General features: G+C 44.9%; 2 protein-coding genes and 1 pseudogene across 3 annotated transcripts; 2 read left to right on the top strand and 1 right to left on the bottom strand.

The window, feature by feature from the left end:
- Positions 1-23,924: 23,924 nt before the first annotated feature.
- On the top strand, positions 23,925-58,637 carry PKD2L1 (polycystin 2 like 1, transient receptor potential cation channel; the record flags this gene model as incomplete). The annotated part of the gene is given in 18 exon segments (XM_079723834.1): positions 23,925-24,072; positions 24,075-24,158; positions 24,571-24,684; positions 50,021-50,148; positions 50,645-50,794; positions 50,798-50,899; positions 51,888-52,108; positions 52,277-52,505; positions 53,189-53,356; positions 53,539-53,720; positions 54,017-54,137; positions 54,993-55,091; positions 55,301-55,422; positions 56,566-56,692; positions 57,466-57,584; positions 57,827-57,950; positions 58,592-58,600; positions 58,602-58,637. Coding segments are annotated over 18 exon segments (2,283 nt in total).
- On the bottom strand, positions 34,173-34,779 carry LOC307055008 (ras-related protein R-Ras2-like; annotated as a pseudogene). The gene has a single exon. The product of its transcript is annotated as a ras-related protein R-Ras2-like (transcript).
- Positions 58,638-61,580: 2,943 nt separating the features above from the next.
- BLOC1S2 (biogenesis of lysosomal organelles complex 1 subunit 2) lies at positions 61,581-68,114 on the top strand. The gene is made up of 4 exons (XM_079718384.1): positions 61,581-61,760; positions 65,420-65,539; positions 66,206-66,310; positions 67,633-68,114. The coding sequence occupies exons 1-4, from the start codon at positions 61,718-61,720 to the stop codon at positions 67,662-67,664; spliced, it is 300 nt and encodes a 99-aa protein (XP_079574510.1). The 5' UTR covers positions 61,581-61,717; the 3' UTR covers positions 67,665-68,114.
- Positions 68,115-69,260: the final 1,146 nt, after the last annotated feature.

Genomic DNA, 69,260 nt, shown 5'->3' with positions numbered 1-69,260 from the left:
TCTGGAAGAGGGAGAGGACCCGATCGGGGAACTGGGGAACGGGGGGTGGGTGCCAGCCCAGGACTGGCCCCGGGCACTTCGCGAATGGATGGGCACTGGGGAAGTTTCCCGGGGAGGAGTGGGGAAGCCACACGGGTGACCACCACACACAACTGCACCCCCGCCTTCCCGCTCACCGAGACGTGTAGGAGGGGAGACTCTCTTGCTTTCAAGCCCGGGGTCGCGGGCCGCGGGCCCAGCGACGCCCCGCCTCTCTCCGTGGCGAGCGCGCAGGGGGTGGGGGGCGGGGGGTCGGTCCGCGGCGGAACAATGGCTCTGCCCCTCCTACCAGCGGCGCGGCGCTAACCCCGGACTGCTGAACTCGCGGGTCTCCAGCCTCGCGCACGCATAGATGCACTGATGTGTAAACCTGCACGTGCGCACGATGTTCAGCCACTGGGCACGCCCAGCAGGGGACGTTCACCGCCAGGCACCAGTGAGCTGTCCCATCCCTGTGCCCACGCCTCCAGAACGTGTGCGGGATGTTTTGGAGATTCTTCAGATTGTCGGGTTGTAGTTTTGGAATTGCCTTCATGGGGAAAGGCAGGAAGCACCAGATATGTGCTTTCACTCAGAAGCAAGAGAAAGTACTTGTAAGTGGAACAAGAGTACCTAACGTGTAGTGAATTATTACTGCAAGACAATCCACAAGAATCATTTCATTTAATTCTTACTTGTGACCCTGTGAGGCGGGTAGTCCTTTATTCCCTTTTAAAGATGAGAAAACTGAGCTATGGAGAGATTAAATAACTTGTCTATGGTCACAGCAGCCAGTAAGTGATGGAGCTAGGAGTTGAGCCCAGAAATGTAATGATGGAGCCCAAGGTCGTAATCCCTGCTTAGAATCCTTGGTCCCTGAGATGTTCTGACTTCATTTGTCCCTCATGGCCCTGTCTTTTCTGGGCCTGTGGGAGCCTTACCATGAGAGTAAGCTGGGAACCAGGCAGGCTGTGCATTCTCCCAGCCTCTGCCACACCCCTGCCTCCCCAAATACTATCCCAGGATCCTTCCTCTGGGAAGAGGACAAAGTGAGGAGTTTTGTGCCAACCACTAGCTTCTCAGGAAGAGAGGCACCTGGGTGCCTGGGAGGAGGACTAAGGAGCTCCCTAGTGGGCCACTGGTCTTGGGGTCAGGCCAGCTCCCTGACCCATCACCATCCACCTCTATTCCAGTCCTGGCTCCCTGTCTAGTACAAAAGTTTTGAATGAGATTAGATGTCTTCAGATATGGACAGCTATCTCATCACGGCTCAGAAAAGCCCTCAGCAGGTGTGTGGGAGAGAAGTCTATGCACATGCTGCTCCTCTCCAGGCTCTCCCTGCAATGTCTAGTTTGCTTAATTCCTCTGTCATCTACAGGGTTATTCTTCAAGGGAGAAGATTCAGGGTTTCTTTGGGGGTGTACCCTCGATTATGGCCAAAGGTGGCTCTACCACTGAGACCAGCTTTCTTTCTCTTTAACTGCCTGTTTCCTCCAGACCCTGGACTTCGGCAGAGAACAAGCTGAAAAATCAGAGTTCCCTGGAAACTGCCCTCCTCCTCACGTAGACTCAGGTAGGTATTACTGCTGTTATCACTTAATGCTGGCATTATTATGTAAGCCAGGTGGTAGGTCATTCATTTTTCTGCCAGAGAAAGGAAGGGGAGGGCTGCCAAGACAAAAATGGAGAACAGGAATATTTTATTCCTCTCTGAAGACAAGATGCTACCCTTGTCCCAAAGAGGGAACCTTTGGGAGTCTAGGGAAGGTCTGGATAAGGAGAGAGTTTGGGGGAGCCCATCTCACTGTTGATAACTATGATAGAAAGGTGAATGGTTCCCTAGCTTGGGCTTCCTCCCTGAAGTTCATCTGGGACATATCACATGGCTATGAGTGTGTCACCCATTACTTTAAAACCCTCAGTAGCTTGCCGCAGCCCATGAAACATGGCTGTGTGGTAGGAGTAATATTATGGGGAAAAGCATGAGGTTTAACTTTTTTTTTTTTTCCATTTTTTGGCCGCACCGCATGGCATGTGGGATCTTAGTTCCCTGACCAGGGATTTAACCTGCACCCCCTGCACTGGAAACTCAGAGTCTTAACCACTGGACCACCAGGGAAGTCCCAGTATGCGCTTTGATATCAAGAAGTATTAGGTCAATGGCAAATTAGAAGTTATAAATAAGTATGTGATTAATATCTGTATCCAATTGCATTTATACATTGATTAAGATGATAGATATTTTAGCATATAATAGGAAAGTATAAAGTATGCTTGGGAGATGGAAACTGGACCTATAAATCTTGCTCTACGAAAAGGGGCACAGGGTACCATGGCAGTTTCTGAACTTTGTTTTGATTCTTCAACTCAAGAGATGAAGAAGAAACATACCCTGTTTAGCTCTCTTAGGTAAATAAGATGTCATTAGCAAGAAGTCACAGATAACAGTCTCTCTCTTCTTCAGCCCTTCTCAAGTGTTCCTGGATCTGGTCTTATAAGCCAAGAACATCTACAAAAAGGCTGCAGCTAATATTATACTTAATGGTGAAATATTTAAAAATTATTCCCGTAAAATAGGGGAACAGGCAAGCATATAATCTCTTACCACTTCTATTCAACATTGTACTAGAAATCCTAGCTAGCATAATGGGCAAGAAAAAGAAATAAAAGGCATAAAGATAGGGGAAAAAAAGTAAAACTGTTATTATTTGCAGAAGACATAAGTTGTGTATGAAAAATGTACAGAATACACACACACAAAAAGCCCAAATCGGTAAGTGACTTTAGAAAGGTCAAGGATAGAAAGTCAATATAAAAAATTATTCCATCCTATATACTATTTAAAAACAATTGGAGAATGGAAATTGAAATATACTGTTCACAATAGCATCAAAAATATCACATACAAAGGATAAATCTAACTGAATATTTGTGGGATAGCTACACTGAAAATGACAAAACGTTGCTGAGAGAAACGTAAAAATTCTTAAAGAGGGCTTCCCTGGTGGCGCAGTGGTTGAGAGTCTGCCTGCCGATACAGGGGACACAGGTTCGTGCCCCGGTCCGGGAAGATTCCCCATGCCGCAGAGCGGCTAGGCCTGTGAGCCATGGCCAATGAGTCTGCGCGTCCGGAGCCCGTGCTCCGCAACGGGAGAGGCCACAACAGTGAGAGGCCCGCGTACCGCAAAAAAAAAAAAAAAAAAAAAAAATTCTTAAAGAAATGGAGACAAAATAGAAATTGAGACATACTGTGTTCATAGATGGTTAGACTCAATGTTGATCTATAGATTAATTTAATCCCTGTAAAAATCCAACAGATTTCTTTGAGGAAATAGACAAGCTGATTCTAAAATTTAAGTGGAAATGCAAAAAGGGTCTAGAGTAGCCAAAAACAATCTTGGGGGAATTAAGTTGGAAGAATTAAACTATTTTAATTAGGACTTACTATAAGGCTAGAGTATTCAAGGGAGTGTGGAGTTAGAAAAAGTAGAGACAAATAGATCAATGAAATAAATTAGAAATTTTGAAATCCACCAACACATATATGGTTAACTGACTTTTTACAACGGTCCCAGGTCAATACAGTGTGGAGGGGAAAGTCTCTTTAACAAGTATTGCTGGGACAGCTGGATATCCATATAAAATAAACGAACCTCAACCTCTAGCTCACTTCACACACAAAAATTAATTTGAGAGGGGTCATAGAGCTAAAAGTAAAACCCACAACCATAAAGTTTCTATTGGGTTGGCCAGAGAGTTCCTGCGGCTTTTAAGTAAAACTAAAAGACACATTTTTCATTTTCACCAGGAACTTTATCGAACAACGTATTCACCATTTTGTTCCCCTACCTTCTGCCATTTTCCAGGCAACTTCATAATTCCATCTTCCTAAAACTTTTTGTCTTTTTGAGCAAAGAACTGTTCCAGGTGCCTTTTACAGTCTTGAAGGGAAGTGAAATTTTTTCCATTAAGAGAATTTTGTAAAGACTGAAATAAATGGAAATCCAAAGGTGCAATGTCTGGTGAATACGGCAGATGAATCAGAACTTCCCAGCCAAGCTGTAACAGTTTTTGCCTGGTCATCAAAGAAACATGCGATCTTGCATTATCCTGATGGAAGATTATATGTTTTCTCTTGACTAACTCTGGATGCTTTTCATCGAGGGCCACTTTCAGTTGGTCTAATTGGGAGCAGTACTTGTTGGAATTAATCATTCGGTTTTCTGGAAGGAGCTCATAATAGAGGACTCCCTTCCAATCCCACCATATACACAACATCACCTTCTTTGGATGAAGACTGGCCTTTTGTGTGGTTGGTGGTGGTTCATTTCGCTTGCCCCATGATATCTTCCTTTCCACATTATTGTACAGTATCCACTTTTCTTTGCCTGTCACAATTTGTTTTAAAAACGGAACGTTTTCATTATGTCTCAGTAGAGAATCGCATGCAGAAATACGGTCAAGAAGGTTTTTTTTTTTTTTTTTTTTGTGGTACGTGGGCCTCTCACTGCTGTGGCCTCTCCTGTTGCAGAGCATAGGCTCCGGACGCACAGGCTCAGTGGCCATGGCTCACGGGCCCAGCCACTCCGCGGCAAGTGGGATCCTCCTGGACCGGGGCCTGAACCTGTGTCCCCTGCATCAGCAGGCGGACTCTCAACCACTGTGCCACCAGGGAAGCCCAAGAAGGTTTTTTTCTGCTTAACTTACGTGGAACCTAAACATCAAAGCTGTTAACATAACCAAGCTGGTGCAAATGATTTTCAGCACTTGATTTGGATATTTTGAGTTTGTCAGCTATCTCCTGCGTGGTATAACGTTGACTGTTCTCAATTAATGTCTCAATTTGATTGCTATCAACTGGTCTACCTGACCGTGGAGCATCGTCCAGAGAGAAATCTCCAGCACGAAACTTCACAAACCACTTTGACATGTTCGATCAGTCACAGCACCTTCTCCATACACTGCACAAATCTTTTTTTGTGTGTTTCAGTGCGTTTTTACCTTTCTTGAAATAAGACAGCATAATATGCCAAAAATGTTGCTTTTTTCTTCCATCTTCAATATTGAAGTGACTACACAAAAATTCACCAATTTTGATAAGTTTTTTTAAAAAATGCACGCTGATATGACAGCTGTCACAATACAATATAACAAAATTGTTTCAAATGACGTTAAAGGCAACTAAGTGCTACTAGAGCCACCTTACAGAAAAAACCAAACGAACTCTTTGGCCAACCCAATATATAAAACAGAGGAAAATATCTTTGTGACCTTGAGATAGGCAGAGGTTGTTTGGACAGGATACAAAAAGCAGTAACCATAGAGGGGAAAATGGATAAATTAGACTCATGAAATTTAACATTTTCATGCAACTAAGGGTTCGCATGCCGCAACTAAGACCTGGCACAGCCTAAATAAATAAATAAATAAATAAATAATTTTTTAAAAAGAAAGTTAACATTATCTGATACCAAAAGGAACTATTAAGAAAACAAATAGAGGGCTCCCCTGGTGGCGCAATGGTTAACAATCCACGTGCCAATGCAGGGGACACGGGTTCGAGCCCTGGTCCGGGAAGATCCCACATGCTGCGGAGCAACTAAGCCCATGCACCACAACTACTGAGCCTGTGCTCTACGGCCCGCGAGCCACAACTACTGAAGCCCGCGCGCCTAGAGCCCATGCTCCACAACAAGAGAAGCCACCGCAATGAGAAGCCCCCGCACTGCAACAAAGACCCAACGCAGCCAAAAATAAATAAATAAAATAATTTTTTTTTTTTAAAAAGAAAGAAAACAAATAGGACAGGGAATGGGAACATATACTACAGTACATAAAAAGATAACTCAAAAATGGCAAAAGGGGCTTCCCTGGTGGCGCAGTTGTTGAGAGTCCGCCTGCCGATGCAGGGGACACGGGTTCGTGCCCCGGTCTGGGAGGATCCCACATGCCGCGGAGCGGCTGGGCACGTGAGCCATGGCCGCTGAGCCTGCGCGTCTGGAGCCTGTGCTCCGCAACGGGGGAGGCCACAACAGTGAGAGGCCCGCGTACCACAAAAAAAAAAAAAAAAGAAAAAAAAATGGCAAAAGATTTAAGCATAACGTTTCACAAAAGAAGGCATAAAAATGGCCAATAAGCACGTGAAAAATTACTGAAAAGCACTAGTCTTATATGTGACACCCAAAGCATAGGCAACAAAGGAAAAAACAGATAAGTGGGACTTCATCAAAATTAAACCTTTTGTGCTTTAGAGGATATTGTCAAGAAAGTGAAAAGACAACTCACAGAATGGGAGAAAATGTTTGCATATCATATGTTGGATAAGGAACTCCTATCTAGAAGATACAGATAACTCTTACAACTCGATAATAAAAAGACAACTAACCCAATTAAAAATTGAATAGATATTTCTTCAAAGAAGATTCACAAATGACCTATAAGCACATGAAAAGATGCTCAACATCGTTAGCCATCAGGGAAATGCAAGTCAAAACCAAAATGAGATACTTCATACCCATTAGGATGACTATATTCAATACGACAAATAAAAAGTATTGGTGTGTATTTGGAGAAATTGAAATCCTGCTGCTGGGAATGGAAAATGGTGCAGCCTCTTTTGAAAACAGTTTGGCAGCTCCTCAGAAGGTTAAACATGAAGCTGCCATCTGATCCAGCAATTTCACTCCCAGGTATATCCCCAAGAGAAATGAAAACACATGTCCGCACAAAAACTGGTACACAAATATTCATAGCAGCTTTATTCATAACAGCCCCAAAGTGGAAGCAACCTAAAATGTCCATGAACTGACTAATGGATAAATTAGATGTAGAATATTTTTACAGAGGAATGTTATTCAGCAGTAAAAAAGAATGCAGTACTGGTACATACCACGACATGAATGAACCTTGACAATATCATGCTAAGTGAAAGAAACCACTCAACAAAGAACCATATATGTATGACCCCACTTACATTAACTGTCCAGAATAGCAAAATCTATAGAAACAGAAAATAGGTTAGTGGTTGCCTAAGGCTTGGAGGGGGCAATGGGGAGATTGTGTGTGTTGGGGTGGGGGTGATGGCTAAGGAGTGCAGGGTTTCTTTTCGGGGTAACAAACATGTTCTGAAATTGATTGTGGTATTGGACATACAACTTTGTGAATATACTAAAAGCCACTGAGTTGTACAATTTAAATGGATAAATCGTATGGCATGTAAACTGTCTCTCAATAAAGCTATTTTTAAAAACTATAATGAGATACCACTAACACTAGAATGGCTAAGTGATAAGGACTGAGAACACTAAATGTTGGTGACCATTGGGAATCACTGAAACCCTCAAACATTGTTGGTGGAGGCATGAAACAGTACAACTACTTTGGAAACTGTTTGGCAGTTTCTGAAAATATTGAACATTCATCCATCCTAAGATCCAGTAATTCCACTCCAAGGACTGTCCTCAAGTGAAATGAAAACATATGTCCACCAAAAGACTTGTACAAGGAAATTCATTATAGCTTCATTCATTATAGCCTCAAATGGGAAACAACCCCAAAGTTTGGCAAGAGGAGAATGGATAAACAATTTGTGGAGAGAATGAACTACAAACCCATGCAACCACGTGGATGATTCTAAAAAACATGCTAACCAAAAGCTAGACACCGAAAGTATATACTGACTGACTTCCTTTATATGAAATCTAGTAACAGGAAAAACTAATGTGTAGTATGAGAAGTTAGAGTGTGGTTGCCCAGGATAGGGGGATTTGACTTGGAAAGGGGCCCAAGGGAAGATTTTGGTGATTGAAATGTTCTATATCTTGTTTGCGGAGCTGGTTACCTGATTATATACAATCGTCAATATTCATCAAACAGAATACTTATGATCTGCATAGTTTATTATATGGTAATTTTATCTCAACTGAAGTAGGAAGGGTTGGGAACAAGCATAGAGCCCAGGAAAGGGAGTCCAAAAATTTGCTTCATTCATTCTTTTATTCATTCATTTAAAATGCAATAAATATTCATTAAGCCTCTACTCTAGAACAGGCACTGTTCTGGGAGATAGGGACACTGGTGAAAAAGCTCCATGTTCTTGTCTTCATGGAGTTTATATTCTAGTGGGAGAGATAATTAAAAAAATAAACAGATATATAACATTGAATGCAGGAAAAAATAAAGAATAAAGGAATTTAGAGTAAATGGTTCTATGAAATGCAGGAACTTTGGAGATTCTGGGCATGGTCTGTGCTCAAGAGGAACCCAAAGCTCACATCATTTTTCTTTTTTTTTAAATTGCTGTCCGCTGGCCCTAATAGTCTCCTGGTTCAACATTTGTGCCTATTTCTGGGCTGAGTTCCCACTTAGCTATGACTTTTCTGGCTCCTCTTTGGGACACAAATATGTACTCAGACTTGCTGTCCTGGATGTTCCTGGGCTGGACCTAGAGCAGACAGAATCTCCATTGGTGAGGCTGATTTCTAGGCTGCAGGTCGTTGCAGGGAACAGCCTGCAGGCAGAGCTTGCCAGAGGGACTGAGTCTCTTCACCTGGCCTCTCATCCCTTCCTGACCTCTGCTAGGGGTGAGGAGGTTTCTGAGGATTTCTGTGCCCTAGCTCTTATTTCATATTGTTTCCCATCAGAATGCAGCAGCTGAAATATCCCCAGTACTTGTGCTGTTGCATATACCTGACCTCTGGCTCACAGGGACACCTGAGAAAAGGGAGGTCAATTCAGAGGACTTTTCTACCTCTTCCCACTGCTGGGAGGGCAAAGATGTTGATTGTCCTGTCAAAATTTCCTCCCACCCACAAAGAAAGGACATGACCCCAAGCAAGCAAGCAGGTCACTGTCAAGAGAGAGGAAAAAGAGAGAGAGAGAGCTGCCTCTGGGATATAGAGGCACTTATCAACATGGCATCAGCCCCTCCCCTCGTGTGAAGGCCTCTCTTTAATGACCTTGCTGCTCCAAGCATGGCTTTGGGTGTCCCACCCTAAGCAGCCCAGCGAAAGTGTGGTAGGCTTCCCTGGGAAGCCATGATCTGCCTGGAAGAGGAGTCCTCCAGGTGTGTGGGTAGGGAGGGTGACCCACTCCCGGAGCTTTCCCGGGCTTTCAGGAAGAAGCAGACTTGTGAGGCAAGGTTGCTTCTCCCTTTTTCACCTCCCGTGGTTGTTGGCTACAACATCAGCTGCCATGTCTGTCAAGACAGTCCCTCTGTTGACTCTGACATGGCCGGGGCAAGGGTTTTGAAATGTAGGGGCACACTCTGCATGCTGGTCATTCTGACAGTTTACTAGTGTCTGTCTGCTTCCTGGACTCAGGTTGAAGCCTCCAGAGTCCCTGTTCTGAAGACCCTGGCAGCCCAGGCATTATGATACTGGCTCTGCATTGCTTTGTGGCCAACCACATCATACCCTTGTAGGTTTCAGTTTCTCTCCCTGTGCGCAGTAGGCAAGGGGGTGACACAGCAGACGACTCTGCTGGGCAAATAAGCTGACACTTAGGAGTATGGAAAATAGCAAGATTCCAGAGCCCGTTCCTTTCTCTTCTAACTCTAGTCCCAGCTTCATCTCTGACTTGCTCTTTTAACGCTGTCCCTCAGTTTCTTGTCTGTGAAATGGGAACAAGCAGACTTAAATTATCATATACTTCCCTTGTAGGTGGGAGGTCAATAAATATCTAGCTCTGGTCTCCCAGGAGTTTGGGGAAAGGATAAGGGCCCCTGTGATAGGCTTTCTGCACATGTGTGACCTTTATCCCAAGAAATTTCGGGATTCTCATGAATACCTGCTTATGACATGGATAGGCCCCAGCACTGGACACAGGTTGGGACTCCCTTTACCCTTTCCTTGTTTAGGGAGAGGGAACTTGGGGACACATGCCTGGGATCATGGCACATTAGGCTGCAGAAGGAAAGAGGAAGACGGAGTTGCAGCTTAGTGGTGGGGACTGGTGTTTGGGTAACACCTCCCTTGAGGATCTGTGAGTCAGATGTCAAACGGGGCTGGAGGAGGAGTATGTTCACAGATCTTCATGCAACCTGGACAGCCCACTTGACAGTCCCTTCCTTTTGCCCTCCGGGATCCCTGTAAGGAGAGGCCGGCAACATCTATAAGGTCTGAGCCTGGGGAGGTCAGGCTTATAGAAGGACCAGCTGTGAGCCTCATAGGTGCTCAGGGACATCAGGCCTGTCTCCTGCCCCAACTCCCCCCTGGTCTGTCCTTCCTTACCTCCTCCTTCCTCACTCTTTTATGCAGATCTAAGCCAAATCTTGGATGTACATAAGTAAAGATAATACATTCCCTTCACCTAAGGTCCTACTCAGTGATGCCAGAAACTTGGCCCATCTCTTTCCCCATGACTAACGAGTACCCAAGCTTTCTCCCAGCCACTGTCGCTTCAGCCCCTCAGATCCTGAGGGGATCTCAGGACAAACAAGCACACTGAGACAGGGTATGACCCAACTAGCCCCACAATGCCATCCACACTGCCCATGGCATTGTGACATCAGGGCAAGAGGCCAGAGCTGTATAAACTGTCCTCACAACCGTGACCTCAGGCTTTCCCATGGGATCTGGCAATGTGGAGGAAGGATGGAAGCCAGTGCCCTCATGTGGCCCAGGGTTTGCCCCAACCTGTCCTCTGTGCAGAGAGAAGAGGCAGGAGCCTCCTGGGCTGTGGGCTCTTCCCTGTCTCATGGTCCAAGCTGAGTCACAGGCAGCAGACAGCCAGGAGAGCTAGCATCAGTGGACTCCCTTCCTCCTGCCCGGAGGAGTGGGGACCAGGCTGCTCTGCCTTCTGGGTACCCACTGGCTTCTGGGGGAGATCAAGTGAAACAAGGGATGGGGCCCCCACACCCCCATAAATATATTGGTTCCCTCATTCAGTGAATGTGGAGCGCCACGTGGTCCCAGGCACAGTGGTAAGTGCTGAGGTCATAGGGAGGTCCTGCCCTTGGGCAGTTCACCATAGTGGAGGAGATCCTTGTAACTGGCTGATGGAGTTTAGCACAGGTTGCTATGAACTCCACAGGAGAGGCACACGCCAGACCAGCATGGGAGAATCAGGGAAGACTTCCTAGAGGAGACGGCAGTGCTAAGCTTCAAGGGGCCAATGGGATGGATGATGTGGAGAAGGGCAGTTCTAGGACAAGTTTAGAGGCTCAGAAGAGGGAGAGAGACTCAAAACTGACACTCTGCTGACTAGGACCTGGAACATGCTCCTCCAGGGCCCCAGGCCAGAGAGATGGTGCGAGGTCTTGTGCTGTGTGACCCTGGTTGAGGAAAGGCCGGTGAACTTGTCCAGCCAACTCCCTGTATGACCACACGTCTGTGTATCTATACCATCCTTGGAGCTGTGACCTACCTCTCTGCAGCCCTTCTCCCCCAGATTCTGCCCGTCAGGCACAGAACAGCAGTGTGTGTGTGTGGGGGGGGGGCGTGCACGTGCACGCACATATGTGCGTGGGCGCTCATGCCTGCGTGTATGCACATAGTTGCATGTGCAGCTATGAGTGCCAGTGGAGGGGCCTCTACCAAGTAATTACTACCTGTCTCTGGGAACTGGGGCTATGTCTGCAGATCAGAGTGAGTGCTACTGGGAACAGTTCATGTCTCTGGGCAGAGTGTGACCCAGGGACTGACAATCTGGGCAGGCGAGACCTGGGGACCAAGGTCTTAGGACCAGGGTCCAGGATCAGAGATTTCACTGACAACCCGGGTAAGTGAGGCCTGGGGACAGAGATCACGGGACCAGAGCCAGGCCTGACGATTTCTGTGGTGACCTGACCTTCTGCAGGGAATCTTCCCCCAGCCCGGGAAGGCATCCCACACCTGAGCATTTCATCTATGGTGGGCAGCAGAGAGGACAGGCACATACAGGCCCAGGGCCTCCAATAACAAACACGTGAGCTGAAAGGAAAGTCTTTCTTGCCCTGACTCTGTTCTGAGCTGAATGGGGAGGCTGGGTTTGCCCCAGCCTTGCTTTTGTGGTCAGAGAGAGGTATACCCCCATTTGCTTCGTACAGTGGCTAAGTGCCCTAAAGGGAGTCTCACTGTCTTCCAGAATTCCGAACCAGTGTCCCCTCTCTCCTACAGGTGGAAGGTTTGGGGCCTTAGCCATTCCATGCCCTTCGCCCCCTCTTTGGCTTCTCTGCTCCCTCTCCCTCCCTCCTTGCTGCTCCCTGCAGGTCCCTGTCCATACTCGCCCCCCACAAGGCACCCTTTCCCCAGCTGATCCAGCCTGTAGCCTCATGCACCCAGGGAGCACAGACAGCCTGCTCTCCCCTGCCCTTCCCTTTGCCTGACAGTAACCTCTTCCACAGCTGATGTCACCCTGCTTTGCACTGACACAGCAGCTGAGCTGGGCACAGCAGGGCTGCAAGGTCCAGAGGGCAGCTGGCTGTATCCGGAGCCAAGCTTCCCTCTGTGCCCCCCTACCCCCAGCCTTTCCCAGCCAAGAGTCTGCTGCTCTCCCTCTGGGCCAATTCCATCCTCGGAGCCAGTGTATCCACCTGGGGATTGAGTGTTGACTGAGGCTTCGCAGTGCCCAGTGGAAGGTCAATTCTCTGTTCTGAAGGGGACAGGGGTGGAGAATGGAGCCAGAGTTCTGGTCCTGCCCCTGGGGAGCTCGCAGCTTTCCAAGAGAAACAGGACAAAGCACAAGAGCTAACCAGGCGGGATCATATCTGTTGATGGCAGAGTGAAAACATACCATACATATTAAGTGGGGTATGGGTTCAGGAAAGGGAGATTAGAAGAAGAGGATGGGCCTGAGACAAACACATTTAGCCTTTTTTTAAGTGTCTGCTCCTGTGCACTGGGCTAGGTGCTCTGACAAACTACTAATATTTATTGACATATTTAACCTTCTTTTACAAGGCTCAGAAAAGCTGTGCTAGTCTGGGGCTATCGGGGTGGAGGATGATGCGGTGGGAAGGTATCACCTACATCTGCTGGGTGTGTGGTAGATACTTCATAGATTTGTCTAGTAAGTAGTGCTTTGCCAAGCACAGAACAATCGTGCTAAGCAGAGAGTGGGAATGAGTTGTGCTGGTCCTGCTTCTCCCAACCCCTACCTGAAAAGGGAAAATCCCATGCTTGCCCCCAGCTTTGCCTTTGATGTCTAGGTGTAAATAATGTAATCAGGGTGGATTTCCAGGCTATTTCTCTGCTGCTCCCATGCCAGGGGTTGGCTGGATGCCCTTTTAAAGCCCAGAGTTATTTCCTTCTATTTCCCTAAGGGACTCTGGGTTTGCAATGTCATCTGGCCCAGACAGGCTGTTGCAGAATCCTTGGTTTCCCCATGTGCTCCTTTCAGGCAGCAGCCCAGAGAGCCAACTGTATTCATCCCATCCTTGCCAGGCCTGTCTTTCAGCTGAGAACCAGCCAGGGAGAGGGAGGTGCCAAACCCAGAGTTCCGCGCACAGCGGCCCCCTCAGCCCCAAGAGCACTCAGGGCACCCTCAGAGGCTATTGACTCAGTCAGTCTCTGTCATGCCAAGCACCCAGCAGTCTTCTTTCCTAACACCCTTCTTACCAAACTTCTGCTTTCCATGGGCAAATGCCACCTTCTTCTTCCTGACCCCCAAGAGCTACCTGGGCCTCTTGACCACGTGACAAAGCTATGGCTCCCCTGTTATATACTTGGCCTTGGCTGAGACCAGAACCATACTGCCAACTCTGGGGCCAGAGGAGGGTCACCCGAGACAGCAGGACCCCAGGAAAGGGATGAGGCCTGGTGCTGGCCAACTGCTTCCTGCCAGGGCAGGCTGGCACCTGGGCCTGTGAGTCAGGGCTGAAGCCAACACCCAGCTAATCCCATTACCTCCTTCACTTTTCAGGGCTTATAAGCAAGAAGGTGCCAAAGGCAGGGCCTGGAAAAAGTAGGTCTTTCTTGGGAGGGTGCAGGTGCCTGGATCCATCCAGGAGAGCAGAGTCAGATGCAGGGAATGGGAGGAGTCTGTTCTCGGGTCCCTGGGAGGTGGGGAGTAAAGTCAGCACAGAGGTGTGAGGTGGGGATTGAATTGCCCCCCTCAGAGGTGGGGAACACAGGTGGCCCTTGGTGGAGACTCCTGAGGGCTGAGGCTACTACTTCTCCAAAGGAAGGTGTGGAGGCCATGAGAACAGGGCTTACGGACCTCCACTACTGGTGGAGTAGTTGACCAAGAGCCTCCACCTGGGCCACTTCTAGGTGTGCAGCCTGGGAACTTCCAATTCCTAGGAGCAGCCCAGCCAATAATTGAGCTCAGCAGGGATTTTAAGGCAGCCCCTTTCCTGGGAGACACAGAATTCTCCTGGTGGTTTATTGTGGCTCCCTGAAGGTCCTGGCAAACCTTTCTTAGACTAACTATACTGCAGGAATCCACCCAACTTTCCTACCCTCTCTCCTTCATTCGGGGTCAGACTTACATTCTGGTCTGACAACTCTCCCAGCCTTCCTAGGCTCACTCCCTGTTTTCACTCACAGGTGTTTCCCCCACTAAAAACCTTTGCACCTTTATCCAGTCGTGGCTACTGCTTCTCAAAAGACCCAGATTAACTCAGAAAGCTACTGTCTCCAGAATGATAAATCCCTGTGGGTTAGGACCAATTAGCAGGGCCAGAACCTTTAGAATTACCCAGAAGGAAAGAATAAGTAACAGGAAGGAGCACGGAAGAGAAACAATCCCTAGGCTGGAGACCCTCTGAGCGCATAGCCTTCCAAACTGGTTTTGTCTGCACTTAAACTAACAGGAGACAGGGTGAGGGTCCTGCTGCCACCTGGTGGACATTTTAGGCAAAGCACCATTGCACCTTTCCACTCTCTTCTGTGATTCTGCTCAAGAGGGTGGGAGTGGAGAATTTATTCTGGGGTTTGGGGTCCTCTCTCCCTCATTAACAGCATAAATTAGAGGAACTGAATTCCAAACTTTGCACTCAAACGTTTATCCTTTAAAATCAGCACCATAGTTGTACATGTCTGTGTAAATGCTAAAAATCATTGGCTGTACACTTTAAATGGGTGAACTGTGTGGTCTGTGAATTATATCTCAATAAAGCTGTTTTTAAAATTCAGCACCATAAGAGGAGTTGGAATGAACTGAAACTTTTATTTTTTTTAATTTTATTTTATATTGGAGTGTAGTTGATCTACAATGTTGTATTAGTTGCAGGTGTATGAACTGAAGCTTTTCGAACATGAAGATGAGGATGGTGGGTTTTGGTTTCTTAGGACATCGCCAAACAGATATGCAAGAAGGTCACACAACAGGTACTCAGTAAATACTTAGTAAATTACGTGTGCGGTTAAATGGAGCCGCTTCCTTCGTTGCCTCACCACCCACCCTTTAACCTCTACACCCCGACTCCTCCAAATCAGGCATCTCCAGCCTCCTCACTTTTCAAGGTCTCCTGAGAGATTCTAGTCTAAACATCCAAAAGCTTTTATCGGAACCCATGACCTTTTAGCACCATTTGATACTGTCCATCAGCACCCCCTTCTTAAAACACTCCTCCTCTGGCTTTTGTGTCTTGAAAATCCCTGTCCCTCCTCCTGTCTCTAATGACTCTCTCTCCCTTTTGGCCCCTCTTCCTTCCTCCAGCTTCTTAAGCCCTTTTCTCTCTTTGTTCAATCCAATCCTTTGGCAATCTTGACTGTTCCTGTGGGCCCAATAAACACTTTGAGCCACACGATTCCCACATCACTCTCCCGTCTTTATTACCCTCTCAAACTCTAACCCAAATTGTTCAATGGCCTCTCAGATTTCATCATCTTAACACTTCAGACTCAAATATACCTAAAGCTGAATTCCTCACCTTCCTACTGAAACCCGCTCCTTTTGAACCTCCTCCTCAGCCCCCTTTTAATAGCATCACCACCCTTCCAGTTGTCCAGGTTGAGACCTTAGATGTACTTTTGATTTCTCTCCCTTGCACCCCACATCCAACCAGGTGCGTTATAATCCCAACAGGTTATGCCTATGAGATTTCTCATATATCTTTCCATTCCTTTCTATTCTTATTTCACCGAAGGAAATTCAGGCTTCCGTTATCTGTCCCTGAACTAGCACAGCAACCTTCCAACTGATTTTCTTGCTTCCAATTTCTCCCCAAACCAACCCGTCCTGTTGTCACACTATTTTTCATAAAATATAGCTTTAATTTCATTACTCTGTTCAGATGCTTCCTTTGTCTTTCTGTTGCCTAATGAATTAAATGTCTGGTATCTGAGGCCTTCCATATTTGCTCCCAACTCTCTTTCCAGCCTTCCTATTCTCCAGCCAAAGTGAGATTGTTCTTCCAAAAGAGGCTTACTTCCAAGTTCCCACCTGCCTCCCTTTGTACACTCTGCTGCCCCTGCATGATGACACACAGGAAGTCATTATCACTGTAGTCAGACCCAATTCGGAAGCCTAATGCCACCGTAAGTTCTCTCTCTGATCCTCAATTTCTTCCACCCATAAAATGGAGATAATGAAAAGCTATCCCATAGGATTGTGTGAGAATTAACTGAGATAATACACAATAAAGTGTCTGGCATGTGGGTGGTTAATAAATGGTAACTATACTTTATTACTGTCTCTTAAAATATTATCCATCCTTCAAAATCCATCTCAGTGCCATTTCGTTCAAAATTCCTTTCTTGACCTCCCCACTTCCAAACCCAATCTCCTCCCTTCCTCTGTTAGATGCTGGACTTCTCATTACATTACTTATCACTGTAGCTATTTTCATACCTGTCACATATTTCACTCATATTCTTCCCCAACTGTAATCTCCAAGGAAGTAGCAATTAGGCTTAGAGCAAGCAGGTGATAAGCAAATCTATAGCATGATGACTCCCATGTCAAGAAATGAACTGTACTGATATTTCGCTGACAGGGAGAGCTAGTGTGGTGAAGGCAACCAGCCAAGAGGTTCTCTGAGTCTCAGATGAAAATGAACCTCAGGTCTCTATGAACATAACTACTGACAACCTCAGCTCTCTATGAACATAACTACTGGCTTTTTAAAAATTATTATTTTTTCCAAATATGAAAGTACTCATAATCATTGTAGAAAAAAATCAGCAAAATAAAAAGCATCTATAATCACACCATCCAGAGCTACTGCTACTAAATTTTTTATTCTTCAATATTACTCCTTTTTTTTCTGATGCATCTCTCTAAGTATATACACAGGAAATTTGGATTCTATAGATGTATATGCCAGAATTTTCATATAACATATATTGAGCATTTTCTATGACATTAACTATTATTCAAAAATGTCATTAATTTCTGCACAAAAATCCATTATGTGAATGGGTCTTAATTTATTTAATCTTTTCTTTTTTTCTATTGTTGGATATTTGGGCTTCCTCTTTTTCATCTTTTTCTTTTTTTTTTAAAACTGTTATCAATCATGCTGATAGAAATACCAAGATAGAGTTCTAGATTTGGGATTACAGGGCCAGTGGAATAAAAGAAAAGAAAGCTCTTGGTTCTGAATTCCTGTTCAGGAAATTTTTAAAAAATTTTGAAATACAATTGACCTTTATTGAGTTATGATTGCCATACAAAAAGCTGTACTTATTTAATGTGTACAACTTGGTGAGTTTGGCAATAAGTATACACCTTTAAAACCATCACCTCAGGAAATTTTTAATCAATTTGTAGTTTCACCAGCTACTCTAGCTCTTTTATTCATTTGTCTGTTTTTCAGAGTTTGAAGAGATAACCAATTTCAGGAGTGAAAAAGTGGTTGGATCTGTGTCTTTGGAAAGAACCTGAGGCTTGAGTAATTCAAGCTTAGCTCAACTCACATTCCAGTGACAATGCAGGGATAAAGATCACTGTACATTTTAACATTTCTTGCAGTGTTGTAACTTTCTCCTTGTTTGGTCTTTTAACTCAGTCTGTTTCCTTGTGCATACTTTGCTGCAGGGACAAGAAGGGGGAAGAGAGATAGAAATCATCATTCTATTCCTCACTGGCCTCAGAAAGTTGGGTCTCCTGCCGTATAGCCACAGAGCACTTTTGCTTCTCCCTTGCAGCACTTTTTATGATTACAAATCATCAATTATTTGTGTATTTGTTTAATGTTTATCTTCTTCACCAGAATGTAAGTTTCATGAGACAGGGGCCCTGATGGTCTCATTTACTGCTTCATCCCCAAAGTGTAGCATAATCCCTACCTATATTCGGCACTCAGTAAACATCTACAGAATGAATTACCATTGGAATGAGGACTCAGGATGGAAGAATATGTATCTTCCATAATGGGGCTCTCAGAGGTGGGGACAAGGAGGTGTCTTGGGTGCTTGCCCTGAAACCCTGAGGTGATGCTGGAAGAGTGAGCCCTGGGGAATCTGCCCTGGTGCTCCAGTCTCCCCTCCTCACAGGCTTGGGACTTTCAGTCAACAGTGCCTCATTGTGAAATTTGGTGAGTGGCTCCGAGGGGAAGAAGAATTGCGTTCTCTCATGTCCTCTTCCCTGGGTCTCTCTATCCTCCATCCCTTTTCCATCTCATGCCTTTCTTTCTCCTGGTGTATCTCCTCACCTTTCTTTCTAGGCTGGTATCTCCAACTCACGTGGAGCTCTTTCCTTCCCCACTCCACCGTCTCCAGCAGGTGGCCTAACACTCCACACCAGCTACAGAACCCTGCCTGCCACAGCGGGAGCTCTGCCTAGAGGAGATAATGCTGATGGATTATGTCAGGACACGTGAGCTCTCCGGATGACCGGACTACACTCAGCAAGAGGACATGATCATGGCCTCAGACCTATTTCCCAGGGCTTAGTCAACTGACAACTAACTTTCCTATTTTTGTTCATGATATCATCTGTCTCCTACCACCTGGGTTTGATTGCTTCCCTCCATCTGTCCAATTTCTGTAGATGGTATGGAAAGATGGACATTGATGTCCAGGAGGGTCCTCTAGAAATGGGAGGAAAGGGCTTCCCTGCTGGCACAGTGGTTGAGAGTCCGCCTGCCGATGCAGGGGACAGGGGTTTGTGCTCCAGTCTGGGAGGATCCCACATGCCGCGGAGCAGCTGGGCCTGTGAGCCATGGCCACTGAGCCTGCGTGTCCGGAGCCTGTGCTCCGCGGGAGAGGACACAACAGTGAGAGGCCCGCGTACCGCAAAAATAAAAAAAGAAATGGGAGGAAGGCTGAGGGTCTCATTCAAAAAGGTTCTTTTTGGAGAGATGGAAGATGCAAAATGTATTCCAGAAGGACTTTGAAATCAGGGAGGTGGAAGGAAGGGAGAAAAAGGTTAAAGTGGGTCCTTTTGATGAGGAGATGGCTCACCTCCAGCCTCTCTGTGAGGTCCCTGGTGAAATAGAACAAAGGCTATTTTCTTGCTGTCCTGGGCTGGGACAGCTGCAACAGGACTTCATATACCTGGACCTTCCAACAGATCTGGCTTGTTCATTCTGGTGTATGGAGAAGCTGGGACGTGTGGTGGCCCCTGGTGCAGTGCTGTGGTGTTTGTTACATGAAAACAGGCAGGGGAGGAGTCCCTTCTGCTTAGCCTACTCAGGTTGGTTTGCTTGGTCCACGATGTTTGTTGTTGAAGTCTTGTGCTACTCGAATTTCAGTATTTTTTTTAAAAATAAATTTATTTATTTATTTGTTTGTTTTTGGCTGTGTTGGGTCTTTGTTGCTGTTTACGGGCTTTCTCTAGTTGTGGCGACCAGGGGCTACTCTTTGTTGTGGTGCGTGGGTTTCTCGTTGCGGTGGTTTCTCTTGTTGCAGAGCATGGGCTCTAGGCATGCGGGCTTCAGTAGCTGTGGCTCGTGGGCTCTAGAGCGCAGGCTCAGTAGTTGTGGCACATGGGCTTAGTTGCTCCACGGCATGTGGGACCTTCCAGGGCCAGGGCTCAAACCCATGTCTCCTGCATTGGCAGGTGGATTCTTAACCACTGCGCCACCAGGGAAGCCCCGAATTTTGGTATTTTTACTATGCAATGACTCTGGCGGTGAAGGTTAAGCTCTTATACCCAGGGTTCTTTCTTATGGATAAGTGACTTCTAGTGTCTTCCACTGAGAATCATTGCCATAGTGAGCCATTGTTACTTATAAAGTGTTTCCTACTGTTTATGTCTATTGGGGTGAAAAAGGTTGAGTCACTATGTAATACAGAAGGTGGTTTGCAGCTTGCTTCTCCCTGTAGAACCTGGACTGTGAATCTCCCCAGAGTTCCTTTCTCTAAAGTATGGAAAGTGTCTTATCCCAGAGGAAGTTCTATGGAAAACTTATAAGGAGATGGACCACACGTTTCCATCTTATAGACTTTGATGTCTCTGGACTCTTTGTCAAGGCGTAGAAGATCCAGGTAGCACTGGAGAAGCTGGCTGGGATGGGGATGTTGTGAAAAGGGAGTGCACCGGTGGTGGGAATAGGATAACTGTCTTCCTGGTGTCTGCATGAAGAGAGCATGTGACCAAAAAATGTATCCCACTGAAGCAATGGGACCAATTCACCAAGTGGTTAAGAGGCTTCATGACGAAGAGGTACTTTTGGTTTAGATGACTCACAAGGCTTGTCATGTGGTTATAAAACTCTTCTAAGTGGTGCTTTCATTCAAAGGCTACTTGTATAATACTCTCCACCTGAAATGCTACCATTCCATTCTGTTGGTGTCATCTGAAATGAAATGGGTGTAGGCACAGAGAGTTCTGGGACCCTTGTCCTTCAGGGGCAATGACAACAGAGTCTTGGCTGAAGGTGTCTACCTTAACCATGGACTGCTGTGTGTGAGTGGGATGCACCAGGATGGATGCAATGGTATGATCATTAAATTTGTTGTGTGCTTTATAGTGTACAGAGTTTATAAAGACTTCTATATTCTATTTTAGTTTTAAAATAGTCCTTAAGGTCAACAGGGCTGGCCTTATTATCAACAATTTGCACATAGGTAAAGAAAGACTCAAAAGGGACTTGTCCAGAACCATCTGGTTAGTGTGTTGCTGAACAAAGAGTTAAACCCAGGAGTTCTGGTTTCAAGTTCAAGCCTCTTGAGTTTTGCTACAGGACTCCCCTGAAATGAGCTGCCCTTTTTAACAGAGTGAAGTCAAGTGCCAATAGAAGCTAGAGGGCATGGAGGACTGCTGGCCATTAAATCATTAGGAGATCCCACTTTATTACCACATTTACAACTTCTTGAGTAAGACTAAACCTCCTAGGAACACAGAACATCTTTTGAGAATATTTCTCAAGCTCTGTTGCATAACCTGTGCCCCCTGGGGGCATTATAGGTTGATCCTTACTTGGCGAGTGCTCAAGACAGAGCAGGGAAGAGCAATGTTGGCCAGGTAGGTGATCGTGACAGGCCATACACTGCTGGCCTTAAGCTCCCAGTGATACCGAGCAGTGCCCTGTGGGGCTCCTGGATACAGAGCCTTTCTGTGTCCCCCATTTCTTTGATTATAGGATATAGTCTTCATTCAGCCTCCTTGACCTTCCCCGAGTTCCAATGGGCAGATTCAAGCAGTTACTAATTAGGGAAGGGAGGGGATGAGAAACCAGGGAGAAACAAACAGTCAAGAGAAACAGTAGTGCAGCCTTGGGGCAAGGTCCTGGTTCCCCATCAAGGATACACACAGCAAGATCTTTGAGCTGTTTTGCAGATACTGAAACCCCCTCCAGGTGGGAGAAGTTAATGATTAATGATGGTATGCTGCCCACAGGCAGGTAGACCCCAGACCAGTTGGAACCTGAAGGTTGATGATGCTGACTCCTACTTACCTCACCACCAACCCTTCAGAAGAATGTCCACAAGCGGATCACGGCCTCTTTGAACCGTTACTGTAAAACTTCTCACTATCCTCTCCAAGAGGGACACATAGTTTTCAAGGGCAGGAGCACACTGTGTCCCCCTTTGCCTGGCAAAGAAATAAAGCTGTCCTTTTCTACTTCACCCAAAACTCTGTCTCTAAGATTTGATTTGGCACCAGTGTACAGAGAAGCTGAGCTTTCAGCATCATCAGGGGTCAGGGACCTGTCACGTGATGAACCTCCTTGGGTCCATCCAAACCCCTGCTATTCACAAGCCTCCCTTAGGATACAAAATTACCCCAAAGGAATCAGAAACCATCTCCAGTTCCTTCCCCCACTTATCTGAACTCTACTGCTAGCTTCCTGTTCATCACCTCTGTCCCAGAGTTCAGTTTTGCAAGCCAGGGGTCCTTTTGCAATTGTTTGAAAAGCATGTGGATGAGAGGTAGCAGCTCCCTTTCCTTCACTATCAGATGATTTCAGACAAAATGAGCAGTACAGGCCCAGTTCCTGATCCTTTGTCTTCCCAAAGAAAACAAACACCTTGGAATGTATGTCCCACTAACCAAAAAAATGGAAAGATGGGAACTCCTCCATCTAGGAAAGCTCACAGAGTGGCCTTAGCTCCAGCCCAGACAGAGAGTTAATTCCCTTCATAATATCTGGGCCTGGGGCAGGAGCTCCATGCAGCAGACCCAGGGGTAGGACAGGCGCTGTCTCAGATGCTGAGGTACATTTATTTATCAAGGAGCTGAGCCCAGCCCTGGGTTGTCTGGGATCAGGATCTCTTTATGGGGACACTGAAGACTGGTGACTTCCACCAGGCTGATGTTTTACTGAGCCCAAAGGTGGATTTCAGGCCACCGCATCAGTAGAGTAGCCCACATGGGGAGCCAGGAGCTGGAGAGAGGGCAGCCCCCATTCCAGCCATCAGGGAGGAGGTAACCACCTGCACTTGTGGGACCAGCCCCATACTGAGCCTGTAGACAAACGAGCCAGGGCATGTGATCAGAGGCTGGATCCAGGCACAGGCAAGGATGTGCTCAAGGGTCCTTGCCAGGGTTTTGATTCAGAAACCAAGACTGGATAAAAAGCAGATCAGCCTGGATACCTCATCTATGAGCACTTTGTGCTCCTGCTTTCAGTTCTAGGTCCAGTACTAAGCAGAGCCACAAGATAAGATTGTCAGCTGAGCTGGGTCCAGATATACCTTCCCCTTAAGGAGTCTCAGGTCACACAGTCCTTGCCCTTTGCTCTCTGATCCATCTTCCCAGTCAGTGCTTAGCCTTTTCCCTAGGCTGAGCCCTACACCTTCAAAGAAGACCTTTCTAGCAGTATAGCTCACCCATAAGCTACAAGAGGGCAGACCTCGGAAAAAAGGATACAGATAATCTGGAACTCTGCAGGCTTTTCCCCTCCCCATCAGTGGCCAGAAAGCCTGTCCCTTAAGTATCTGAACCAGGGGGTCCTCCTGCCACTATCCTTCTCCCCCAGCTGTGGGGGTGGAATGAGGTAGGAGAGGGGGCAGCTCCAGGTGAGACAGTAAAAGAGCCTCAGACACCGTTGGCTGAGCCTGGGAGGGAGGCAACGCTTTTCAGTCTCCTGTGCCTGCCCTTGGTCCCCACCCTGATCCATGGCGGCCCTTTCAGGAGCTTTTAGTGGACATGAACTCAGATCTGCTGTGGAGTCGGCCAGCCTCCCTCTCCTCCCAGCCCCACCCATTGCTCTTTCATCACCTCTTTTGTCTGACTCAGGACCATCCCTCCCAGGCCCCATCTGCAAGCAGCCCTCTTCTCCCCACAGCATTCACCTCTCTCACCCCTCCTTCCTTCCAGCCCCAGTCTCCACACCCTCCTATTCCCCATCAAGCCCCTGGCTCCCAGTTCCCTCCCACTCCCTTTCTTCTTGTCCCCAGCACTTGCAGCAAGAGGGGAGGGGGAGCCCCTGATAGGATTGATGGTCATTCCCCACCCTTCTCCTCTGCTCCCTCCCCTGAACAGGCACCCGCTTTCCTCCTACAAAAGGCAGGAGACAGAGGCTGTGTGAGACCAGCTGCTCTCACACTCCTTTTCCTTTGCCTTCTGCCGGCTAGGCTGGGCTGTGTCTTTGTTCTCTCTTTCTCCAGGTGAGAGTGGGTACCTGAGGTGCCAGGTCTCCTGCCTCATTCCCCATGAATGCTGTGCAATGTCCCGAGGGGCAGGAGCTACAAAAGCTGGGGAGCGGAGCCGGGGACAACCCCGCCTACAGGGGCGCCCCCTCCCCGCGTGGGACACCGAGGATCTGTACCATCTCCAGTGCGGTGCCTCCTCCATCCCAACCAAGAAGCCTGAAGATGGACCCCAGGAGAAGGCACACAAGACCCTGGTGTCTGGTTGCTGCCTTCAGATCTGTTGTGGCATCAGAGGTACCTGGTTGGGGAGGGTTCTCATGAGATACTGGAGTCAGGAGAAGGGGTCCACAGAGGCTGTTAGAAGGGAATACAGTCTGAAGAAGAGGTGGAATCTCAGTGTGTCTTTGGGGTTTGTGAATGGTCTGCGTTAGAGCTGAATGCCCCAGAGTACAGAGGCTAGTTTAGTGGTCTCCCAGAGGGAGAGCCTGGCACAGTCGTCTCTTGGGGACCCAGAAGGGTATGAGGGAGCTAGTTTGAGGGAAGACATGGATGTGATGATGGCTTAGACTGCTCCACCTGGGATAAGGTGACAGGTAAAAGGGCTGGGGTGGAAATGAGAATAAAGTCCAGGGACTGATAGGTAGGGTAACTGGAAGGAACCCTGCTGTTGTGAATCCTGGGCATCTTTCCAATGTCCCTCCCTTAGGACTTTGGGGAACAGCCCTGACTGAGAACACAGCTGAGAACCAGGAACCTTATGTCAACACCACCCTGCGGGAGCTTTTGGTGTACATCGTGTTCCTGGTGGACATTTGTTTCTGTGAGTAACACCTGTCTCTGTGCACATCTGTGTGTGAGAACATCTATGTGTACAACAACTGGGCACACACCTCTGTGGGCAACGTCTGTGGGGACAGCCTCCATCTGTATGAGCAGGCTGTGCCCTGGGATCTTTATATGAATAATAACAGTCTATTTTATACCTTTTCAGCTTAAGATTTTTTAATTAAAAAGAAGTTGTCACTGAGTTCAGGAGAAAAAGGCAGACTATTGGAAAGCTTTTAATACAGGTTACTTTGTCAAGTGTTATAAGGGGAATCCACTTTTTAAGTTCAAGTTCCTGATATCTACTTAACAGCCACTGTTTTCTATTAGCAGGTGGAAATTTTTACCCTCCTGTAAAGAGTGGAAGACACTCCTTTCTTTTTATTTATTTATTTATTCATTTATTTGGTTGCACCAGGTTTTAGTTGTGGCAGGCAGGCTCCTTAGTTGCAGCTCCCGGGCTCCTCAGTTGTGGCATGTAAACTCTTAGCCATGGCACACGTGTGGGATCTAGTTCCCTGACCAGGGATCGAACCCAGACCCCCTGCATTGTGCGGACTCTTGTCCACTGTGCCACCAGGGAAGTCCCAAGACACTCTTTTCTGTTCAGAAAAAATAGTTTGGTGGGTTTCACAGAGTTATTATACTAGATCTGATCCACATTTCTTTGGAGGCAGGAGGAAAAAGATTCAGCAGGCCTTAGAGCTCAGATCCCTAATAAAAGGATTAAAGATGCAAATGGTGTGGTAGTCAGTACAGCTAAGGTTCTCCCATGTGAAAGAGCACCATGCCACAGGCTTTGAGGGAAGCTTATCTGAAGATCTATCTATAGATATAAGCTGGGAAGGTTTGGTCTCTAAGTTGAGAGAATCAAGTGAATAGATAGATCGGTGAACCTTGGAAGAGTAGAGTCAAAGAATTGGAGCTAATAATAAAGGTGGACCAAACAGATGCTATAAGGCCTACAGATAAACATGCTTTGCTTTTCTATTAATTGCTTCTTTAAATTTTTGCACAAGTGAATTTTGGCTAGTTTCATAGAGTTGTGTGTGTATGCGTGTGTTGATTGAAGCTGCAGCTTGGACCTTACAACTAAGGTGCCTCCATTACTAGGTGGCTTTATACCCCACAGAAGCCTCTGTTCTTTTTAGGATGTATGAATCGTTTGCAAGTAGAATCTGAAGGTCTGATTATATAAGTTTTGGTTAAAAATTTCATCATCTTTGTGAGCTATCCACATGTGTATGAGCCCTCTAGGAAAGCTGAACACTTGTTTTGGTTGTACTCTGTTGGGACTCACTCTGTGGGGATAGACGGGACAGTTTTGCATGTTTACCACAGGCCATCAGCATGGAGTGAAAGGAGGCGGAGCATGTGGGGAACAACAGTCAACCCAGTGTACATTTTTGGGGGCCCATTTGATTCCTTTCAGCAATGACTCTCAGAAATTCATTTGTTGACATACTGACTTTTTGTCTCAACCATCTGCTAGGAAGGAGTGTTTCTCTCCTTTTTCAGATCCTGTGACAGCAGCTGTAACCTGCAGGCAGAGACTTTCTCTATAAATGACTCGAATATCTCCATTTCCAGGTTAGCCTTTGGAGCAAGATGTGGAGGTTTCTAGCTCCCCAGAGTTAGACTGAACCATTCTGGCTTCAGGGTGGGAAGCTTAAGTTCTGGGAGACCAGAAGTCCTATCCACTTGTGTTCTCTACTTTTTGAGATCTCAATGCACTGACAAATACTACATGGTCTGTAACTTGCCAAAGTCTGTGTCGTGGACTCAGTCCAATAATTACAGAATCCTTAAGTGGCCAGGAGCTTTAGAGGTCATCTAGTTCAAGGACGCAGAAATCCTTTCTCCAAAATCCCTCCTGTGGTTCTCTGTCAGGTGACCAAGCAGCCCCATCATGGGGAACATCCATGGGAGTTTCACTCTTTCATGGGGCAGCTCTTCTACTGTTGGGAAGCCCTATCTCCTTTCATCCACGGAGCTCCCCTTTCTGTGCTAGACATTGGACTGAGATATACAGAGGTGACTGATCCTTGAGCCTTTCAGGGGCTCATCTTCTCCTTTTGAGAACTTCCTTCTACTGAGCCATCTACTTCCCTGTTACTCTCCGAAGTGACAACCCTTCCACTGTGACTGAATATGGCTCTCATGTTTCTCCTTGGTAATATATTCTCTGGATTAGTTACCTTCTAGTTTCTCACTAAACCAGTCATTATAATATGGTTTCCAGAAGTGATATTATGCAGAGATTGAAGGCATGGGCTCTGAATTTACACAGACTTGGGTTCAAACACCAGGTTCTACCATTTACCAGGTGAGGGACCTTGAGTAAGTTGCTTAACTTCTCTGAGTTTCAGTTTTCTCATCTGTACCTACACAATCCAATAAGATTATTACATAAGGTACATGAGGCAATATCCATGAAGTCATTACCTCAGTGCCTAGCATATAGTAAAAAATATTCCATAATGCTCACCATCCTGGTTGCCTGTCTCTAGGCCTGATCTATATGATGCCCAGTAATGGACAAAATACTCCATAGCCAGTCTGACCAGTTCAGAGTCCTGTGATGCTGTTACTTCAGTTGTATCCAGATTTGGGGAATATATGAGGACATGCGGAGGAAATAATTTCTAAGCTAAAATCTCAAAAATGAGGAGAATTTAGCTCCCTGAAAGAGAGGTAAAGACAAGGGAAGTTTCTGGGGAGAAAGAACAGCATGTGCCAAGCCCCAGAAGTGACAGAGGGCATGGTTTAGTGAGAGTGCATCAGTGTGGCTGGAGCAGAGAGTTTGAAGAACAAAGTAGTAAAAGATGACAAGGCTGGCCATTTAAGTAGGGGCGGGTCATGAAGGGTCTTATAAGGTATGATATGGAATTGAGGTGCTATCCTGAGGACCCTGTGGGGAGCCATTGAAGAGTTATAAGCACAAACTGCCAGCCCCCTCAAGAACATTCTTATGAAAGAGAATTTGGAGGCCTTCACATTCTGATGGTTTCTACAACACATAATAAAATACTACTAAAACTAGTTTCCTAGGCCCCATGATCTCCCAGCCCCTTCCTTCCTTCAGGCTAATCTTCAAGCAACATTGAGCCTTGGACATGGTTTCAGTGGGGCTTCTTTGGTGCTCTCCAGGGTCCTGACCTCACCTGTCTGGCATCTCAGCTTCCTCAGCCTCCCTGAGCTCTGGCCGCCTGCAACTAGACTATATATTCTCAGTGGGGATAATATAGCCCCCAAAGGGGTGGAAGTAGTTTCTTTCAGGGCAAAAAAATCCCACTTAGATATTTCTATAGCTTTTTGGCTCTCCAAAGGGCTATAGTACATAAGCAAATGTAGAGAATATATGTGGTATTAAAATTTAATTAGGGGGCTTCCCTGGTGGCGCAGTGGTTGAGAGTCCGCCTGCCGATGTAGGGGACATGGGTTCGTGCCCCGGTCCGGGAAGATCCCACATGCCTCAGAGCGGCTAGGCCCGTGAGCCATGGCCGCTGAGCCTGCGCGTCCGGAGCCTGTGCTCTGCAACGGGAGAGGCCACGGCAGTGAGAGGCCCGCGTACCGCAAAAAAAAAAAAAAAATTTAATTAGGGTGGAGGGTGATTAGGAAAACAATGTCTAAAGAGGCTCCTGGGTTAGGGTACAATACAAAAATTGTTAAGAAACACTAAACTAGACCCACCTAATTTTGCTAGTCAGTGTGCTGACTAAGATGTCCTGCCTAAGGACAGGGATGCAAGTCCTGGACATAGAATCCGGTATAAAGCAGGGTGGCTGTTGTGTTGTTCTATCAGGAAGCTGTCTTCTAAGAGCTGCCATGACATGTGATATGCTGCCATGATATGGATATGCACTGTACCAGTTTGCTTTTCCCTGTCAGTTCCTGAAACTAGGTTCAGATGCTCCAGGACCCATATTGGCATTAAGATAAATACTATGGCATAATGGAAAGATAGAACACTGGAGTCAGACAAACTCGATTCAGATACCAGCTCTTCTGCTTATTGGTTTTGTGATGTTAGGCACTTCCTTGTTGGTAGAACAGGGATAATAATACTTATCTTATGGAGATAACGTATATAAAGAATCTAACACAATTACTGATAGTATTTATCTTTCTGTTATCTAGGGGAATTTCAAAATACTTAATCTTTTAGTCTGTTTGTAAAAAGGACCTTTCAAGAAAGAAGCAAATCTGAAAAGACTATATACTGTATGACTCTAACTACATGATATTCTGGAAAAGGCAAAACTGTGGAGGTAGTGAAAGGACTGGTGGTTGCCGGGGTCTTGGGGGAAGCTGAAATGAGTAGGTAAAGCACAGAGGATTTGGGGGCAGTGGAACTACTCTGTGTGACATTATTATGGTAGATACATGTCATTATTATATGTTTGTCTAAATGCATAGAGTGTACAACACCAAGAGTGAACCCTAATGTAAAGTATGGACTTTGGATCATGGTGATGTGTCAACATAGGTTCATCAGTTGTAACATGTACCACTCTGGCTGTGTGTATGTGGAGGTGAGGGTGTATGGGAAATCTCTGCACCTTCCACTCAATTTTGCTTTGAACCTAAAACTGCTCTAAAAATTAAAGTCCTTTTTAAAATGTCTATTTCTAAATTTATTTATTTTTGGCTACGTTGGGTCTTAGTCATGGCACACAGGCTCTCTAGTTGTGGTGCTCGGACTCAGTTGCCCCGCGGCGTGTAGGATCTTAGTTCCCAGACCAGGGATTGAACCCACGTCTCCTGCATTGGAAGGTGGATTTTTAACCACTGGACCACCAGGGGAGTCCCTAGAATGTCTATTTTTAAAATACATTTCAAATTTGTAGTTGGCTCCACATTTAGGGATAGTATCATTTGAGCAGCATCCACTTCTGACATTAAAACTTTAAGTTAAGGCATTTTCTCCAGAAGACCCCAGTTTATCACTACCACCACCACCACCATCATCATCGTCATTATCAACAGCACAAACAACAAAGCTTTATTGAATAATTTTTCGATGTGCCTGGCACAATGCCAGGTACATTATCTCATTGACTCCTCCCAATAACTCTAAGAAATTGGTTCTGTTGTCACTCCCATTTTACAAATCAGGAAAAGTTTAGATATGGCAAATAGCTTGCCCAAGGCCACACAGTAAATAAGTGGCAGAAGTAGGAATCCAACTGGGGACTAGCAGCCTGACTCACATTCTAAGCAGTCTCTTTGCATTCAAATTTGTTACACATTAATTTATTAACACCCATCGACATCTTATCAAGGATAACTCCATGCCCTACCCTAAAAGAAGCAGACTCTTTTTTAAAAAAATATTTTTATTTATTTATTTGGTTGCACCAGGTCTTAGTGGTGGCAGGCGGGCTCCTTAGTTGTGGCACGTTAACTCTTAGTTGCGGCATGCATGCGGGATCCAGTTCCCTGACCAGAGATCGAACCTGGGCCCCCTCCATTGGGAGCGCAGAGTCTTATCCACTGCGCCACCAGGGAAGTCCCAGAAGCAGACTCTTGAGAGAAATCTACCAGCTGATTACTTTTCTTTCTTTTTATTGCCATATTTAAAAGGTGATATAAAAACTTAAGGAACATTTTGAAATACAATTCACCACCACAGTACCAAAGGTTATTTTCTAATTACCAAACTTTATCCATATAGTTATATATTTTGCCTAGTTGTATCATATTGTACACTTCCACTTACAATTATATCATAGTTCCTCATGTTTGTAAGTTGTTTTTATATTTTCATTTTAATGACTACAGTCACACCACAATTAACTAAAACATTTCTCTTGTTATTTCAATATTTGCCTAGAGTAGGTAAATATATATATGCTTGCTGCTTTTTTTCACCACTTTTGTTGAATTATCTCCTTGGAATTTCCAGGGAGAGAAAATTACTACAAAGACAGGAATGTATTCTTGGTACTTGCTATGTGTTGTCATTTTGCCTCTGTAAGCAATCATATAAATTTATTATGTTGCTAGCACTGTTAGATCATACCAATTTTTGTCACAACATTAACATTGGATATTCTTATTTATATTTTTTATTACTGAATAGGCATAACGTAGTACAATTTACCTTAATTTATTGGTCTTTTGTTACTAGTGAGGATGGAAAATTTTCTCATGTTTTAATATACTATGTGTATTTACTTTTGTGTAAATTGCATAAGAAGTATATTTGAAGACAGGCAAAGAAGCAGATTGGGGGTGAAGTTTGGCACATTAGACCTTAGGTGAGGGACCAACCATCAAAGGGCTTATTTCCAGGATGTGGGTTCCTGGGGCTGGAAAGAACAGTCAACTAAGTCAGGCATCACCTGCACAGCAGTTTGGCCTGGGATGGGCCCCAGTAAACTATAGTGGTCAGCCATACTGACCACATTTCTTCTCCCTTATGCTTTATTCTAGGAACCGGGTGGGTCTAGACACCAGGGCTATTTGGAGTCTCATCTGGCTAAAATAGATCTATCTTTTTTTTTTTTTTTTTTTTTTGTGGTATGCGGGCCTCTCACTGTTGTGGTCTCTCCCGTTGCGGAGCACAGGCTCCGGACGCGCAGGCTCAGCGGCCATGGATCACAGGCCCAGCTGCTCAGCGGCATGTGGGATCTTCCCGGACTGGGGCACGAACCTGTGTTCCTTGCATCGGCAGGCGGACTCTCAACCACTGCGCCACCAGGGAAGCCCAGATCTATCTTTTTAATGCAGGCATTGTGGGTGAACCATCGATCTTTTCATAATAACCATATCAGTCATGCAGCCCTTTAAACCTTACAAAGAGCTTTCATACCTATTATCTCATTTGATCCTGACAGCAATCCTGTAAGGGATAGATATTATTATTTCCACCTCACAGATTAGGAAGCTGTTGTTATTGTCATTATGAATAGTCCAGGAGTGATCAGTAATTCAAAACAGTCCCTGATGGGTGGAGTCAGTCCTATTCCTCGGCAGAGAAAGTGCTGGAGAATGATCTTCCTGTCTCCACCCCTTCCCTCCCACTGTCATGCTGTTTCTGAAAGGGCTTCCAGCCTTTTGTCTTCTTGGCAGGATGGCTGTAGCCTTTTGTTGATGGAGGAAACATTGAAGGTCTTTGTGTGGAAACAACGGCTGTTTGTTTTAGGAGACAGTATTGTTATCTCAAAGGTGCACCTGGGACTGCCCCCACTCTCCCCCATAGGAGCAGCTCTGAGCCAAGACAAGGCTGGGTCTGGTCACCATGGAGCTGGGGAGGAGGGCAGAGACCCTTGGCCTTTGGTGACTTGTATCTACACACCAACTAACGTCAATTGGATGTTCTTTATCCACTACTGGTTGTAAGGAAATGCCTGCCTCTGTTCACTCTGCTTTCTTATAGAGAATTTTAAGATTCTGTCCATAGATTGGTGGAATCTTGCATTAACAGGAGAGGCTGAAGTAAGCTTGGAGATCAGGAAGAATATGTCTTTTTAAAAATTGAGATACAATTGACATGTAACACTGTATTAGTTTTAGGTGTACAACATGATGATCTGATATATTTACCTATTGTGAAAGGATTACCACAATAAGTTTAGTTAACATTCATCACCACACATAGTTACAGTTTTTTTTCTTGTAATGAGAACTTTTAAGATCTACTCTCTTAGCAACTTTTCAAATATAGAATACAGTATTATTAACAATAGTCACCAGTCCTGTACCCCAGGATTTATTGATCTTATAACTGGAAATTTTTATGTTTCGACCACCTTCACCCATTTTGCCCATCTCCTGCATCTGGTAACCACCAATCTCTTCTCTGTATCTATGAGTTCAGGGGTTTTTTTTGTTTTTGTTTTGTTTTTGTTTTTGTTTTTGTTTTGGTGTTTGTTTGGTTTTCTTTGTTTTTTAAGATTCCACAAATAAGTGAGATCATATGATATCTCTCTCTCTTTCTCCCCACCCCCCCCACACATCACCTTTTCCTTATCCACTCATCCATCAGTGGACACTCAGGTGGTTTCCATCTCTTGGCTATTGTAAATAATACTGCAATAAACTTAGGGGTGCAGATATCTTTTTGTGTGTGTGTGATAACAGATCAATTTTAATTCTAGCACCTGAAGCTATTCAAGGGTATGCTTTAAAAACTTCATGGAACTGTTGTACACATTCAATAAAGTGACAACTGTGCAATACCACTTAGTATCTCAAAATCAGGAACATACTTTTGAATTGTTTAAACACAATCCACAGAATTAAAAACAAAATCAGAAGTTATCCACAGTTATACTAATTGTCAATTAAAAGTTTTACCACTTACTATTTGATATAACAGTCAATATCTAGTAGGGGATATCGGAAGTGATTTCAGATTCTCATCCCATTGTACTCTATTGGGAAGATTTCTTGAGTAGCTATGTGACTGGCCAAAGGTGGGTACAGCCAGGACCAGAACAGCATGTAAGGGTCTACCACAGTTTCTGTAGTTTTGACTTTTTTTCCTTTGTCAGCTAAAAGTGCACGGTGAGAATTAAATACTTATTTTACATATACACAAGGTATGCTGTGAAAGCATATTTGCTTACAAACATATAAAAATACTTGTTAACTGGTTTGATAAGAAAATAATGCATAAAAGTATATAGCAAAACATTAATCATCTCTGACCCTGGAAAGATCAATTCCATATTTTATATTACAAACAAAAACAGTTTTAGTTTTTCTGAATCCCTTATCCAGAAATACTTGAAAAGGAAGACAGACAGGAATTATTTATTGTTACTCTCAACATGGCTGTGAAAAGGGTTAAATTAAAAAACCAAGAACACTAAAATGACTAAGTCCAGAATGAGTCCAAATATTTGGCCACATAGAATATTATCTTTAGGAATAATAGTAAAGGCTTTACACACAGTTTTTAACCTATAAATACAATAGACATTTCGGTGTTTTGGCCACTGGAAAACAAAGGCTATAGCATCGGTAAAGGTCTGAGATGTCTCACTTTTGTGGATTCAATTCAGTGTATTTAAGGTTAACTAAAGTTGACATCAAAATTTTTAGAGATAGGCAAAAATTCACATTAAAAAAAAACTCCCTATGTTTCTATTTAGAGTAACAGTAGGCAATATGATTCCAGAAGTTAAAAGTTATTTCACAACCTATGACTTCAGCTTGGCAAACAGCTTAGGTTCCAAAACTGATTCATCCCTATTAAAAGTAAGTCCTTAAAAAAAGAATGTGTCTGTGTATATAGATATCCATTTTAAAGGAATCAGAAATCCTGAAGCAGCCTTAGTGTTTCCTTTAAATCTGTCTTGAATGACCATTGGATTAGCTTCATGGAAAGGATTAGCCAGCTTCTTGGTCTAAGGCTACCACGGTGATCATTTATCTAAGGCTAGAAAGGTACCAGCGTGATGTAAACTGTAAGGAGAGAGGGAGAAGATGAGGGCTTTTCCTGGCAGTTTGTAGCTAAAATTCAAGGGATTCTTAGAAAATGACACAGTGGCAGCCTTTCTTGTCTTTTTCTTTCGTTGGTTCTGGTGAAGGAGGACATTCCTGCTATTGAAATTTCCTTATAACCCGGACAAGTTCATGGAAAGCTTGATCTATATTCATCCTAATCTTTGCTGACGCCTCCATGTATGTTACCTTAAGCTACGGTGCTAACTGCTGTCCTTCTTCCTGCATTACCTGTCTCTGATGATCCAGATCTGCTTTATTACCAATTAAAATCATTGGAAACTCATCACGATCCTTTACTCTGAGAATCTGTCTTTGAAACTTATAGATTTCGTCAAAACTGCCTCTGTTACTGAAAAGACCAACAGGAAACCCTCGCCAGTTCTCACGTACTGTTCTTCATAGCTCCAAATTCCTCTTGTCCCGCTGTATCCAGAATATCTAGCCGGGCTGCCCGGTCACCCATCCCACACTGCTTTGGGTAGGAATCCTCGACGGTTGGATCATAATCCATTACAAAATAGGACTGGATGAACTGGATGGTGAGCGCCGACTTGCCCCCGCCGCCCCCGCCGACCACCAGGAGCCGGTAGGTCTCTTGGCCGGAGCCGTCCCGCCAGCCGGCGGTGGCCATGGGGACGCCGCCCGCCCTCGGCCCGGCTCCGGGGACCTGTGCGGCTAGCGGGCTGCGGGCGAGCGGCCGGGCGGGGGTCCCGGGGGCCGGGAGCTGCTGGAGGGCCGGTCCGGGCGGCAGCGCGGCGCCCGGGCTGACCGGGTCCCGACCGAGACGCGGAGAAGCGAGGTGACCGCAGCGGCGAGGGGCTGCAGCGGCCGTGGGGCCTCACTCCTGCGCCCGTCTTCGCAGTGCCTGCCAAACGCAGCCTCAAGCGCCGCTACAAATGGCCCTCTCAGCAGATATCTTTTTGAGATAGTGATTTCATTTCCTTTGAATAAATACCTAGGAGTAGAATTACTGGATCATATGGTAGTCCTATTTTTAATTTTTTGAGAAATAGAAGATGTCTTTCTTGACTGAGCGTACCTAGAATTAACAAAGAAAGGAACAGAAAGTTATTGGACGTTCAGGAAATGTCTGTGGGTGAGCCCCTAACCCCCATGTGGCTGTAATGATGGCAGAAGATAACTGGTCACATAGTATCATAACATTAGTGAAGGCACAGTGGTGATGGAGAGAGCATGGGACCTGGAATAAGATGACTTGCTTCAAATGATGGTACAACCAGTTACTAGACACGTGCCTTTGACAAGATGTAGGTCAAGATACTTAAATCTCTGGAGGCCTTGATTTCCTTGTATTTCTTTTCTTTTTTTTTTTTTTTTTTTTTGCGCAGCTTGTGGGATCTTAGTTCCCTGACCAGGGATCGAACCCGTGACCCCTGCAGTGGAAGCATGGAGTCTTAACCACTGGACCGCCAGGGAAGTCCCCCTTTTTTAAAAAAATTTTATTGAGGTATAGTTAATTTGCAATGTTGTGTTATCCTTGTATTTCAAATGAGGATAATGTCTGCCTTTGTGAGACTGGTGGAAAACAAATAAGGTACTTAGTACAGTGCCTGGTATATAGTGGGCTTTCAATAAATATCAGTTGTCATTCCACATCATTTCCATAAACTTGGAAAATATTGAAATGTAAAGTTTAACCCACCGGAAGCCCAAGGTCTGTTTGAAAACACCAGGATAATGCTTAGCAAGGATCCAAAAGATTAGCCCTCTAGAAGGGGTTGCCAAGGATTAAGAATGGCCATGGGATGATGATTTCATGCCTCAGCACACTCAGTTACCCTTGGCCTAACCAGACCCAGAGAATTACGAAGTCCTTCTAGTACTAGGGTGAGGTGATCTGAGTCAGTTCAACTTAAATGATTGGGATTTAGGCCCTACCAGCAGGCTTTGACCTGTATTTGCTATACCAGAATTCCCTGGTGTCCCAGAAGTTCCAGGGCATGGATCACTATTACAAGACCGGTGGGCCTGGACATATCCTGTTGTCCAATGCTGAGTGACAACTTGTCATTTAGTTTCCCCCATGTGGGACTGTCATTGGTCTCTAGAAGTACAGTAGTACATTTAAGTGCTAGATCTTAGGATCAGGGAAAGGATTTTTAAGAAGAACTATGCTTCAGTCAAGCACAGAAGTGCAGGCAGCACTAGCTGATGAAATCTGGGGCACCACCAGTGTAAGTGGCCTGAGAAAGGACACGTAGCACGTATTCATAAGGCACAAGTCTGAGTGCTGACTGCCTCTCGCCAGCTGAATGACCCTGAGCTAATCATATAAACTCTGAACTTCATGATACATAGGAAACCGCTCATGGGTAAGGTGGAACAATCAGGCCATGGCTGACCGGCTATAGCAAGATATTGCATAGAAAAGCTCTTTGAAAACTATGCAATGTGGCACACAGGTAAGGGATTTTAATAATATTGATAATGATCTCTTTACACTATGGAGTGGTGGCAGCAGGAAGTCTAAGGTTTTAAGTTCAGGCAGATTCTCAGGTCTGGGTGGAGGTGCTAGTCACAGAAATGAGGCATAGGGCGGTGGTTCTCAAAGGTGAGCAGATTATTTCACAACATGAAGGAAAAGGACAGTTGAGACAATGAGAGCTTGGGTATTCATACATTCATACGTTCAAACATTTATGAAGTCCTACTATGTGTCAGGCCCTAGGCCAACTGTTAAAGGGTTTGAAATAGAGAGACTCATCCTCTGCCTTCAAGGAGCAAAAGAGGTGGACATGTAAACCAACAGTGACATGTGGTGTGATGAATGTCATGGTGAAGGAGTGCTCTGGACCATGGCAAGATGTGAGGGGCAAAATGGTCAGAGAGACCTGGGAACTGTTGCAGGTCCCAGAGGCAGGCAACCATTCACATCCGAGGAGGCCCAGAGTCAATGCCAGGGAAGCCTAAAGTCATTGCCGTTTGCTTGCTTGTTTGTTTTAACATCTCTGGCTTTCAGCCTGGAGGAGGCAGGGGTTGAAGGAGGCAGCAAGAGCCAGCTAAGACCTCAGACTATGGAAAGGCAAGAGCTTTGCTGAGTCTGGAAGGGCAAGTCTGAGAGGAAAATGTAATTTTAACTAATGCATAGTCCTTGTTTTAAAATGTCCAATAGGGCCACTGTTATTAACCACTATTAATAGTTCGGTGTATATAATTTCAGCCATTTTCTAGGCACATGTAGATATACATAAATTTTAGATAAGAGGCTTTGGTTGGTTTATACTAGAAGGCGGTCTGTGTAAACAGAGATGAAATGTCCACCGAAGGTGGGAAGTGTAGGAGGCTTTCCCAAGGTGTTGATGGCTGATGGCAAAAATCTCAGTATAGGAGGATCTCTTGATGTACTTTGTAGAAACTAACTCACACTTCAAAATATCTGCCAGGAACTGCCAGCTTGCAGTGAAGGCAGGAATCAGGGGCAGTGCTTCTTGCTGGGTACTTCTGTATCCTGGCCTGACTCTCCCAGCATCTCCTTTCTTCTCTCTCGTCTCTTTCCCCAGCTCTGGTCCACTGTGCTTTCTTCTCACCTACCTCTGCCCACAGTATTTGACTCTTCTTTCCTTTTGACTTTTTTCTCTGGTCCACTGTCCATAGTCCTCCTGTCCCTGACACAGCTTCTTGAGATTTCTTTGAAAGGCTCTTTCTGATGGGAACTCCAGGGAAACATTGTTCACTTTTGGTTCTTGAGCCCCAGGGAAGGTGTGTTTTGTTTTGTTTTTTTAACTGAAGTTGATTTACAATGTTGTGTTAATTTCTGCTGTACAGCAAAGTATTTCAGTTATGCATATATATATATATATATATATGTATATAATACATTCTTTTTAAAAATTCTTTTTCATTATGGTTTATCATAGGATACTGAATATAGTTGTCTGTGCTATACAGTAGGACCTTGTTTATCCATTCCATATATAACAGCTTACATCTGCTAACCCCAATCTCCCACTCCATCCTTACCAAACCCCCTCCCCCTTGGCAACCACCAATCTGTTCTCTATGTCTGTGAGTCTGTTTCTGTTTCCTAGATAGGTTCATTTGTGTCATATTTTAGATTCCACATATAAGTGATATCATATGGTATTTGTCTTTCTCTTTCTGACTTACTTCACTTAGCGATAATCTCTAGGTCCATCCATATTGCTGCAAATGGCATTATTTCATTCTTTTTTACGGCTGAGTAATATTCTATTGTATATGTATACCACATCTTCTTTATCCATTCATCTGTTGGTGAATGTTGAGGCTGCTTCCATGTCTTGGCTATTGTGAATAATGCTGCTGTGAACATAGGGGTACATGTATCTTTTTGGATTAGAGTTTTGTCTGGATATATGCCCAGGAGTGGGACTGTTGTATCATATGACAATTCTATTTTTAGTTTTTTGAGGAACCTCCATACTGTTTTCCATAGTGGTTGTGATCTCGGCGAGGCAGCAATGAGTGGTGGTGTGAAGCGAGATCTTAATTCCCTGCCCAGGAATTGAACCTGGGTAGCCTGGATGAAAACTAGGAATCCTAGCCACCACACCCCCTGGCTCTTGCCCCCAGTGAAAAATGCATTTCTCACAGAGGCAAAACTGTAAAAACAGGTACAAAGTTTATTATTAGAGACATAGCACAACAACAACTGGGAGAGCGCACAGAGAAACAGTTTGTTTAGTTAAGATAGAAGCAAGGCAGAGATGCACACCTGGAGAGAAAGGGTGGGGCATCCTCCCTAATGAGGAGGAGTGCAGTAAAGAGGCGGTTAAGTCATTTATATAGGTCAGTTCTTCTGGGTCTTTGTTTACATTTGGCCAATTATCTGGTTGCTTTTTCCACACCTGACCTGCCTTAGGAGCCTCCCCAACATGCGTGCACAACTTTCTTCCAAGATGGATTACAGCCCAGAGGCCTATGGGATGGCCTTAGCATCACATATTACGGTGAGGTGCCCCGTCCTTTTTGACCCCCAAGGAGCCTTTCTGCGCATGTGCAATGTTTCCCTTGCCCCAAGGATGGGAAATATATGACCTCTTGATCTTTTAACAGGGTGTAGTCCCACTCTGTCCCTGCCATAAAAATGTCCAATGTCCGGTTATTTACCTTATTTCTGTTGCTGGTTTTTATGAGGTGCAGATCTCGAAATATAGACAGGAGACCAGTCATAAATATGTAGTCCTGGAGCCCATTTGTCTCTTGCTTCGGGAAATGTAAACAGGGAGCTAGTAATGAATGTCTGGCCTGGAGCCCATCTTCTTCTTACCCCAGGAAGTGTGAACAGGAGGCCAGTTGTAAATGTCTAGCCTGGAGCCCATCTATCTCCTGCCTCAGTTGTACCAACTTACATAGGAAAAGTTTGATAATGTGTTTCAAGGAGTTCACGCCCTTCAAAGCGATAATGACATGGTCTCGATTTAAATGATTTAAAAATCAATCCATATATTAATTACTTAAATATGTCGTCCCTTTCTATAGAACAATTTGAGAGACTCCTTTTGTGTACTGAGTGAGCATGCCCTGTAGTAAAGGAGATGATGCATTTATCTGCCATGTCTGAAGCTGTCTTCATACATTTTTCCTGGACTGCTTTTTTTTTTTTTTTTTTTTGCAGTATGCGGGCCTCTCACTGTTGTGGCCTCTCCTGTTGCGGAGCACAGGCTCCGGACGCACAGGCTCAGCGGCCATGGCTCACGGGCCCAGCCGCTCCGCGGCATGTGGGATCTTCCCAGACCGGGGCACGAACCCGTGTCCCCTGCATCGGCAGGTGGACTCTCAACCATTGCGCCACCAGGGAAGCCCCTTGGACTGCTTTTATTTTGCAATATCACATGAGCCAATCAATGATGGGCTACCCTTAACAGACCCTGTAACTCCAGAGAGAATCAATTCTTGGCATTGGATGAACATATGGTTTGGTCATGGTATTGATTATCCTACAGTCTTCACGGAATCATTGATGCATGCAGCTTGGATTGCAAAATTACAGGTGAAGTCCATGGCTTTTCTGTAGTGAAATCACTCATTACCAATTCTACTACCTTAGTCATCTTTCTGTAACCTTTTATAAAGACAGTGCGTGAAACGGTAGCATCATAATTGGGGTAACTCCTATATATGTGGTTTAGGTATGCTTGCCTGGTTTCCCAGCTTTCCTGGGTCCACATTTTCAAGGACTCTAGCTATGGCACCCTTTAACATCAAGGGCTCTTCTCTTAATGCTTCCTCAGTTTTAGTATTAAATATCTCTTTGGTGTAGGTAGATATAGGCAGCAAAGTCTTTTTTAAAAAATTTATTTAATTTATTTATTTTTGGCTGGGTGGGGTCTTCGTTTCTGCACATGGGCTTTCTCTAGTTGTGGCGAGCACGGGCTATTCTTTGTTGCAGTGCACATGCTCCTCATTGCAGTGGCTTCTCTTGTTGCAGGGCATGAGCTCTAGGCTTCAGTGGTTATGGCACGTGGGATCAGTGGTTATGACACGTGGGATCAGTAGTTGTGGCCCACGGGCTCTAGAGCGCAGGCTCAGTAGCTGTGGTGCACGGGCTTAGTTGCTCCGCGGCATGTGGGATCTTCCCGGACCAGGGATTGAACCTGTGTCCCCTGCATTGGCAGGTGGATTCTTAACCACTGCGCCACCAGGGAAGTCCTAGGCAGCAGTCTTTAAACCTCAGGTCTATAGTACTCTCCATGGCCTTGGCTTTTTTCAAGATGATCAGTCTCTGGGAGATCTCAGGCAAAATCTTTCAAGGAAACACAGATAAGAGCAAGCACAGTCTTACCCTGTAACCTTCTAGGAGGATATGTGTAGAACCACTTCTGACTCATCAGCCAGTAAAAAAACCCATACTGAGGCAGGTCTCTTATGTTATACCCCAGTTGGCATCTTCTCTTGAAACAGTGTGCCCTCCTTATTAAAGACCAAGCTATATATGTCTTATATATCTCTCCCGATATTGCTGAAGTTCATTCTATGTCTTGAGGTTTTTGGACAAGAACTATGCTATTTGGGGGCCAGTATTTTTCTTTCCAGGATGGCCCTGAAGAAGACCATCCATCTTCCTCAGGGCCTTTGACCTCCTGGTTTAACTGCTGTCTTAATAAACTTTTCAAGTGGTTCTGAAACCATGTAACAGTTTACAATCCATCAGCTAAGGTTATATTAAATCTATAAGAATCAATTGCTTTTGCTTGCTTTTGCATCTGCACTAAGAAATTGAACAGAACAGAGAAATTCCAGCAGCTAATCACAAGTGTATTCTTGTGGCCTGTTCCCTAGACCCATCTCCAATCGTGTAGGTATCTTATTTCAGTATTTCATCCCCTGAGATGATCTGTTATGAAATTGATTCAGCATGGACACATATTTATAGGTCTTTCTTACCCCTGTCATAAGATCTCAGAGCTATCAGAAATTTTAGGGGGATAACTAGTCAGTTCTTGGATTCGTTTTCCACTTCTCAGAATGATCACCTTCAGCCTGATTGGATTCCTTCAAAAGCAACTCATAACCCTTTGGCCGTGAATCTGATTTCCTAAGAAGAAACGGGCCATGTGTAGTCATAGGTTCTCTAGAACTTTAATCCTCTCAACGTAAGTCCTAAAAGGCTTGATAATGCTTAGTTACCAAGGTAGCTGTGAGTGATACAGTTCTCTCAGCTGTATTCTCTTAGATACACTGATGTGAAATCCTTCAGTGAACGCTCTGAGGACTTAACCCTTCCCTCATTTCCAGGTCCCAACTTTCTTCTGCCTACTCTCCATCTTAAGAACCATAAGGTATTTGGAATCCAACTTTGGATGCTCCAATAGCATTAATCAGAATGTGTCGGTGGAATGGCAAGCAAAGAAGAGAGTGAAGGGAGAAATTGCCCAAGAAGAACAACAAAATAATTTCTTTTTAAAAAAAAGTTTTCATTTTGTATTTATTTGTTTGTTTGTTTATTTATTTATTTATTTTGGCTGCACTGGGTCTTAGTTGCGGGATCTTCGTTGCGGCATGCATGCGGGATCTAGTTCTCTGATCAGGGATCAAACCCGGCCCCCCTGCATCGGGAGCACAGAGTCTTACCCACTGGACCACCAGGGAAGTCCTGACAACAAAAGAATTTCTTAATAGGGGACATCGTACTAAGAAAAGGAAAAATGTTCTATGTATCCAGTAAATGGTTTTAACCAAGAGGTCTGAGATTAGACTTGGCTTTTCTTAGGATAGGAATTTTGTGCTAACAGCTTGTTGACTTCAACTCTTTTTCCCTCTATGCTTATCCTAATTTTCTTAGAAAAGTTCCTTTTGCAAAGTACCCTTCTGATATGGATGTATTCATATGATTTGCTTCAGTTGGGATGTTGGTTTAGCTGCAATAATAGTGGCTTAAATAAGATAGAAGCTTGTTTCTCTGTCATGTAACAATCTGAGGTATAAGAAGCCCTGGACTAATGTGGGGCTCCACAATCATGTGGGGCCCAGGCTCATTCTACCTTATTGCTTTGCCATCCTCAACATATGGCATCTGTCTCATGTTCCAGCTCCTGCTCTTATGTCCATGCTCTAGCCAACAGGAAGTAGGAAAATAGAAAGGGAAAGTATTTTCTTTCCTTTTAAGGACATAAGTCAGAGATGTACATGGGAAGATGTCACTCCACTTGCATTCCATTGGCCAAAATTTATTCAAATGGTCACTATACCTAGCTGCAAGGGAAGCTGGATAATGTGGCGTTTAGTTGGGCAGCCATGTGCACCTAGATAAAATTATATTATTATGCAAGAAGGAGAGGAAAGCTATTGGGGAATAACTAGCAGTTTGTGCCAGGTAGGGGAAGAGTAAATCGTGCCCATAGTTTGGCATGGGAGCAGTAACAGCTAATGGAACCTGGAGAAATCAAGGAACTTATAACCTCCCTGACATAAATCATAATGGAAGCTGATGAGATATGGTTCTTTTCCATCAGGAGTGAGTATTAAAGTGTTTAGCTAAGCTATTGTGAAACTATCATCAGAGGCTGTTGGGGAGGCATTAAGAAGGGTGAGTTTCAGGGTATTGTATTTTATTTCACAGGATAGTCGACTCACCCTGTAGGGATAATCATAGACCTTATTTCCCTCCAAATTATTTACATGACCAAAGCCAAACGGGATCCAGTGTCCTAATAAATAGGTAAAGATATTTCAGAGAGCTTCTCAGCAAGCCAGGTGATAAGAGAGGCTCAGGAAAAGGCCATCAGAGGAGCTGTTGGTTAAATATATAGAATTGGTAAAGCCCAAGGAACTTCCAACTCTTCAACAGTTGGAGGACTGTTATCACAGTGGAAGTTCTATCCACATAATGACTGCCAAGGCTGGGATTGGGGTGAAAGAGACCTCCATTTTTCTAGAGAAGCATCCTCAATGCTTTTCCTCAGAGCTAGCCAGTTAGCAGTTGGCTTTTGCGTGTCAAACACTTGAAGGCACAGAGTTTCCAACAGAGGAGTAGTGTAGACACATAAAGGAATTATACACTTGCTGGCAGAAGCACCCAGCTCTTCAAGATTCTTTGTCAATTAGTTGAGAGAAGGGATCTCGTTCCTGCTCAAAAAGAGTGCTGTTAGAAAAGGATGGCTATGTTCCCTTAAATAGTAATTAGGGACAGGGAAGGAGCTCAGTAGCATGATGATAACCTGTATGGCAATCACCTGGGAAAGGAGAGGCACAAAACAACCACTGACTTCTTATTGCTCTGATCTGGGAAGGTCTTCCAGCACTTCAAAAAAGAGGACAAGAATATTTGGTCTCTACTATAAATACTGGAATGGATAAAATCAAATTATTATTCAAGCTCACGATGATGATGATTAATAATAATTATTACAGTCACACTTATTTAATTACAACATACTTATGCCCCACCTATGTCCAAAAGGAATCTGAGCCACTTACATTACAAAGCACAGATACAGGGGCCCAGTGGTTAAGACTCCGTGCTCCCAATGCAGGGCCTGGTCAGGGAACTAGATCCCTCATGCCATGACTGAAAAAAAAAAAAGATCCTGCATGCCGCAACTAAGACCCAGCGCAGCCAAATAAATAAATAAATAAATAAATAAATAAATGTTTTTAAAACACAGATACAATAAAATATAACCCTTTAGAATTGTAATAAAAAGACTTTAAAAAGACGTGGGAAGAGATAGGGGAGGAAGATAACTTAAGATAAACAAATGCACTGCAAGTGAGAACAAAGCCTGAGGTTCCTGGAAACCAAAGCAAAGAAGAAAACACAAATATATTGAGTAGTTCTCATTGTGAGTAAGAATGAGCACACCAGTTAATAAGAAGATGCTAACTCTGGGAAGAATTGGCTTTGTTGGATTTTATGTAAGAAACATGGAATATCATAATGGATAAAAGCAGTGTTAAAGATTGGAGCTACTTTTCTTTTGACTGTGTTTTATATCTGCCTCCCTTAAAATCTGTATAATATCCTTACTCTATAAAGGCAATTTTTAGGAGTAGGGATATATATTTACATACGTATATATATTTAGGTATCTCTATACATACATATATGTGTGCATATATGTACATTATAGATATTTATAAACACACATATATATGTTTTGTGTGTATAAATTTCATGATATTCTAGAAACCTGACTTTACCCCAAAATATAGTTCAGAAAGCTTTGAGAAATGAATGGTAGGCATGTTCCTAGAATATCATCATCAGTTGACCTAGTCAGCAAGCCCTCTTCAATATAGGGTAATAATGTATTTTAATTAATGTAGACTTTGTCACAGATATGCTAAAGTCATCCACAGTCCTCTAGAGACGTTCAGACAGTAGCAGAAGCTTTTCTAGTTCCATTTCCTCAGAAATAATGCAACCTTTTTGAAAATGTCATGGTTTTCCTATAAGTAAGGAATATGTCACAATAAAATACAATCCAGTGAAAACAGGCTTAAACCTGAATGGAATTTTTTGTCTAGGTAATGAAAGTCCAAAGGAGGACAGGGTTCAGGGCTGATCAATCCAGTGGCTTAAGGACATCATCAAAGACTCACCTGTTTCTGTTATTCAGTTCTGTCAGCTGCACAATCAGTTTCATGCTAAGTCTGGATCATCTGGGGCTTTCTTATTCATATCTAGTAAGAGACAGTAGGTCCCAAAATGTTCCAGAAATCTCTCTTCATGAGTCCTTGATCTCAAATGGATTACATGCCCATCCCTGAACTGACAATGGTATCAAGGGAGGGGTATTTGTGGATTAGCTTAGCCCTGAGCTCCCTGTCCAAGTCCTAGAGCCAGCTGTGGATTCAGCATCTGGCAACATATGTGAGATGATTAGTAGAGGTGTGATACCTCAAATAAAATCATGGTTTGAACCAAGAGAGGGTCTTAGGAAGTAGTCACAAAGCCCAATATAGCATCCAGCACCTGGAAATTTCATCCTGTGACTTGAAAACAAATAGGTGGAAAGATTTTAAAAATGATTTTATTATTTTTATGTTCTATTATTATAGCATTAATTGAACTCCATGGGAATGAAGAGAAATAAAATCTGCCTATTATACTGTTAACTAAGAAGTCCAATTTTCCTTTAAGGTTTTATATATTTAATATTTTAAAATATTTAAGTGTAATGATAGCAGCAAAACAATTTTGCATCCTGCTTTTATTACCATTTCAATGGTTGTATCATACTCCATTAAGTGGCTCAGTGATATGATTTATTTATAATTATTTATAATTTATTGCCTCTCTGTAGGACATTTAGGTTGCTTGTAATTTTTTGATGTTGTAAATAACCCAGGTAACATTTTTATGCCTGTGATTTTTTTCCTTCTTTGAGACTCAACTATGTCCGAGTATGATTCTTCATACAGATTTATATACATTTATTCATTTATACCAGAATGAAGAAATTTGAAGCTTCTTTTTTTTTTTAATTAATTTATTATTGTTTTTTGGCCGCGTTGGGTCTTCGCTGCTGTGCGCGGGCTTTCTCTAGTTGCGGCGAGCGGTGTGCAAACTTCTCGTTGCAGTGGCTTCTTTTGTTGCGGAGCACGGGCTCTAGGTGCACAGGCTTCAGTAGTTGTGGCATGCGGGCTCAGTAGTTGTGGCGCACGGGCTTAGTTGCTCTGTGGCATGTGCGATCTTTGCTCCGCAGCATGTGGGATCTTCCTGGACCAGGGATCAAACCCGTGTCCCCTGCATTGGCAGACAGATTCTTAACCACGGAGCCACCAGGGAAGTCCCTGAAGCTTCTTTTAAGATGTTGATCTTTTGAGTTTACCAACTGCTTTCATAATTTGCCTCCTGACTCAGATATTGAGCTCTTCAAATAGTTTTCTTATAAGGACACCTTATAAACGTGCACAATCCTAACCATTTGGATTGACCTTTGGAAGGAGAGTCAGGTCCCTAATCAGAAGGATTTTGAGTAGTGGAGTGATATGTTAGTATAATGTAGAGCAGTGGCTAAATTCAGGGTCTTTGGAGAGAATCATACCTGAGTTTGAATTCAAGTCTACCTGCTTGCTATCTGATCTTTGGACAAATTATTTAATAACATTTTGGATTTCAGTTATCTGCATAAAATACAAATAGTTCCTACTTTATGAGGTTTTTTTTCAGGATTATGGGAGACAATGTATTCAAAGCCTGATGAATAATAAATGTCAGTAGTGGTGATTATCGTTATTATTCAACAACTGTGAATTTGACCTGAAGCCAAGGGTAAAAGGCATGATATAATGTATAGGAGAATTTAGTTTCTGTCCAAGAGAAAAAAAATCAGATTCTCTGTAGTGGATGGCCACCTGGTCTCTGAATCCCTTTCATAGCATTCTCATGCAGTCATTGTCCAGTGTCTGAAAATTTCCTGGAATGAGGCCCTCACTACACCTAAAAGGTGTTAAAGTGCTGACATACTGACATTTGATATACTGACACAAATTTTGATTCCTCCCTGTTCCTTCCCTTTCTCTGACCTAGTGTTACCTTTTGAAACACACAGAGCAATTCCACTCCTTCACTGGATCTTAAAGGAAGGATCCAGGAAGGCCAGCCACTGCCCATTGCCAGAACCCCTTTCACGTGATCCTCAGCAGATGGTCCTTTGCTGACACTTTTAGGGGCAAAATGGATGTTTGTGAAGTGTGGTCCTTTTCTTAATAAGAAGCACTAATGGTTGGGAATCTCTGCCTTTTATGAAACTTAAGTTTTCCCTCCTGTAACTTCTACCTTTTGGATATAGTGCTGTCCTTAAAGCAGAACAGAATTAGTTTACTATGGAGGCAAACAGATTTGCATTTGAATCCTTGCTCCCTTAGTTGTTTACCTTGGGAAAGTGACTTCAGCCCTCAGAGACTGGGAAATAATAGCACCTAATACATAAGGTTGTTGTAGGATTAAATGAAATAAGCACATCAAACACTTAACATAGGGCATATATTAGGTGTTTTGAGTATCAGTGGGCATTTGACTAGGTGAAACCATTTTTGTCAGAATACATAGTCTTTACTGTCTTGAATAATAATCAGTGATGTTATGCCTCCGTAAAGTGTTGACAATCTGTTCAGAGCAATGCTGATTTTAAGTGGTAACTTTGGAGAATTGGAGAGGAGGAAAAGATATAGCCGTGACTACCACCTAGTGGCCATCTAGAGGTATAACAATTTAATCAGCAATGTCTAGGAAAAGTTCAGCTCACTGACCACCAGTTCTAACTGCGGCGGACCCTCAGCAGACAGAAGTTTGATTTCCAACCCATTTTCCAGATCCAGAAGAGTTGAGTCTGAGTCCTACAGATACTAAGGATGGGAATCACAGATTTTATTTAGAGAGAAGTCAAGTCATTTCTTGGAATTAATAGAGTGGGATGCGGAAATGTGAAATAATAATGCTTTCTTTTTGCTGATTTCCTCCTGGAAACGTATGATGTTGCTTGTGCCTAATCTGGGACCACTCACCGGCCTCTGTTTCCCCCAAGACTGTGGATGAACTTCAGTCCACACCAAAGCATTCCCTTTCCAGAAAGGGAAAAAAATATTTTCCAAGATTTGAAAATAAAATTCTTAAAGGGAATTGCTCACAAGAGGCTGACAAATCCTACTTAAAATTTTTTATTTAATTTTTTGATTTAAAGTTTAATTAGTGAACTGAAAAGTTACAAGAGTAATACAAAGAGTTCTTACATATATTTCACCCAGATCTCCCAAATACGAATATTTTACCATGCTTGCTTTTCCTTTATCATGCTCTCTCTCTGCCCGCCTCTTTCTCTTCACACATACACACACACAACTGTTTGAGGGTAAACTGCAGACATAATGTCCTGTTATTCCTAAATACTTTAATGTGTATTTTTTAAAAACAAGGAAATGATCAAAGTCAAGAAATTATTGATGATCCAGTACTATCATCTAATGAACAGACCTTATTATAGTTTCACCAATTATTCCACTAATAGCCTTTACAGCAAAAGAAAAAAATTATGGTCCAGGATATAATCCTAACTAGATGCACATATTGCATGTAGTTGTCATGGTTCTTTAGTATTTTAGGACAATTTCTTTGTTTTTCATGACCTGGCTAAAAAACTGAGTAACAATTCAAAATATTGACAGATTATAAAAATTTTTATAGAATTATAGAAATTTTAAAGATAAGACAAGAATCCATGAGTTCATACTGATATACATACATGAATAAATTAATGAGGAAGAAGCAAAAGCTCTTCCTGAAGAGAATGCCAACTAATAAATGCAGAAGGAATGATGGAATGAGAAAATCACAGCTTGACAACCTTAATAGTAATAATTAGGCAAAAGTTGTCAAAGGATGCTAAAACTAGTAAGTGAAAGATTGATGAATAACAGGATATTTGCATAGTTTCCAAGTATTTCCCCACAAAATATGTATTCATTACAAAGAGAAAAATAATAATTGTATATTGAAGGAAGCTGGATGATACCACCTTAACAAGGGATCAAAGTTAATATCACCAGTAATAATACAGTTAGACAATTTGTGCCTCCTGATATCATGTAATGAAAAGGGCACCGTCTACTTCTTTGATATTCCTTGCCAAAAATGTATAATCTGAATTTAAACACAAGGAACTATCAAACAAATCTAAATTGAGGGGCAATCTATGAAGTAAATGGCTTATACTCTTCAAATTGTGCCTTTTAACCAGAAAACTTATAGCGTCCCTTGACAGCCCTACTTCAGACTGGATGTGTGTATTAGGGTGGTCAAGGGAGATGTAGTTCTTCAGGGCAAAGGCCAGGTTTTATTTTGATCTGGGGATGCTCTGAGTCCCTCTCTCAGGAGACAACTGTGCCCATCAGGATGCACCAGGGCCAGAGGTGCCATGCCTACCTCCTACTCCCATGACTGCAGAGTCGCTGACTCCAAGGTCCAGGATACCACATCTCCATTGTACGATATTTGACCAGGGCCTTGGCATACTCTAGAATTTGGAGGCATTTTCCCAAGGGCATTAATAGAGGCCAAGTAAAAGGAAGCACTACCTGATGCAGAAGGTAGAAATTTCCTGGCTCTGGGGAGTAAGAACTAGGAAGTTAAGCTGGTTCAGGAAGAGAAAAGTGAATATTCAGAATGACAATGTCAAGAGATAATTACTGAGTGGAGTTCAGTCTTTCTGAGGTGAGTTGGGAAGAGAGAAAGAGAGCTTATAACCACAACTCTTCCCTAATGTATTCCCTCGTTTCCCCAATGCAACCGTCAGCCTCCTTAGCCAACTCTAGGAGATAGGTCCCATCCGGGTGGCATCTTTGGCCTCAGGGCAGAGGCTTTCCTGTCCCCTCTGGATAATGGAGAAGGGAACAGTGTTCAAGACACAGCCTCTTGGGTTGGTTTCTAGTGACCTATGGAATGACAAGCTCCAGCGCCTATTACTACACCAAAGTGATGTCTGAGCTCTTCTTACATACCCCATCAGACACTGGAGTCTCCTTCCAGGCCATCAGCAGCATGGCAGACTTCTGGGATGTGAGTATGAGATCTCTTCTATCCCTCCCCTCTTCTTCTCAATGGCCTAAAGCCTGAGGCCACAGGCCAGGGTTCAGGGATGTCAGACAGTGGATAAGGCCATATCCAGAGACCAGGTCACCCAGAATCAGGCTGAGTCAAAGGATCGGGCATGAATTAAAGGATAAGACTAGACAGAGTTCAGGTAGTGATAGGTTGGAAATCAGGATGATAATCAGAGATTTAAGTCAGTACTTAATCTAGTATTGAGAATCAGAGGTAAGGCAGAATACCTTTTGAAGTATTTTAAATAAAGAATAAGGCCACATCAGGCTAAGATCTGGCCAAGGTTCATGGGTCAGCTGAAGAGTCCAACACAAGCATACTGTTGGACTCTTACTGTCTCCAGCATACTGTTGGAGACAAGCTGGAGGGGTCAGGGAGTGTGGGAAAAGGTCATTCTAAGGGTAAGGGTCAGGATGAGGCTGGGTCAGGTTCAACCCAGTTCGTGGTCTAGTTTGCCCAGGGCCCACTACTGGACAGTTCGTATTGGACCAAATGGTACAACAACCAGAGCCTGGGCCGCGGCTCCCACTCCTTCATCTACTATGAGAACCTGCTGCTGGGGGCTCTGAGGCTGCGGCAGCTGAGGGTCCGCAATGACTCCTGAGTGGTGCACGAGGACTTCCACGAGGACATTCTGAGCTGCTACGATGTCTACTCCCCAGACAAGGAAGAACAACTCCCCTTTGGGCTCCTCAATGGCATAGCGTGAGTGAGTCCCCCCACCAGTGTCGCAGGGCTTGCCCCTCTGAGCCTGACACCATCCCAGGTTTGGGAACCACTTCCATTGAGTCTTAAGGAGCCTTGGGGGTACTTGGGGGAGCTGGGGGGCATCTCCCTTAGACCCATCTGTGACTGTTTGGAGACCTTGGTCTGGGGTCACTGAGGAACAGAGAGGGTATGTTAGCAGACAGAGCCATAGCCTCTGGACTTGTTTACACACACAGGTCACAGTCACAGTTGCCCTACTCTGGAGGGCAGTCCTGCCAGAGAAAGCATCCTTTCTTGCCAGAATTCCCTCAGGGGTATGGAGAATGGATGAAACATTGATGCTGCCACACGAGTCATACTTGGAAGAGTCTGACCCTTGGAACTAATAGCGGAAGGCAGCAAGGGGCCAAGGATGGATGAGGAATTAGGGAAGAAAGGGGAGATGTGTGGATAGGACAGGAAAGAAGGGAAAGGAAATAAGGGTCCAGGGAGGAAAGTTTGTGGACAGAACAGAAAATCATAGGGTTAAGTAGACAGGTGCAAAACTACAAGAGCAGAAGGGGTCGTTTCTGGCTTATGTGGGCCAGGTGCTTCCCTTATGGGGACTACTCAGGCTGGAGTCAAACGTGGGCTTGGGTTTGTCATCCGTAGGCTTGGTGACAACGTGAAAATCAGGAGATTTACATTTGAGTTTCAGTTCTGCCACTAACTAGTTGGATTATCTCAGATATGTGAGTCTTAGTTTCCTCATTTGTAAAATGTAGATAATATTTACCCTCCCCTCCTCAAATAGTTATATTAAACAAGGTAATATATGTGAAATATATATTATATGTGATATATATATATATATATATATATATATATATGTATATATGAAACTGTAAAGCCAAGACAATTATAAAGTGTTGCCGTTGCCTTGGGAGATCAGCTTCTGGGGCTGGTTCAGACCTCTCTGCTCAGATGGCTTCTTCTGTGACAGATAGACCTACCACTCGCAGGATGAGCTGGGGGGCTCCTCTCACTGGGGCCAGCTCACAAGCTACAGCGGAGGTGGCTACCACCTGGACCTTCCAGGATCTCAACAGGCCAGTGCAGATGCACTCAGGGACCTTCAGGAGGGCCTGTGGCTGGACAGGGACAGTCGGGTGGTCTTCATTGACTTCTCAGTCTACAATGCCAACATTAATCTTTTCTGTGTTCTGAGGTGGGTCCCCTTTCCCTGCCTTCCCTCCATCCATGGCTCCTGATTCCCTTCTCCTCTGCTGGAGACCCTTCCCTAAACTTGTACCCTATGGTGGGGGTGGGGAGGGGAGGGGATGGGTAGAACTGTTCCAGCCCAGACCCCACCAGACATCTCCCCCTCCTCCCACAGACTGGTGGTGGAGTTTCCAGCTACAGGAGGTGCCATTCCATCCTGGCAAATCCGCACAGTTAAGCTGATCCGCTATGTCAGCAACTGGGACTTCTTTATCATTGGCTGTGAGATCATCTTCTGCATCTTCATCTTCTACTACGTAGTAGACGAGATCCTGGAGCTCCACATCCACTGGCTTCGTTACCTCAGCAGCATCTGGAACATTCTGGACCTGGTGGTCATCTTGGTGAGGGACAGATATCTTAGACTTGGCACATAGGGGGTGGTGGAAGGGATCTACCCTGATAGGGGCTCCAAGTTCTTCCTTTTGGAGTCCCAAGTCCTCCTTGTGACTTCTGGTCAAATCACTGAGTAACAGCTCCCTAAACCAAAGGCTGATGTTCCCCTGGCTCAGCTCTGGAAAAATCCTGTCTCTATATCCCCTCTCCCTCTGGCTTATGATCCAGGCGCTGCTCTTTTATTTTTGTACTTAATATTAAGTTCCTCTCTGTCTCTTGTCTTCATGACCTGTCCCCTTGACACCCCCGCCCCCCGCCTTTTCTCTTCACTCCTATTAAAATTTTCTGCCTCTTCATCTTCGTCTCCTTCCTATTAACAGGACACATTAATTTCTGACCAAGGCTGGGAAGTGGTGGGGGAAATAAAATTGCTTGGCTCCATTTCTCCATGGTCCTTTACAACCTACGTATTTACCACTGGCCCTAAAGCCTTCTCTTGAGCTTTCAGACATTCCCCAATCATCCTATCCAGTTCCATTTGAACCTGAGATAGTCAACAACTCAGCAGGGAAGGATGTGGTTTTTTTCCCCATCTGTCTTACGCACCACAGCTCTCCCCTGGAACCTCACTGTTGAACTTCCCTTGAGATCCTCTTGACTCTCTGACACCCCCTGGGCCCTGTTGTAACAGCTCTCCATCGTGGATGTGGGCTTCCACATATTCCGAACCCTTGAGGTGAATCGGCTAATGGGGAAGCTTCTGCAGCAGCCAAACACGTATGCTGACTTTGAGTTCCTCACCTTCTGTCAGACACAATACAACATGAACGCCGTCAACCTCTTCTTTGCCTGGATCAAGGTACCCTGGGATTCCTCACCCCCAGCAACACCTCAGGGCACGCATTCTCCCTTCCTCAGGACTCGTCTCATTTTCCTTGTCTGGTGTGGCAACTCCTGTGGCCCCCTTAGGCCCCTGGGATGGACCGTTCCAGGCTTTTCTGTTTCCTTCCCTAATCGCTTGGTTCAACATGGCCCTTCCAGATATTCAAGTACATCAGCTTCAATAAGACCATGACCCAGCTCTCCTCCACACTGGCCCGCTGTGCCAAGGACATCCTGGGCTTCGCCGTCATGTTCTTCATAGTGTTTTTCTCCTACGCCCAGCTGGGCTACCTGCTTTTTGGGACCCGAGTGGAAAGCATCAACACTTTCATCAAGTGCATGTTTGCGTTCTGCCCCTTCACTCCTCCCTGGCCCCTCACCCTCCAGCTCTGTGGATGTGTGTATCCTTGGGGCAGCTGGGTATGTGGATGTGGGCGTGTCTGTGCTTAAGCATCTGTGTGAGTTCCTGGAAGCCCTGGTGTGTGTGCTCAGTGTCTCTGCATCCTGTTCTGTCTCCATCAGATTGGGCGGAGGTGCAGGGAGGGGTCTGAGTTCACTGAAGAGCAGTAGGGAGAAAACGGGATGGGGTCAGCGTTGTTGTCGGGCTCTGGGTGAATCCCAAACCCTGGTCTCTCAGTTTCACTCAGTTCCGGATCATCCTTGGGGATTTTGACTACAATGCTATCGACAATGCCAACCACGTCCTGGGACCAGCCTACTTTGTCACCTATGTCTTCTTTGTCTTCTTTGTGCTCCTCGTGAGGGTCCCTCTGAGGGGTAGGGATTTGGGAACCTGAGGGGTGGAGATGTGGATGGCCTGCAGGGTGGGGGTTTGACCCCCGTCCATGTTCTGCACTAATGATTATGATGGGTTTCTCAAATCAAGGGTGGAGAGGTGGGGGAGGGAAGAGCTTCCTGATCTGAGAGCTGGCTAATGTGTGGTCAGCACAGTTAGGCAGTTTTCAGAGTATAAGGAAATCTGCAGGCTCCCTCACTAAAATCAAACCCCTATCCTCCAAGGATGGAAAGAGAAGGAAAAGTGCCTCATGAGGAGAAGAGACTGCCCCTAGAAGCTTCTCCGCCTATTCTCTAAGACTCCCCTTCCTCTGGGGATCTCCGGCTTTTTCTACTACCACTGCTTTGTATTTGCTCTCTCTCCCTGCCAACCATGAAAGATCTGGGTTTGATTTTTATCAGAAAAGCCAGTGTGTTTCTTTATTTGATCAGTGGATGGGGATACAGACATGGATTGGGGATGGATGGTAAAGAGAGCACAATTTTACTCTCACCTTGGAAAGTTTCTGGCTTCAGTGACTGGTGGACTCTTACATGGAGGGGGTCTGTGGCATATGTTGGGGTATCTTTGTGGTCATTACTGCAGCAGTTGAGTGAGGACACCCGGTTGATGAGGGAGCATGACCCGTCTGTAACAGAATTGTGCTGAAAGGCTGGGCTCTGTGGACCCAGAGATGTGGGGATTAGTGGGCTGCAGAGCTGGGGCTGAAAGCACTGGCCCTTTTAGAACATGTGTCTGGGACATTAATAGGGTCAATGGGCTCGATGCTGTTAATGGGTCTGGGAGTGAGGACCCCAGTCCCTGTTTTATCCTCCAGAATATGTTTCTGGCTATCATCAATGACACATACTCAGAGGTCAAGGAGGAGTTGGCTGGACAGAAGGATGAGCTACAGCTTTCGGACCTCCTGAAACAGGTGACTACTTAGTCTCCTTGAGCCACACATGTGCATCAGGGCCCAGGTCCAAGGCTCTGTGTCCTGGTCTGTGCCTGACTGGTTAGGGGCCTGTGCCCTTGTGTGCCTTCAGCTTATCCCTGGGATCCTGTCACCCTGTGGGTGGGGGTGGGAGTAAGAGATGAAAAGGAGGCTGTGGGAACTGGTGCCTGTTTCCTTTCCCCTTCCAGGGCTATAACAAGACCCTACTGAGGCTGCATCTGAGGAAAGAGCAGGTTTCAGAAGTGCAGAAGTTCCTGCAGGGTGCGGAGCAGGAGATCCAGTTTGAGGATTTCACCAACACCTTGAAGGAGTGAGCACCCGGAGATCCAACCTTCCCTGACATTGGTCTGTAAGTCCTTGGCCCTCAAGCATACACCCTTTGCCTATAAGCCTCTGATCTTGGCCAGTGGGCCTTTGACCTTGGTTTACAGGCCTTTGACCTTGGTTTACAGGTCTCTGATCCTGACCTTCAGAACTGTGCCCTTAGTTTAAAGGACTCTGACAATGTTCTATGATATTCTGGACCTTGTTGAACAACTCTTAGGACTAGTGTAACAATAATAATACCCTAATCATCGTATACATCCCTCATGCCCACAAAACTCTTATCTTAGTTCTATGCTCCCCCACAAACACAGGTCTATTTCCTTAGCCATCCTCTCCCTGTTTCCCAGTTAAACATATTAACAAGCATTGAACAAATATATTGTGAGCACCAGCTGTGAGCCAGGCACACAGTTGAATGAGACAAAGTCTTGTCCTCCAGGAGTTCATAGACATGTAAGCAAATAAACAGAATCACAGAACAAGTTCCACAGTAGAAGTAACTAGAAGAGAGGGAGCATGGGGTAATAAAAGCATATACAAAGGCAAAGAGGTATGAAATTGAGCAACATATACAGGAGTAATAAGTAGCTGAGCATTGTAAGGTATCAAATGAAAGGTCGGACAGAGCAGGAGATGAGGCCAGAGAAATGGGCTAAGGTCACATTGGGAAAAGCCTTGAACAACACTACTCTATTCAAAGAATAGGGTGCCCAGGAGGGATTTTAAGCAGGGAAGGGGTATATTTAGTCTTGTACTTTAGAAAGGTTAATTACTCTAATTGCATTATGAAGGATGGATTTCAGGGGAAGGGAAGGCCATAGGGCAGGGGGGGTGGGGGAGAGGGCAGGTTATCTGGAGACAAAGAGATTTTGCAATAATTCCTTTAGGAGATCATGAGGGCCTGAACCTAGTCAGCAGGAGTCAGGGAAGGAAGAAATAGATTCAAGTGATTTATTCGGGGGTCAAATCGCTACATCTTGGATATCCTGGCTTTCTCTTGTGGTGCCCTTCTTCCCTAGAGAGCAAGACTCTTGCCAGAGTCTAGCAAAAAAGAGTGGGGAGTCCATAATGGAAAGCTCCCAGCCACGGCAGGTCAGAAGTCATTTCATCACCCTGCTCTCCTCAGGCTGGGGCACATAGAGCATGAGATCACTGAGCTCACGGCTGCCTTCACCAGGTTTGACCAAGATGGGAATCACATCCTGGATGAGAAAGAGCAGGAACAAATGTGGCACGACCTGGAGGAGGAAAGGGTGAGCCTGGCTGGTGGACAGGCTACAGGGAAACTGCTCACCCTCCCCTCCCTGCCAGCACACCTGGAACACAAGCCCAAACTGGAAATCCTCTGACAGATGGGCAGGAAAGAGCTCTCTAGAAGAGTGGTTCTCAAACTGCTGCATATTAGAACGCCCCGGAGAGCTTTAAAAAAATCCTCATGCTCAGGCCACACACCCTAGACCAGAATCTCTGGGGGAGTTGGGAGGCCCAGCCATCAGTCCTTTTTACAACCCCCCAGGTGACTGCAGTGCCTAGCCAAGGTTGATCACCATTGCTCTAAAACATCATCTTAGGGAGAAAAGGACCAGTTGTCTGAGAATCCCTGACAATTCCTTCTGAGCAGCTGCCTTCTCCTTGGGGTTCTCCAACTCTGATCCTTAGCTGCCCCTGCTATGCCTGCTTCATCCCTATCCAGTATAGACCAAAAAGCCAAGGGTAAAAGGAACAGTGCCAGGACACTGTCCCTGCTCTCCCAAATGGAGTTGGCTTCTAGTGAGCACCTCATTCATCAATGCTTCAAGGAGCTTGTGTTTTGTTTCTTGTGGAGGTGATTCTCTCCCAGAGGTTAGGCCAGCTTTGTGTTCAGCACGACCATTCTGATTCTGTTGTCTCCAGAGTCTGAGAGGGAAGGGGAATAGCAAGCACTGGAGCCCGAGGCCTGGTCCCGCGAGCCCGTTAGAGCAGGTGATGGAGCAGGACCTGATGGCTTCCCAGTTGTCTTCTCTCTGCTCTCTGACCTCCTGATCAGGTGGCCCTCACCGCTGAGACTGAGAACCTGCGCTGGTCCACTGTGAGTAGCCCAGCAGGCGAGTCGAGTCCAGAGGCTGCCAAAGCAGGTGGCTGGGTTTCAGGAGAAGAATTCTACATGTACGTGCAGCCCGGCGGCCCGGGACTGACTGTGTTTATGTCATCCTATCTTGAGCTTCTTTCCACAACCTTCCAATTCCCTGTACTACCCCAGGGAAAACCCCTCTCCCCCTTTAATTCTCCTGACAAGGCTGGGCTTTACCTTCCTTGCTCCCATCCAGACACATACTCTTCTGTATGGAATCACCCAGCCCTCCACACACATATTTCTGCTCCCTTGGTCTCTCTCAAATCTTGCACAGGCTCAAAAGGAGAGTTTTGCAGCTGGAGACTGTCCTGGAAGGAGTCATGACCCAGGTTGATGCCATGGGCTCAAAGCCGACGATGCTGGAGAAGAAAGGGCAGCTGGCTCCCTCTCCAGGCATGGTGAGTGGTCTCTCACCTGGATCCTCTCGGCTCCCACAGCTGAACTCTACCATCTTTTCCACTCAGTGGGTAGAGCCAAAACATTTTTTAAAAAATTTATTTATTTATTTATTTATTTTTGGCTGCATTGGGTCTCCATTGCTGCGCACGGGCTTTCTCTAGTTGCGGCAAGCGGGGGCTACTCTTTGTTCCGGTGCGCGGGCTTTTCATTGCAGTGGCTTCTCTTGTTGCAGAGCACGGGCTCTAGGTGCGCGGGCTTCAGTAGTTGTGACACATGGGCTCAGTAGTTGTGGCTCACGGGCTTAGTTGCTCCGCGGCATGTGGGATCTTCCCGGACCAGGGCTCGAACCCATGTCCCCTGCATTGGCAGGCGTATTCTTAACCACTGCGCCACCAGGGAAGCCCAAGGCAAAACATTTTTGAAAGACCAATGTTTCAGGCTCCTGGGGCAACATGTTCCCAGTAGTCAGTGAATCGTGGAGGTGGGGGTTGGAGGGAAGACCTGAAATTGGTTGCTCTGGCCTTGAGGGCAGCCTTAGCCCCTAGGAGAGGGTCTGGGATTGGAGAAACAGATCCAGGTAAAAGGAAAAGTGGGACACAAACTCCTCCTCCAAATGACCTGTCCCTTTTTCTTCCAACAGGGGGAACAAGGCATTTGGGAGCACCTGCAGGCAGCCCCAGCTGTGACTCCAGCCCCCTGGGGACTCCAGGACGGGCAGGAGAGTGGTGGGGGAGGGGTCCTAAAGCATCAGACAGCAGGGTCCTCTGTCACCACCTCCCCAGAAGCCCCCTCAGTACACACCCTCCACTTCTAGGGCAGCGGGTCCCACCACTGCTGCTGCTGAGTCCCGCCCTGTGCCCGGCCTTCTGAGCCAATGTTTCTGTGTATAACTCTGTGAAATATCTCCCGCTGGGTCTCTCACTCCCTGTGCTCTGAACTCCGCTGTGATGATTTTTTAAAAAGTCAGTAAAAAATAATAAAGGAAAGGAGGGTAATAACTTTCCTAATCATCTGGATAGCCATGATTTGTGAAAAAAGTAGAAGCTGAGAGAACAGCAATATCTAGATGTCTTCCTACTTGCCAGTGAACCTTTTCCTCTGTGCATCTAGAGATCCACTGCCAGTACCCATGGGGTTCATGTCTTCCCTATAGGGTTTCCCTGTGAAAGAGAAGGGGAAGCCAGAGAGGACACTTTCTCTCGTGGGGAGAGTACAATGTTGCAGAGGAGTTGGAGTGGTGACCTCTCCCAGCCTTCCCCAGCAAAGTCCAGGAAGACTCGGTGGAAAAACCTACCTCCAGACATGCCACTGAACACTGAGGGGGCTGAAAACCAGGACAGAGATGGGGCCTGAGGAGAAGCTGGCAAAGAAATGACCTCAGGATTCCGAGATATTTGGATAAAATGTGGGGGACTCTGACTCTGTCCTTCCATAGGACAATGTGGGTTTGCCTGGTGATTATCAATAAAAATCCTTAGGAAAACCAGGACTTTGCACTTGCTTCAGGGACTGCAGGGGAAAGAAGAGAGTCTGGAACTGTGAACCATCCTTGTACCTGGGCTGGAGAAAGCTCATCCCTGCTGGGAGGTGTAGAGTTGAGGCAGTGGCAATGTGAAGAAGCTGGCTGCCCCAGGGGTTCTGAAAGAAAAACCTCTGACTCATAGGAATGGTTTGAAATAGCGGACACTACTATTGGAGGGAGTGGAGACAGTGACCTAGGGAGGCCTGGTCCTTAGGGTGAAGAGATTATGGTGTGTGTGTTTGTGTGTGCATGCGTGCGTGCGCTGTTGGGTGTGGGCAGTGAGAGTGCAGATGGAGGATAAGCAGGGATAAGACAAAAAACTCCTACACCAAGATTCTGGATGTATAGGCCTGCATCCTGAGACCTGATATTTATCCCCTCTCTCTGCCCCTGTGACCTTTATTCCTCCCTCATTCTGCACCTTCCATTGCTCCCAGTTTCTTTTTTCATCCATTCCCTTCACCCACCTGCATTCTCCCATCCCATCAAATACATTCTATATACCCAGAAGTCTTGTGAAACAGCTGAATGCAATTAAGATAACCAGAGTGTATCCTCAGTCCTAAACAATTATGATCTAAGCTTTCTTCAAGAAAGGCTGTTTCGGGGTTTCCCTGGTGGCGCAGCGGTTGAGAGTCCGCCTGCCGATGCAGGGGACACAGGTTCGTGCCCCGGTCCGGGAGGATTCCACATGCCGCGGAGTGGCTGGGCCCGTGAGCCGTGGCTGCTGAGCCTGCGCGTCCAGAGCCTGTGCTCCGCAACGGGAGAGGCCACAACAGTGAGAGGCCCGCGTACCGCAAAAAAAAAAACCAAAAAACAAAAAAACAGAAAGGCTGTTTCGGGACTTCCCTGGTGGTGCAGTGGTTACGAATCCACCTGCCAATGCAGGGGACACGGGTTCGAGCCCTGGTCTGGAAGATCCCACATGCTACAGAGTAACTAAGCCCGTGCGCCACACTACCGGGCCTGTGCTCTAGAGCCTGAGAGCCACAACTACTGAGCCCGCGTGCCACAACTACTGAAGCCCGCAAGCCTAGAGCTCATGCTCCGCAAGAAGAGAAGCCACAGCAATGAGAAGCCCATGCACCATAATGATGAGTAGCCCCTGCTCGCCGCAACTAGAGAAGGCCCATGCGCAGCAACAAGGACCCAACACAGCCAAAAATAAATAAACAAAGAAAGGCTGTATCAACCCAAGAGACGTAGGTGCCAGACTGAAGCTTGGGGAAAAAGGTCCAATGAGCTGATATTAATCTAGGACATAGGAAGGGAGAGTTTTTCGGCTCAGGGATAATGCCCCAAGGTTTCCCAGAGCCTAGATGAGACTATCTTCAAAAGCAAGGATTCCTTGAGCAGTCTTTCAGTGACTAATAGCAGCCGGGGTGAGGATTCTCTGGGGAGGGGCTAACTTGTCTCGGGTCATTTTAGTCAGCAGGTCGCACTGGGCTCGACCCATCCCAGAGAGGTCTTACTAGGCTAGTGATCCCGCCAGGGAGTGGCCGCAGAATTGAGCGCATCCTTTGTTCCAGACGTCGGACTCATGGCAGCTGATCGACTCACGAAGCTTATTTTAGCTTCAAATTCGGCTTGGTGCCTACGCTTGGCTATCACTCACTCCTTGCGGTATGGCTTAGCCCAGAAGCGCAGAATCGCAGGGCAATGAACCCAGGGCGGGGTGGGCGGGGCACGCCCGGCGCGCATGCGCAGGCATCCCAGAACCAGAAGCAGCGCGGGGCTGGGCATGGCGGCGGCGGCCGAGGGTGTCCCAGAGACTCACCGCGAGGAGCCCGTTCGGGGTATGCGGAGTGGATGGGGACGAAATGTCCAGTGGGAGGCCTGGGGCTCTGGGTTACGGGTCCGAGGTGCCAGGGCTCACCTGGCGGGAGCGGGCAGGTCGGAGGGGCGCGCCTGTGTGTACGCGTGTTTGTCCTGTCAGGGCGACTGAGAAGGTTTGGCCGCGGGGTCGAGTGTGAGCTGAGGCCGGTGCAAGGGAGCAGAGTTGGCGTGTCAGGTGGGGCAGGGACGAAGTGAGGGACTCGAAATTACGGCACATAGAGAATGGAGCCGATTTGATGCAATGAGGACCGGTGGAGGGATGTAGGGAGAGGCCTCTGTGGCTGGATTAGGACCAGGGCAGCCCGGGGCACTTACTCATTCTCCTTTGATCCAGATGATGCCGCCGTGGAGACCGCTGAGGAAGCAAAGGAGCCCGCTGAGGCTGACATCACTGAACTCTGCCGGGACATGTTCTCCAAGATGGCAACTTACCTGACTGGGGAACTGACGGGTGAGGCGGGGCCCGGGTTGATTCCGCTAGTTCCAGGCACCACTCGCTGGAGCTGAGGTTTGGCCCTGGTAGGCCTGTGAGGTGCTTTAGCAGCGTCAGTCTGCGGCTCCCTCCCTAACCCCACACACCTCGAAACATGCCTGGTGGAAGTTTGGGGAGGTCAAGAATGAGTAGGAAAGAAGTCCATCCGTTCCCTGGAGAAATTCACGAATTACTTTCAGCAACACAGGATAAACAACGAGGTCCTACTGCACAGCACAGAGAACTATATTCAATAGCCTATGATAAACCATAATGGAAAAGAATGTAAAGAAAAAAGAATGTATATATACGTATAGCTGAATCACTTTGCTGTACAGCAGTAATTAACACAACATTGTAAATCAACTGTACTTGAATAAAAAAAAATTCGGTACAGAAACACATAAGAATACTTAATACAGCCCTGCAGGCCTCCTTAGTGTAGACTGAGGCTGAGAAAACAAAAAAGAATTCATCAAGAAGTGCTTCTTTAGGGGAGGTGCATTTTGAACAGGGCTGTAAAGTGATTGATCGGCCAAAAAGTGGGAAATGACTGGTGAGTGAGGTGGTATAAGCAAGCAGTTTGTTGGCTAAGCAGGTGTATTTACGAGGTTAAAGGGAAATGGGGAGTGACCTGCAGATTTAGGGATTAGGTTCATCTCTCCCACCCTTTGGGACATGATTAATTTTTTAGTCCAGTGTGTATTTCCAGGTGAACACATGACCCACGTGTGGAGGAGGATCTAAAAAATGAAGTCTGGTCCAGTGTGGCTTTTCATAAAGGCTGTTATGTTGTTTCACTTCCCCAGGAAGTTGCTGTGAGCTAAATTTATGAACCAGAATGTATGGGAACATGCTTGGTGCAGAATAGGAGGGGTTGTGAGTCTCCAACAGCCTATTTATTTATTTGTTTGTTTATTTCTGAGCAAAAGAAACCAAGCAACAAAATCTAGATTTTTTTTTTTGGCTTTTCTTTAAAAATTCCAAAGATTTGGCAGTAGTAGTCCCCCATTCTTGCAAGGCTCTAATTGGCTAGAGTTGGGCATTGTCTCCTTTAAATGGACCAGCGCTGTGCAGTTTGTCCCCAACTACTCCCTGTTTTCTCCCTTTTACTGAGACCTGGTGTCAGTTGCCACTTATTACTGTTCTTATATTGTTGTTTTTTTAGTAGTGGTACAGAAATGGTTTTCTGTACCAACGTCTATCAAAATTGGTAAAGTAAACGACAGACTAAGACTAAGAGGACCATAGGTTCCAAGAAGTGGGAGAGTGTATTTCTTTGTAGAAGTGAGTAATCTTGCGTTTAAAATGCAAACACCTGGCTTGCTTCACTCATTTACATAATATTGTTGGCTCCTGGGTATTTGAGTGTGTGACCCTTGTTTGAGAGAGACTAATTTGATAGCAGTGAGAGTATGGATATGCAGGAGACACAGAAGAGCAATATTTCAGATGAAAAGTGACCGTCTGTGACAGAGTGATGGTAAAAGGAATGGGGAGGGGAGCATGGATGCAAGAACATTATAAAAGTGGAATTTATAGGACTTGTTGAAGTGGGTGTTAAGGGATGGGAGCAGCTTAAGATGTGTCTGCAGTTTTTTGTTTGTTTGTTTGTTTGTTTGTTTTGCGGTATGCGGGCCTCCCACTGCTGTGGCCTCTCCCATTGCGGAGCGCAGGCTCAGCGGCCATGGCTCACAGGCCCAGCCGCTCCGCGGCATGTGGGATCCTCCCAGATCGGGGCACGAACCCGTGTCTCCTGCATCGGCAGGCGGACTCCCAACCACTGTGCCACCAGGGAAGCCCAAGATGTGTCTGCAGTTTTAAGCCTGGGTGGTGTCCTCAGCCAAAATAGGCAGGTTGGAAAGAGGAACCATGTTTAGTGTGAAAATAATATTTTCAGTTTTGACTTGGCTGATTTTAGTTATTACTGGGACACTCAGGTGACTGTTATCAAGACATCCAGGTGACTTCAACATGTGAGTCCAGAGCTCAGAGAGTGATCAGAGCAGGAGCATAGCAGAGTGAGTTGAGGCTGTGCAGGATGAGACTGCCAGGGAAGACCATAGAGGTAGATAAGAGGACCTGCACTGAAATCTCAGGGAATGCCTGTATTGGGCAATTAATTTGTTTTTATTAACAGTACTTAAAGTACCTGGGTTTCCAAATGATTTATTACAAAATGAATTTTAAGTGGATTGTAATTTCCCTATGATTGTCATTCTTACCTATACAGATACTTTTTTGAGTTTGAAAGGAAGCTAGCATAACCCTGGGAATCCCCATGGAAATGTGCCACCCATGTAAACATCAGCCATGTGTCACAGCTGAGGGAAAGTTGAGAACTGATAGTTAAGGGGGTTAGATGAGAAGAGATCTGGTATAGAAACTCAAAAAGAGCAGTGAGAAAATGCTATAGCAGCCGAGGGAAATGAGTGTTTCATGAAGAGAGAGAGATCAGTAGTGTCAGATGTTATTGGAGAGGCCCAGGAGGATAATACCTGAAAAAAGGCCATGGATTTGGTGGTTAGGAGAGCACTGATGACCTTGGAGCTTGTAATTTTTCTGGGTGGTGGGGACAGAGACCAGACTGGAAGGGTTTACATGAGTGAAGGGTGAGGAGGAGGAAGCAGTGAGTGTAAGCTACTCTTTCAGAAGGGTTAGCAGTGAAGCTCCTTTGCTTTACTGAGCAAATGATGTAGGTGTACAGTAGAGGGAGTGCTTTTGGGCTGGAGGAAACCAGAATATATTTCTAGATAGAGAGGAAGGTGCCAGGTTGGAGAGAGAGTTTGGAAGGGCAAGGGAAAGGGGATACTGAAGAGAGGCCCTGAAGAGGTGGAAGGGTTGGGATCGGCGCACGGGAGGAGGAGCTGTCGTGGTGAGAACAGGAACGCTTCTGCCTCTCGAGAAGACACTGAGGTACAGAGAAGTTTGGAAGTGAGGCAGAAAGACTGAGGCAGTTTATGTAAGTGGGCTTGGCTTTTGGGAAAGTTGGAGTAAAGGCCATTTGCTTTGAGTAGGGATGGGGAAGGGAATTGAGGATGTGAGAAGGAGGCAAATGGTTTGGAAGTCAGTGTATAAAATGGAGTACAGATTCACAAGTAATAAATGAGTTACTAAGAAGTGTTGAGGGGGCTTCCTTGGTGGCACAGTGGTTGAGAGTCCACCTGCCGATGCAGAGGACACGGGTTCGTGCCCCGGTCCGGGAAGATCCCACATGCCGCGGAGCGGCTGGCAAAAAAAAAAAAAAAGAAGTGTTGAGGTCCTAGTTGACTTTATATATATTTTGATATATATATGTATTTATGCTGCAGTCTGGCAAATTATATGTTTTCATGTTGTAGAGGTACCAAGACTGTTTCACCTCCCTTTTCTTGGTACATGAGTTTATCATTTTCCTTTCTAACTAAGATCCTGAAGCTTCTGGATTTTATTTGGTTTCAATAGTTTGCTGATTGTTGCCTGAATTTCTACTTAGACATTTAGAGTACATAGGCTGAGTATAAATGTCACAGATCAAAAGTGGCCTGCTTCTTTGACAGTCCCTAGGTCCTGCCTTGAACTACCATTTGGTAGTTAATTCCGCATTCCAGTTATCTAAACAAATCTTAAAGGCATCACATCTTCTGTTTGTTTTAAAGCCACCAGTGAAGACTATAAGCTTCTGGAAAATATGAATAAACTAACCAGCCTGAAGTATCTTGAAATGAAAGATATTGCTATAAACATTAGTAGAAACTTAAAGGACTTAAACCAGAAGTGTAAGTAATAATTTTTTTACAATTAAATGTGTTTGTATTTAATGTTCTTTTGTGCTTGGGGCAGTGGAGAACATGGCCCCTGTCCTCAAGGAGCTCATTTTCTAAAAGTGAATTAGAAAATTAAGGTGAATTTCTTCCATTGTGAGGATTAGCATGCTTTGATGGTATGGTTATTTCTGCTTCTGAATCTTGATTTGATCTGTTTATTCCTGGAAAAACAGTGAATTAATTTAACAGTGAAACCTATAAAGGACTACTTTATAAACAGAAAACCAGAACATCTATAATTGGAAAATGCTACTTTAGACTGGTAGAATATATTTTCCCATTGACTTATATTTGTGTTCCCTGTCTTTAGGGCTCTCCTTCTTGGTCTGGGAGTACCCAAGAAACCAAATCAGTAACGGAAAGATTGCTTGAGGAGCAAGGAATTTAAGAGAGGAAAACCAGTAGATGAGAGAGACTTAACTTTGTTTAGGTCACCGCCATACCTGATCAGCTAGCTACTGTCTTCTAAGGCATCTGCCTGCTAGTGATCAGAATCATGTCACTCCACCCACTCTGTCTTAGGCAGAGCTGGAGAGACACTAGCATGCTTACTTTCCACTTTTTTCTGCACTCCTTGTTGGTGTTGTATAAACCTGTGGTCTGTCTTTGTTTTTAAAGATGCTGGACTACAGCCTTATCTGGATCAGATCAATGTAATTGAGGAGCAGGTAGCAGCTCTTGAGCAGGCAGCCTACAAGTTGGATGCGTATTCAAAAAAACTGGGTAACCATTTTTATTTCTCTTTTGATTTGATGAGTACCCTCCTGCCAGTATGACCTTATATAATAAGATGGTTAACATTTATGATGTGCCTACAGTGATCTATTTTAATCTTCACAAAACCTCTTGAAAGTAACTTTTTATTAGTGACAATAATAACATTTCCTGAGTACTTAGTGATATATCAGGCACTGTTCTTAATATTTTACGTCTATTATGTTTTTTATCCTTCAGTCTCTGAGGTAAGTCATAATTTTTATCCCCATTCTATTGAAGAGGAAACTGTGGTTGAAGGGGTTATAACTTGCTTAAGGACACAAAGCTAGTATATAGAAGAGCTGTATTTCAAACTAGGTCTGATTGATTACAAAGCTCAAGCTCTTCATTGTGGTTCAGCAGGCTGAAGCATCTTTAATAATGTAGATACATGTCTTAGAAAACAGAGTAGTCAATCAAGCCTTTCTTGAAGGGTTACTTTTCCTTTAAGGAGGAAACTCGTACTAGTACTGATGCCTTGCTAATTGACTCTGGCTCTTATATCCATGATTAAAAATAATGCAGTTGTTTTTAGCCTAGATATAATTTACAGATTATTTTATTTTTATCATTGACAGTTGTTGACTACTTCAAAAGATTGGTTTGTAGCAGACTGAGACATGCGTGGTAGTTAGCAGTTTCATTGTCCACAATTAAATTTACTAAATGGTGACTGTGAACTTTAGAAGGCATTGTGCCAGATGCTTTCAAGGTTTTAAAGAAAAAGGGAATCCATACATTGAGGTTTATTTGATGGTCTTTTAAATTTCTGTATCTTTCAAAATTGTTTTCCTAGAGTGAGGGGTAGGGATAAGAAAATAAAAGGTGAAACATACTTCTTCAAAGTCCCAGTCTGGCTCTCAGAGGGTGCCTGGGACAGAGCCTAGAGAGGCAATTTCCTGTGCTTTGTAAGGCTCCTGGTGGCTCAAGTGCCAGTAGGTCTGCTTAACCCTGGTGGAGCATCTGATCAGGTACTGTTGATAGGGTTAGAACTTAGAGAACTCATGTTAGGTTCTCAGTTCTGTATGTGTATATTTGACTCCTTAAGTTGTGCACATTGATTATATTTGGACAGATATCCAAATATCTGTCCTTAGCTAATATGATAGTTGCCATTTATGGTATGCCTATAATTTGGATACAGTTTGGACAGCTAAGAGGACTGAAGTTAATAGATATTTTTTAATGTAATAGACGTTTTTGAATTTACCTAGAAATGCTAACTGAAAAGTATCTTTGTAAGAGCCAATTTTAAAAGGTATAACTTCTTCTCCCTCTCCCCCCTGCAGAAGCCAAATACAAGAAGCTGGAGAAGCGATGAAAAACTTATTCCTGTGGGACAAAGTCTTTTTTAATGTGGGAAGAATGTTTTATAAGACCTGAATCTTGAGGCTGATGAATTGTCAAAACTCCTCAAAAGGCAACTATGCTGGTCGTCCCAGAAACTTTGCAACATTGGAGTAAACTGAAGGACTGTGGCTACTCCTGGAATAACTTCTTCTGAGGCAGAATCCCTCAAAAACTCACCCTTGTAACTCCTTACCTTTTACTTGAATGCTTCATCATCCATTCAGGACAGAGACTCTCTCAAATTTTGCATAAACCTGGACTTGCCAGTAGAATCAAATGAGTGGGCCTGTTTTCCCTGGTAGCAGTTGATTACTACATTATTTTCTTAAATGGCTGGTTTTTGAGTTACTGTGTAAATGGTTGTTTTTTTCTATTAAGGATGTAATGTATTGCTAACAAGATTCTAAATTAAAAAAGGAAAACAAAACAGTCTTGTTCTTGACAGTTTGTCACCTTGTGAATGTCAGTAATTTACTTTTCCATAACATTGCAAATAACAGAAAATCTTAAAACAATTTTAGGCCAAGTCTTCTAGACTGAACAGAAACAGTGAAAGGAGTGTTGTTGCGATAGTTTGGTGTATGTGATGGGCCCCTCCTGTCTGTTCTCTGTATGAGTCAGATGGCTGGGGATGGATATCATCTTGGCATGTGCTCCCTTGTGGAAATATAAGGACAGGATGTGTACGTGTTTGTATGTGTTAGGTGGGGAGGTGGGGCTGCCACTCGGGCTGCTACTCATTAAATAAAGCATTTTTATAAAATATCTTCCTACTTGTGTCTGCAGGGTCAGCGGGGGCTCCCAGGGACCTGTTTTCCTTTCAGACTAAAGACATCAGTGGATGGAGGATAGTGACTGACCAGTCTAGTTTGGAAGACAGTCAACCATATCCAGAGTTGGGTGTTAGTGGTTAGGAAGGTGCCTGAGATCCCCAATTCCACCTCCAAAAGAGTTCTTAATTCTGTTTTTGTCATGTCCCACCATTTAAGTTCTAGTCCACCATCATTTATCCCCTTCTTCTCTAGACTATTGCTGTGGTCTTATCTTACATATCCCTCCAACCTGCAGTCCAGGCTGCTGGCAGACCAATCTTTTTAAAATGTAAACTGGCCACATTTCTCCTGCTTAGATTTCTTTCATGACTTCTCCTGGCCTCTTTGAAAAAGACTTTTTTAACTTAGAAACCAAACTTTTAATAAATATTTCATATTACTTTTGTGTTTCTGAGAGTGAACTAGTCTAATGTAATTCTCTTTGGCTCTTTATTAAACTTTCTATAACTTTTTCATACAAAATTTGAAGCATTTAGCCAGATATACATCCTGACACAAACTAACATTTTGAAATTGATATACATATATAGAGTGGACAACATCCCCAATTATATTTATGAAATAGGGTTCTCCCAAGATAGAGCTGAAAATACCACAGTTTTAATCTTTCATTCTATTAATGAGTATATTACATTTATTGATTTGTGTGTGTTGAATCATCTTTGCATCCCAGGGATAAATCCCAATTGATCATGGCATATAAGTCTTTTAATGTGCTGTTGAATTTGGTTTGC

The sequence above is a fragment of the Hyperoodon ampullatus genome (genome assembly GCF_949752795.1).
Source record: "Hyperoodon ampullatus genome assembly, chromosome: 1".
Lineage (NCBI taxonomy): Eukaryota > Metazoa > Chordata > Mammalia > Artiodactyla > Ziphiidae > Hyperoodon > Hyperoodon ampullatus.
The sequence above is the reverse complement of the archived record's forward strand: the minus strand, read 5'-3'. Positions and strand labels throughout refer to the sequence as shown.

Coding starts and splice junctions, on each gene's coding strand:
- BLOC1S2 (XM_079718384.1), top strand. CDS start 61,718: ATGTTCTCCAAGATGGCAACTTACCTGACTGGGGAACTGACGG. Junction 61,761..65,419: donor CCTGACTGGGGAACTGACGG/GTGAGGCGGGGC, acceptor TTTGTTTTAAAG/CCACCAGTGAAGACTATAAG. Junction 65,540..66,205: donor AAAGGACTTAAACCAGAAGT/GTAAGTAATAAT, acceptor TTGTTTTTAAAG/ATGCTGGACTACAGCCTTAT.